This window comes from Mixophyes fleayi, chromosome 4 (assembly GCF_038048845.1).
Source record: "Mixophyes fleayi isolate aMixFle1 chromosome 4, aMixFle1.hap1, whole genome shotgun sequence".
Classification (NCBI taxonomy): domain Eukaryota; kingdom Metazoa; phylum Chordata; class Amphibia; order Anura; family Limnodynastidae; genus Mixophyes; species Mixophyes fleayi.
In genome coordinates this window covers 27748515-27809462 of record NC_134405.1, presented here as the reverse complement: position 1 = coordinate 27809462, position 60948 = coordinate 27748515, and the positions used below count along the sequence as shown (strand labels likewise).

Sequence of the window (60948 nt, the reverse complement as noted above, 5' to 3'; positions counted from 1 at the left end):
GTCACCATTTGGTAAACAAACACATTTGTCTCCACTGTAAAAGCCACAGTGGGTGAGCTATTTACATAGGCCTCAATGCATTATGGTCTCCGGAAAAATGGCTGCCATCAATATAACTTTAACAGAAATTAGAGACACGTTGAGGAGTAATTATTAGTTAATTCCCCAGAAGCCTAATTTTCTTGGGAAACTCTCTTACTACTGAAGATCTTCTCATCAGCTGAGTCACCAAACCACTTCTCCTTTTTATTTACTGCGAGATTACTCAAAACCAACCTCACGTCTATCACATGACCAGGAGAGAGCGTGCTGCCGACGAGGAGTTTTAACCAATCGGAGCACTTCATTTGTGAACCATAAAGAGATTGACAGGCTGCTAAGCGAATCAGTAATCACTAGGCAGTCATGTGAAAGATAACTCAATCAAACGGATGGGCGGGACGGACGTTTTTATTGGCAGCAGATCTGCCCACTCATGAAGCGGGAATGTAGCAGTGGCCGAGGGGAGAGCCAATAGTGATAGGGGGTGGGCGGGTCCGGCAGTAGAGGAGGAAGCGGCTGGGAGCAGGAGCTGCAGACATGGTGAGTGCCCATATTATTATCATTATAGTCATATAGTTACTGCCAAGGGTGCAATAGTCTGCCCATGTCATATTGCCCAGTACCACTTCCCTGCTCTCTATACTGGATGCAGTGCTCAGTATTCTGAATGCAGTGCTACCTAACTTTACTTTTTGTGAATTTAGATGGTGACAGTATGATAACAAAAACTTTATACATCTCATTTGTCTTTATTGATCCAATAAAATGTGATTAAGTGTTCTGTCTACACCAGTTCAGAAACTTTGAAATGCATAGTAGCATGTGTCCACTGTTGGAAATGGCAGCAAAAACTGCATACAAGGCACAGTGGTTAACATTGCTGCACTGTGCTCTGGGTTTAAATTTGACTACATGGACTTTGTATGTTTTTCCTATCTCCGCGTGTCTGTTCTTCAGGTTTCCCTTCGCCTCCCACAGTCCAAAAATGTAGTGGTAGGGTATTGGCCTCTAATGAAATTATCTCCAGTATATGTGTGTGTTTCTGTGCCTGATTTAACCTCATGTATCAAACTCCCATTGTCCCATAGATTGTAAGCTTGCGAGCAGGGCCCTCTCACCTCTTTGTCTGTTTTACCCAGTTTGTTTATTAGTTTACTATATTTGTCCCCAATTGTAAAGCGCTACGGAATATGTTGGCGCTATATAAATGATGATGTGGTAAGGACGTTAGATTGTAAGCTCTGCTGAGACAGGAAGTGCTGTTAGTGAGGAAACAGTCTCTGTGCCCTTTCTCATATGTTGAGGCTATACAAATACGAGTAGTATTAATGAGCAAGGACAAACCAGAAAAGGCAAATCCCCTACACAAGGGGAAAACTATTTGCTTTAAAAAAAAAAAAAAAAAAAGTGGCCAAGGCATGCTGGGAGTGGGTGGGGGTTGAGCATTTTTTTATAACTTAAAGGGGCAGTTATTAATAATAATATGGTGCCACAAGGTGTCCGCAGCGCTGTACAAAATACAGTACAGACAGTATACTAGGGTATGACAGTACAGAGTAGAACAAGTATAGCCAAGACTTCAATATCTCCAAGCAAAGCAAGTAGAGTGGTGTAGGAGTAGAAGAATTGGTATTGAGACAGAAGGGAAGAGGGCCCTGCTTATACAAGCTTACATACTAAGGGGAGGGGAAACAGACAGCAGGCACAAGGGGAGTCAGTAGAGGGGTTCAAGTACAAGAGGAGACAGGAAAGTGGGAGGTAATGAGAACGATAAGGTTATGTGGATGGTTGGAAGGCCTTAAGGAACAGATGGGTTTTGAGAGCCTGTTTGAAGGAGCCAAGATTAGCGGACAGGCAGATAGAGGGAGGGAGGTTGTTCCAGTGAAGGGGGGCAGCACGGGAGAAGTCTTGCATGGGATGAGGTGATCAGTGCAGAGGAAAGGCGACGGTCATTGGCCGAACGCAGGGAACGGGCGGGAGTGTGGATGGAGAGGTATAAGGGGCAGTGGAATGGGACAGGGCCTTGTAGGTGAGGGTGAGGAGTTTAAAGGGGAAAGGGAGCCAGTGAAGGGCAAGGCAGAGGAAGAGCGGCGTGGTAGAAAGAAGTCTCACAGCTGCGTTAAGAACAGAGCGTAGAGGGGCGAGATGGAGTGGGGGAGGCCGGTGAGGAGAAGGTTGCAGTAATCGAGATAGGAAATGAGAGCATGGATGATGGTTTTAGCAGCCTCCTGAGAGAGGAAGGGCCGAATGTTCTGTAGTTGGAAGCGACCGGAGTGGGCAAGAGATTGAATGTGGGGGGGGGGGCAAAAGAGAGGGAAGAGTCCAGGGTGACACCCAGGCAGCGGTGTTGGGGAGACAAACAGTCAGGCCCATAATTGTAGTATATTTAAAATGTGTACAAGTACTATAAACCAAGTATATTGATGTCTCATACTTATATTCCTTTCTCAGACCTCCACCTTAACCCAGGGTCTTGAGCGGATCCCAGATCAGATGGGGTACTTGGTGATGAGCGAGGATGGGGTTCTGGCGGTAAGTGTGATCTGTTTTACATTCCAGACTCTAGCCCGTGTGTCTTCCACTTGTGTGTTCTCTCCCTTATCCCTATCTTTGTATTGCACCCTTACCTAAGGGATAAAGGAATGTGTGATGACCTATGTCTGTCCTTGCAGAGCGCCGGTGATCTGGAAAATGATGAACGCTTAGCAGGTATAATCCGAGAGATGGTGATCACTGCCTGCAGCTTTCATGGGCTGGGGGATCAGATACCGTTCAAACGCATGAGCAGTGAGTAACCACTAATCATTTATTAGTGGCTCAGGGTTTGTGATTTAGTTCTGTCCATACATTCTGCCCTTGTCTCTCCTCTCCAGTTGTGTTTGGGGAGCACACCTTTCTCGTCACCATCTCTGGACAGAAGATCTACGTGGTCAAACGCCACAATGTGGTGCGGGAGCCGATAAGTGTTTAGCTGCTTACAACGACAGTGACTACCCTGCCTCACCCTCCCAGATGTGCCATCTGCTCCCAGAGCCCATCCTGCATTAGGACTCCAGTCTGTTGGAGTGACAGATCAATCAAGTCCTATTGAAGGATTTTTGTAAAGGTTTGTCTGTAAGGCAACGTGTACCCTGAATTCTAGATCTGCCACTGCTAACACGTTTACACATATGATTGCCCATTTGGTATGTGCTTTTACGTCACGTGTTGACATGGGTCCTGCACATTGTGGCTTCCAAAAGAGGATGGAACTCATACATCATTTGGACTGATTGATATGGATGCATACTGGTTTAAATCGGCCACCGCTCCAAGTTTGTACTGTGTGAATGTAGCTTTCTATCAAGTTGATTAAAAACCATTAGTGAAGATGAGGTTTGATTGAATTACTTTAATAATGTGAATTGATGCAAATGCCAATGGGATTCTGACCAGTCCATAGGCTATGTGTGACGGTGTGTACCACAGGTGACATGAGCAGCCATAAATATGCTGTAGCTCTCTGGGTGTTGTGAAACTACAAGTCCCAGTATGACCTGCCAGCTATCTATTGGCAAAGCATGCTGGCGCTTGTAGTTTCACAACACCTGGATAGTCACACAGGTTGGCTAGGCCTGCCATAGATAAACAGCGGGCATTAGTGGTGCTATATAGATGATGATGAATAGTGGTTGGCAACACCTGCCTGACAACATTAATAGACTTGTTCTGGATCCTACGTTCCTGATTGCTGGCACAATGTACGTGTATTTAGAATGTGGTCGTACCTCAGCACTCTATCTGCCGTCGGGAGATTGCTCGGGGAAACCTGTTACTATGACATCACCGGAATTCCCATAGATGTGGGGGCCCTTTATGGAAGGTCTCTAGATCATATCAACCGACACCAAGACTACTAGAGCCTGTGCAACCTGGGTCTCCTAGTAGCTTACACGTAACACTAGATCTAGCCGTGTACAGGGGAGATCCATCAGGCCCTCCTCTCCTATGTAAAAAAATAAATAAATGGTAAACTAGTAATTAAACAAGTTCCTTCCTTCCCTATTCTGCCTTTATTCTGGACTTATAATTGTATCATAGTTGGAGCAGTGTTGACAGACGATCTGTGCAGTATAGAGTACTTTTAACCTCCAGTTTCTTCAAGCTCCAGTGGGAAATGAACTAATGTGAATGATTACTTATGCTCTGGATAGAGCTGTTTAATGTGTAGGCGTATATATAAATATGTTAGTAAAGCCTTGTTACACTGTCTATAATAGTTCCCCTTGTGATTTGAGTCCTATGTAATGAATGGATTACTGTGTGTAGGACAGGCAGAGAGGTTGGAGAGGCAACATTTAAGGTTATGTTTGTTTTAGGTGTAGTATTGTACTATATGAAATAACAGGTGTGAGAATTATTCTGTATTTACTGGTCAGTTGGAAATTTCTAGCGCCCGGTAAAAAGCAGCTTTATATAAGACATGACGTCCTGCACCAGTAGTAAAACCGATGTCACACGGGGTAACAAACTGCAGTGTTTAACCTCTGCAAGAAACCAGGGTCTGCTGTCCACACAGAAGCCACAAAAAAAACTCTGCAGCTAGGCCAAACCTGCAGGAACGTCATGCATGTGCGTCTTCTATCACCAGGTACAGCAGCCACGGGGATTACTGTACCATATTCACAGCTCTGTTCTTGCCTCTCCTTTCAACTGGAATACAGCATCAATTGCTTACAAATCCCCCTCGCAGTGATGTCACATGTATTGCCGTTAAATACGACCATTCATTTTTGCCTTTATTCCTAATTATAGCATGGACCTGTAAAGCACTAAGGACAGGATACAGATTCTATATACATCAAGGGGCGAGGTGTCTCCGGGAAACACCCACAGGAACACCTCATGTCAGATTTTTACAGGAATCTCCACTCTTGTTATCTCAAAACCTATAGAGGTGCGCAGAAAAATGAGTGTTGATTACTACCATAATGGCTGACAGTGGACAATGCGGTTATGTGTTCATACCACATCGCCAGCAACTCAATCCACGCCTATAATGCAGAAGATTAAAATGTTTGTTTAGCTGCAAAATGTTGGAAGTTTTTCTGGCCTGTAAGGACACACGATACCTGCACCAGCCCACACACAGTTGTATGAATGCAATATTTATAAGGGGAACACTGTAGAATGTAAGAAGCTCCAGGGGGAGCCATGGCCATGTAAAACCAGGAGACCATAGATGAAAGGACCACTAACCCCCCCCCCCCCAAAAGAAAATTGAAATGAACAGATTTGAACCTTGAAGGTAAAAATAACATTCCCCACTAAGTACAGTATAGTTTCTCCACTTTATTACATCAGCTCCTCCGAAACTGTAGGATAGTGTCCTGGGCCCTGACAGGTCAAACAGCCTAGTCTGCAATCATTGTGATCTACTGTGACATCACTGGCCCCACCCCTGTGTATGAATCAACCAATCCAAACATTGCATTTCTGCAAAGCAGTCACTCTGCTTTGTTAAGGGAGCTCCTTCCTCTTAACATGGCAGCCTCCTGCAATGGCGTGAGTGAATATACACTTGAAATACTTTAAGTGTTATTCAGCTATGCATCCCCACCGCCAAAGTGCAATATAGGCAGTTATGTACTTTTCACTGTAAATTAATATATTTTAGATAAGATTACCATATTCTGTATAAAAGCACAGGCCCCGGTACTGTATAAGATTGCCCCTGGATGCCTTCCTTCATGTATATGATGTTACTCAGAGAATATATCAAACTTGTGTGAGGTCACTTATTCTATCTGTACACCATGTTATCAAGTATCCATCGCAGGCCTTGGTCTTATAAATAACACCACCAGACACGTTTCATTGGAACTGAGTTGTGTATTTCGCACCTTTTGTTCAAAATAAATTAGAAATGCAGAGAGCAAAACATAAAGTGCGGCAATAACATAAACAGACATATCAGAAACAGCAAATAAAAATACAATGTGTAAAAAAAAAAATCCTAAACTTTCCAGTGTATGCAGTTTGTTGGGGTCACAAAAAGCGCTCAAGTATTGGCAGGATATCGGGGTGATAAGTGCAGGTTGGATCTGACCACCCCCAAAATATTGGCAGGTAACACGACGTGTGCAGTTGTCCCAGCTCTGAATATTTTACTGATAGCCAGGCAAAATAAAACATCGGAATGACCAGAAACGGGTATGGACAAGACACAGACCCTACAGTAGTCCTAATATGAAGTACGTGCCAGGATTTACCTCTGGGTTGTTTCCTAAACAAGTCATATTTCACTTTGTGCCACATGGACTGTCCCTTTAAGTGATTGGCAGAGGGGTGGGCAGTGTACCCTCTACCTCTGGAGAGTCACACAGGGTCAACGCTCTGTAATACTGCTTATAACACAGCTGTCTGAGGGATCGCTGCTACCTATGCAACTGGTTCTACTCATTGACAGATTAATGCACATTTAACTCGGAACATGTCCAACATATTTAACAGAGCTATTCCAATGCATGTAAGAGCATCTGTCAATGAGCACTAGGGACATTAGTGAAGTGGTACGAAGAAATGCTGGCAGTGAGTAAATAAAAAGACTTTGGATGGCATACTGTTGCATGCACTCCTTCTCTTCCGCTTTTCAGTCCTCCTAATGGCCAAATACGTATAAAATATCCATCCATGTTCTTTCGCATGGTCACAGCCTGATAGCACAGTGCCACCTGGTGGCATTTTTCTGGCTGCAGATTATTTCCATATTAGAAGGCGCACCGCTGGGTTTCCCAGGGCTCCGGTGCCACCGTAATAACCACTTTTGTGGGTGTAATGACGCAAACCAATAGGAAGACGCAAGACCTGAGCTTGCTACTTCCTATTCCTCTCATGCACCCATTGCCAATGTAATATTCTCACGAGACTGATGTCAAACACAAAATGTCTGCCTCCGTGAGGTCACTGGTTTCTAGCGATTTGATAGGCTGCCTTCTTGAAACACACAAAATGGCTGCCTTGATAGGGAATGGGTGCAGTTTGACCTTCAAACCTGAAGAGATTTTACACACTTCTCTGAATATGACTCCATTACCCACTGGCGTTTACCTGCATTATAGAGCTCCATGTCAGCTTCCCAATGCATTTACATGCAGTCGCGTTCTGAAAAAAATGCAACACAGGTAAAACGCCAGTGGAGACACATGAGAATGGTTTCTACTACCATACCCGTTTACTTGCATTAAAGCAATTTGTGAGTATGAGCCCTAACATGGGACTAGACCACATTAGCATATTTTTGCTATTTCTGCATACCATAAACAAAAGGCTAGTACCCACATCTAATCCAAAGCATTGGTCATATGTTGGGTACAGCTTCCAATTGGAAGCATTGAAACAGGACCGAAGTTATTTAAACTTAGCAGCTCCCATTTCTGAAATATGCATCAGGAAGGTGCAGTACCTTCTACTAAACTGCAGGTGGTGCAACCATCTCTGTGGGCAGTTACACTCTATGTCGCCTTACCCAGCCAATCAGTGTAATCAACATTACTGCAATCAACACTATATTGTAATTCTATTCAATTATCTCTTTTACCCTTATTAGTAGCTTCATGTACCTTTAGTACACCCCTTCTCCAGCACTTAAGAGGATTATGTTATCATATCTAAGCTCGATAAAAGGGATAGAGTGGGGCTGTTTATCAGCATACACAGGAAGTAACTGCACACCTCACTTCCTGGTCGCTCTAAAGTGCTCCATGACATAGGAGAAATTATTAGTCTATCCGTAAATCCCCATCGGTCAGATGGGTTCCCAGTGTGTTCACTAACAGTAAATTGCAAACTCTGTTTTACAGAGCGACTCACATAAAAAAGACCCCTCTGCCACGACTCCCACCCTCCTCCTGCTGCAGACGCTAGAGGAACGTTGTGGCTACGACAAAATGTCCGGCCTAAGAGTCACATGTAGGCAGAGGGGGCAATGAGGAAGAATAGGAACAGGGTCTGTGTCCAACATATAAATTAAAAAGACAAAACGACAACAAAAAAGAGAACAGGCAATCATGTAAACATAAAAGAAATCCTGAATGTAAGAGATGGTGTCAAAGTGAGGGGTAAAGTCCTTTCTGCCATCTCATTTCCTATTTCACAAGGGGTAGGCTACTTTACCCCACATTGTACTTTAAGCTCCTCCCACCCCATTCTTTGGTCCCTCTCCCCGCACGCAGAGGCGGAGTTTGGCTCCCAGATCCCCGCCCCCCACCAGGCTGTTGGCTCTAAACCCCTCCCTCTCACAGGCTGCGTTGGCTCTAATTCCCCACCCACATACGCTGCGTTTGGCCCCAGTACCCCATTCGCATAGGCTGTGATTGGCCCCATATTGTCATCTAGCCAAAGCTCTATTAGGCCCAATTTCCCTTCCGGCCTAATCTCCTATTTGGCCCCAACCCCATCCAGCAGAGGCTTTGCTCTGCCTAATTCCTTTGTAGGTCCTGTTTGGCCCTTACTCCCCATCCAGGGATAGGCTCTATTTGGCTTGAATCTCCCATCCAGCACAGGCCGGTTGGTGTACATCCCTCGTCCATCCATATGTTTTGTTTCCTCATCCACTGTGGTTCGGGAGGTTCCTCGTGTATGTGGAATCTCTTGGGAAGGTCACTGGACGGGATTCACCACCAGAACTTTGCACTGGCGCTTCGCGATTTTATCCAAGGAAAGGGCGGCCCGCTCGGGGGGCAAGTAGAGAGGACGGCCCAAGGGGGAGCCCACAGGTGGGGTGATAGCACGACGTTCCATCACACTTCCAGTCCTACAGAGATAGACAATGTTAGATTAAACTCAAGGAAACAAACATGGAGAAGATAGCAGCAAACGGTACAGCCCGCAGTCAGGGAACATACACAGCTAAACCTATTTTATCATCCGTTTGTCCAATGTAAACGTATTACCACTTTCCTGTTACATGAACTGTCCGTTGTGTTTAGTTTGCCTGTAGATTAAAGGTTGTTGTTTCTTTCCCATAATCCCTTGATCTCATCCCCTAAGCTCTCGCGTCAATCTTCTTAGTGCAACTAAGGTGTAGCCGTTTTCCAGGAATGGGCCGGATGTTACAAGGACATGCCCAGATTCACCAAGTAAAAGCAAGGCCCTAAGTTTGCTTTTATCATGGAAAGGTGGATAACAAAACAACATGTTTGTTTAACAAATGCTACTGAAGGCAGCCTCAAGACGCTGCCAGAAGACAAGGAATAGATCACATTTGCTGAATAGAGCTCATAAGAATCTCAGGACACACACTTAAAGCAATGTCTGGGGGGATGTTGGCAGCTTGCGAGAAGCCTAAAGAAAGAGAACAGATTTCTGATGCACCGATTCCTGATTGGATAGTTGCACCACTGTTACTTAAGTGCATGGAATACCTCCTGCTCCACTGGCTTTCCAACAGAGGTCCCCAGTATAATTTACTCCTTGTAAGAACCAGAACAGGTAAATAGCAGGGCTCTAAAGAGAGGAATCATCGCCTATGTACTATCCTGAGAATGAATCTTTGATACCAAACTCCAATAGATTAAAAGCCATTTTATATCTTATAGTACTAGTAATTGTTCTACAGAATAGTGAATTGTCTGTATGCTTCCCCTTGACCAATAAAAAGCCACTGAAGAATACGGAAGTCACTTACACAGGACCAGGAGTGTCAAGGTATCATGTTCCCTATAGAATGTACTGAAGAGACCCCTAAAACTTCTGGGACCCCGAAGGCTGCACACCCCCGACATATCTCTGTGACCGACTTCTATTAATAACCTGGCCCGTTAGTAGCAACTTATGGGTATAATAGACTTTCTTTTTAACCTCTTTATACAAATCACAAAATAAAATAACAAGGCAGTAAAAGCATTTACATTATATCCTGGGTATATACATTATAACAGAAATCACTATGTACTCTCCCAGTCAGTATATATCATCTATGTACTACTTTAATGTGTATAGGTGGATGCCTCTTCTAAAAGGAGCTTCCATCTTTTAACTAGAGGATAAATTAAAGGATAATTGCTATTAAAAGCACAATTTCTTCCTCCCTCAGTCTCTACCGTTTAATATTACAGAATGAACAGCTCTGGCCTTAGACTTCTTCTCTGCCTAATAACAATATGAAGTATCTGGATGCTCACCTTTCATCATCACCACTTATTTATATAGCGCCACTGATTCCGCAGCGCTGTATAGAGAACTCATTCACATCAGTCCCTGCCCCATTGGAGCTTACAGTCTAAATTCCGTAACATACACACAGAGACTAGGGTCAATTTTTGATAGCAGCCAATTAACCTACTAGTATGTTTTTGGAGTGTGGGAGGAAACCCACGCAAACACGGGGAGAACATACAAACTCCACACAGATAAGGCCATGGTCGGGAATAGAACTTATGACCCCAGCGCTGTGATGCAGAAGTGCTAACCACTGAGCCACCATTGCCTCAATATTACCCGCTATACAAGACAACCCCCTATAGTACTGTACTATAGTATACGGAGAAAGGGACCTATATCATTGGCTAGGCAGGGGAGAGCCCGAAATCCATTCATTGCTGTCAATTCTATAACAACAGCAACAACAAGCTACAAAGACTATAAGGGGGGCAATTCGTTTTAAATGAAAGTTACCCTTTAAGAAGCTCTGGGGCGTCTGTGCAAACAAGAATAATATTCCTCACCGGATTAGCTGACCACGGGGAGGTTGTTGGTGGGAGAAGGACTGGGATCTGCCTAGAGCGCCCCCTTGCTGCTGCCTCTCTAGGTCCCTCAGGGCCGGGCTGCTGGGACTGCTCCTCCGGGAGACGGGCCGGGCGTCTGGTGGGGCCTGCGACACGCTGGCTGTGAACTGTAGCTTCAGTTTCATGTGTTGGCTCAGCTGAGGGGATTAAAGAGACAGGTCGTGGTGGGGCAGGAGAAGGGGGTGGTACCACAGAGGGTGAAACGATAAAAGACCAAACATACATTTTCCATAAAATTAATAAACACAGAGTTGGGAAAGATGTACAATGTTTCTGGATATATCACACAACGCTAATAAGGGTCAGTCCCTAACTGCCAACAGTCCCTCTTTACTCCATAGAAACATTACATAGTCTCCACATTCAGTCAAATCTCAGGAACTCTTTTCCCAGGAATGTTGATGGAAACTGTTCTTTAAATAGTCACATGAGGCACAGAGGGACCAGCACGTCCATGTGACCTCTACTGGTGACAGGATGGGAAGGGTATTCTTAAAGGACAAGCTGAAGATCAAGCATGACCCTCCGAGAACAGAACAAAGAATGCCTTCAGTCTCCAAAGCTCACCCTCTGGTCACCACTCTCATCTTTAGTTAAAACAAAGACCCAAAATACTCGTTATCCCTCTGGACTTCCCTGCAGAGACTGACGACAACACACACGGGCTGCAAGACCGTTCAGAATTGCAAGCGCACCTAGAGCTCAATGGGACAGCACCGAAAAGTGCTGTGCGAGCCGATACTGCTCAAGTAACGCCTCCCCTTCTGCTCCACGGGAGGTTTCTGTCCTCCCTGAGCTCACCTTAGGACACCTGCGTTATGGTTTGACCGATGTACCGCCCCAGTCTAACTTCCCACCTGCCACTGTCCTCGGAGCGGACCTCCACATTTTATGAGGAACACCTCCACTCAAGGTGTCCTTCAAGGGAATATAGCATTGCATTCCTTTCAATACCGCAGGAGTTTAAAACCCTCTTCATCAGGGACCCACATTACAATAATATAATTTTACAGTGCTCTGCAGATTGTTAATTAATAGCACAAATAATATCTAAAGAACTCCGTTTTGGATCCTTATCCACAGCATAATCCCTGTTGTGGTGGTATTGTTGCAGCTCAGTATAAAATTAGATGACAAGTTATTTTTAATATATGGGGTCTTGGGGTTTCAAATATAATCAGGCTGCCCTCAAAGAGGACCTGTCAGCAGGTTAACATTGGGGTTTTATTTATTCATAGTAAACAATAGGCAGACAGGAACTTTGTGCAATTAAAATATCTCCCCTCACCAGGGCCGTTAGCCCAAAAGAGGATGCGGAAAGTAGAATGTCTACGATGGGCAGAACTCTGTCTCTAGATAATTCCTTAATGTCACCACCCGAGAAGAGTAAAGAGCTGAGGACATGCGACATGGAAGAATGCTCTATACACGTTCTCTCTCGTGTCCTTATTAAAAAGCAGCGTCCACTCCCACTACCCACCTCAAACAGACCAGCTTTCAGAGCCATGAATGTGACGCCGATAGTCACCGAGCTGCCCTTTCGACAGAATCCAAGACTATTAATAGGAGTGTGACACACCACCGCCTCCTGGGCCGCCTGCGTGACACGTCGCTCCTCTTCTGACAAACATCTACCTGTTAGGAATGAATGATGAGCAGTCAGTGAGGCCCTTCTACCCCCACAGCAATGCCACAAGACTTCCCGATCTCACCCTCTATCCCCCTCACTCACCACCCACTGCCGTGTTGGTGTCTGGAGTCCAGACGAGTCGGACAGCCAGGAAGTCCTGCAGATCGTTCAGCAGGGTGTAGGTAACATGAAACGGAGTGTGCGTTTGTACCGGGGAGTCACAACGAGCGCTCATCACAAAACGCGGCCTCTCCAGGCGAATACTTGGGAGCCTGACGGAGAAGAGAACAATCAATTTTGTGGGAGCTAGTTAGGGGTTACTTCATGTTTAAACGTCCTGGGCATATGGGTTGGGCTTACTTGTAATGGGTGTATATCCCAGATGTGAATGGCAGTTTTGGGGTTGACCAGTGAACTATAGCGACTAAAGGAACCTCCAGACCCTGAGAAGAGAACAAGATGAGAAGTTAGGGGTAGCATGGCGGGAGAATAGAGGACGACCAGAGACATGATGAGAACACCAAAAAGGAAAGGCCCCCAAATTAATTCTAGGAGACTAAAGAAAAAGGAGAAAATGTGGAATGAGTATTGGGGGAGGGCATTGGAAATAAAATATGAATATGATAAGTTGGATACAAAAGTAAATGCATTGCTAGCTCTAGCACTTAAGAGCACTACAGAGGGAACAGCAGGTCACAGATAGCATGCAGAGAATCAGGAAGGAATTCATCCCCTCTCACCTCTTTGACATCCTCAGGGGGGCGCTCTCCTGCCTGCAGCTGGAATAGGAAGTTGTGCTCCTCCAGGGAGCAGAGCATACTGGGTAGTTGAGAAGAGCAGCTGTGTAGACGCAGGAAAGAGGCCATACTGACATCTCCTGACTGGTGACTGTGGACGGAGGGAAGAGGATGGTGAGGATTCCGATATCTCAGTGACGTTCGGAATGTTAAGGCAAAACTGACATTATCCAACAGCGGCAAATAACAGGCTGTTACAATCATTGAAATCGGCCACGAACATGCAAATCTCATGCACAAACATGCAAAGCTCTCATCTTACATTAATATATAGAAAATGTTGTGTATTACTGAGTTGCATAACATACATGAAATAACTGGAGTGTTTATACTTAACTAAATATGTCCATCACACTCTCACTCCTCTGCAGCTGGCGGCCATGTTAAGAGGGAGGGGCTTCTCTAAAGACAGTGGCTACAGCTAGCCAGCCTTGCATTGAGTGGATTGGCCTATTCATACATAAAGGCAGGGCCAATGATCTCTCAAGCAGCTTAAATGGATGCAGTTTCAGGTTTTGGCCGATCAGAACTGGAAAAGTAGTGGCATTCTTGGGTTGGCTTTATAGTGAAGGATAATTCCACCCAACGCTGAAAATTCAGATAGGAGGGCATGCCCGAATCATGACAGGTATAGGGGGACACTCCTTACTCCTGCCAAGCCTCTTTTTACACATGGACCAACCCGCTGCTGGCAGGAGATGACAGTCCCTGGGATTGACAATCTTCTTCTCTTACCAAACATTGTCCACCAGCAGGACAGATCCGTCTGGCATGACGGGTAGGTAACTGGCATTGAAGTTGGGGAGTATCCGTACATCCCGAATACAGAGGTCATCCTGAGAGGAGGTGTTCAACACTGAGAGGGCAAGAAAGACGGGGGGTGAGGGGCGGGTGCAACATCTGGTCACGTTTATTGCCCCCTCTTCTCCCTGATCTCACCTTTCAGAGCTGTGAGGTGTTTCCCGGACACGTTGATCTGACGGCACCTGAGGGTGGGAGGTGGGAGCACGGTGAGGAGGGTACTGACTGCGAGAGAGAAAAGAGATCACTCAGGCATGAAATAGGGGAAACTCTAGGAAATGGGTCTAGTGAGTGTGAGAAGCAGAAAAGTTTTTTTTAGTACAAGACACCCCTCATATTTAGGTGTGGGGGCATCACCATTCTATTATCTAATAACACCATAATGTTAAGGGAGAGTAGAGATCTCTGGTCTGGAAAACTAAAGTCGTTACAACGTGTTGTACAGGGTGTTTGAGGGACCTGAACGGATGCTCATGCATCCTGTCCAATCAGGTGCTGCATTAAGTACACAACTCCCATCCCAGTGGTTATGTATCCCCCAATCAGCCGCTTGGGCAGAGCTCAGAGCTCGCTGCTATCCCAGCTATCAAATGCTACGGTTTGCCGGCTTCAATCAGGTAACAAGAAGGTGGGGGGACAAGAGGTGGCTTCTTGAGTGCACAGGAATGACAGGCATTCAGGAAAACAGACAAGGGGCCTCTTATCTTGGAAACAACAAAGCTAAAAAAAACACAAATGCGGGTGAAAGGGAACAGAGACAGAAGTTTAATGACATGACAAAAAAATAGGAGATGTGAGACTGCAGAGATTGGGAAAAAAGAGAAAGTGAAAAAACACAGAGAGTCTGAGACAAAAAAGAACCTCTGTATAACTCTATGGCTAATATTAAGTGCAACACTTGATTCTACTTGTATGATCTACAGAAATAAATTGTCACAATGTCTGATACAACCAATAGAAACTTAGTTATTTTATTTTTTTTAAACACGTTCTTTAATAGATTGAGGAAAGACGATAACTCGCCTTACACCTTAAACGCAGACACCGCTGGCTGTGCAATCCCTTCTAAGTCCCAGTATGCCAAGGTGTGGTACTGCAGCGGTTGTGGAACAGCTTCTACCTGTCCTCCTGCAACTTGTAGTTCCACAACAGCTTGCAAGCCACAGGTTCACCAAGACAGCTTATATTCAGTTCACTGTGTATAATCTCAACCTTATGTTATTGGCTCACTGGGTGATTGTTTAAAGAACCATCGGTTATGTGTGTTACTTCTGGTTCAATGTTTCTAAGCTGAGACCACAGTACTTGGTAACACCAAGCTACCTTTCTACAACTAAACCCCAAAGCATTCACTACCCACTCTGGATAATGTCACCAATGACATGAATGATAGGGGCGTTATGTTGGATTTTTTTTTTCTGCTACTACATAACACATAATAGCAACGTTTTGCTTTTAGCAAGGGGCCGTTGTAAACAAGGGACTGAAATGAACAGGTTCTGAGGTCACCTTGAGCCTTGAAAGTTGCCTGCTCCTCTTTGAAAATTTGACCTGGAGTAGAATTCAGCAACAAAGAGCGATATCCGAGCGATTTCACTCGAGACTGTTCCGTGTCCCGTTTCCAGACCGTTACTACAATCTGAGAGACAGACAGAGAGAGAGAGGAGACAGTCTAATAAGACCCATATCTCTTACCCACAGAACACTGAGCATTGTGATATCTTTCTGCCTGACTCCCACAAACAAATAGGACAAAGCTTCTTATTAAGTACTATCAGACTTATAAATATTGCAGAAAACGAACAAAATATTCATTTTTTTTACAATAAATAAATACAGAATTTTTTTTTATTGGAAGTCTAATTCTGAAACGTGAATAGAAAGTATTCAATCTTTTCAACACACAAAATCGCATAGTGTTATCAATATCCAGATTTTACCTTAGCTACAGAATTATAGCTCCAAGTATACTGCTGTAGATAAAAACACAACAAACTTAAATCATGTGTTATTTAATTCATCTCTACATCACAACCCTAATGTAGAACATATCTCGATTCCAAGGCTGCATCCGACGGGTGAGCTGATTAAATCAACCCAGTGATAGGCTACATGATACACTTCAGAGGCTACATGGGCGGCCCTTTAATCTTCAAAAGGGGCACACAGCACCCCTAATCTCAGCCATAAGTTAAAAATACATTTAAACAAAGAGACACTGATCAGAAATTATATCATGCATTTTAATGTAGGATAAAGTGGTGTTACAAGCGATCAAACAAACAAACAAACATCAAAGCATTAACAACTCGGAGGCCGCAGATGAGGCCCGGAAGGCATCATGTGGCCCTAGGGCCGTCTTTTACCCATCATTGGTTTAACCCTTTCAGTTTACAAGACTAGCGAGAATGAAAGCTCTGCTCCACAAACAACCATGAAGTTCCTACATAAAACTTACCTTGTTTCTTACTTTGCTCATAAGTGTTCCACCCTAAAATTATTTTATGTGATGTGCATCGATTTCCTCTTTAGCATGTTCTGAACTTACAATTTTGCCCAACCAGTACCCTGCATTTTGGTAAAGGACTTATGGTCCTGTATTGCAGTTCTCACAAGCAGTGGATCTTACCCCAACTCCTCCCTATGCAATACAATGGCACGTCCTGTGCACATAACAACATGGATGGAAAACACACAGGATTCCTGCAACAAAATAGAATTTAAACTCAGGTGGTTGCAAGCTCGTGCACAGCAAGGGACCTGCTAGAAACAGCCGGGACAGGAAGCATAGTGCCGAAGCGGGAAGGACCAAGGGGACAAACGGTGAACTACAACACTGTCAGCAATATGACAGCTTATTCATAAGAAAATAAAAAAATCAATTTGTTCCATAATAATGCCAGAGAAGCAAGATATTAATTATTGTTTAGAAACAGGTAGCAGTAGCCCTGTTGGAGGTTATTACTCACGCCTGCCAGGACTGGACAATGGTCTTAACACACACTGCTGGCTACAGTTCTCACAAAGTTCCTGTACTAATAGGAGAAACAATGGTGTAGTCTATAATAATATCACTCCAAGCCGGGTAGCAAGTAAAAACAGATGGGTGGAGCACCCGGGAAATAGGTGCGGGGGAGAACACTGCCCTATATTCACAGGGCTTTGGACTATATTGGCACTGTATAAAGGACTATGCAGAGAAGAGAAGATCTGACACTTACCTTAGCTTTGACTGTAGTGGGTGGCAGACGATCTAAAGACACAGACAGGGGAAAGATGACTTCATCACAAGAAACTACAGGCTCTGTAACTGTGGTCTGCAAGATAACGAGAGTGTGAAATATTGGATTATACTTTACATACATAGAAAGAAAATCTGCATGGCTAACAGGCAGGATACCAGGGGCTGATATGGTGACAAAAAGTCAGCAGAATATGATTGGTTATCAGGGCAGTGCAGGTAAACTCACAGAGCATAGAAGGGGGAATTAAGGTCAGATATGAGGGTTACAATGGAAAAAACAAGGTAACCAATTTATAGGGTGAAATGTCAGTCAAAGGGCAGTAGGGAGACAGAGGTGGTAAGGTAACAAGGGAGGTAAGCAACATCACAGCCGCAGTAGGGTGACAAGTGTTTCAGTGCAGGCAGTGACTGGGGGCGTAGGGTGACAGGGCGGTGTCAGGAGCCGCAGGGTGATAGGCAGGGTGGTGACAGGAGTTGCAAAGTGCAAAGGGTCACAACAGGCAGGTGGCAAGTGACAGGGGTCGCAGGATGACAGATGGGGAAGAAACAGAAGTGTAACAGGCTGGCAGTAAAAGGCAGAGTGATGACAGGGCGACAAGCAGGGTGGGGGATAAGGGTGACAGGGGCCACAGAGCAACATTCAGGTGAAGGAGCAATAAGGTGATGACAGGGGCTGCAGGGTGACAGGCAGGAAGACAGGTGAGGCAGTGACCAGTGACAGAGGCAATGATGACAGGGCAGTAGGGAGACAGGCGGGGCAGTGGGGTGATGACAGGGCAGTGACAGGGCAGTGACAGGGGCAGTAGGGTGATGACAGGGGCAGTAGGGTGATGACAATGCAGTGACAAGGGCAGTAGGGTGATGACAGCGCAGTGACAGGGGCAGTAGGGTGACGACAGGGGCAGTAGGGTGACGACAGGGGCAGTAGGGTGATGACAGGGCAGTAGGGTGATGACAGGGCAGTAGGGTGATGACAGGGCAGTGACAGCGGCAGTAGGGTGATGACAGGGCAGTGACAGGGGCAGTAGGGTGATGACAGGGCAGTGACAGGGGCAGTAGGGTGATGACAGGGCAGTGACAGGGGCAGTAGGGTGATGACAGGGCTGTGACAGGGGCAGTAGGGTGATGACAGGGCAGTGACAAGGGCAGTAGGGTGATGACGGGGCAGTAGGGTGATGACGGGGCAGTAGGGTGATGACGGGGCAGTGACAGGGGCAGTAGGGTGATGACGGGGCAGTAGGGTGATGACAGGGCAGTGACAGCGGCAGTAGGGTGATGACAGCGGCAGTAGGGTGATGACAGCGGCAGTAGGGTGATGACAGCGGCAGTAGGGTGATGACAGCGGCAGTAGGGTGATGACAGCGGCAGTAGGGTGATGACAGCGGCAGTAGGGTGATGACAGCGGCAGTAGGGTGATGACAGCGGCAGTAGGGTGATGACAGGGGCAGTACGGTGATGACATGGCAGTGACAGGGGCAGTAGGGTGATGACATGGCAGTGACGGGGGCAGTAGGGTGATGACATGGCAGTGACAGTAGGGTGATGACAGGGCAGTGACAGGGGCAGTAGGGTGATGACATGGCAGTGACAGTAGGGTGATGACAGGGCAGGGGCAGTAGGGTGAGGACAGGGCAGTGACAGGGGCAGTAGGGTGAGGACAGGGCAGTGACAGGGGCAGTAAGGTGAGGACAGGGCAGTGACAGGGGCAGTAAGGTGAGGACAGGGCAGTGACAGTAGGGTGATGACAGGGCAGTGACAGGGGCAGTAGGGTGAGGACAGGGCAGTGACAGGGGCAGTAAGGTGAGGACAGGGCAGTGACAGGGGCAGTAAGGTGAGGACAGGGCAGTGACAGTAGGGTGATGACAGGGCAGTGACAGGGGCAGTAGGGTGATGACATGGCAGTGACAGGGGCAGTAGAGTGATGACAGGGCAGTGACAGGGGCAGTAGGGTGATGACAGGGGCAGTAGGGGGATGACAGGGGCAGTAGGGGGATGACAGGGGCAGTAGGGGGATGACAGGGGCAGTAGGGTGATGACATGGCAGTGACAGGGGCAGTAGGGTGATGACATGGCAGTGACAGGGGCAGTAGAGTGATGACAGGGCAGTGACAGGGGCAGTAGGGTGATGACAGGGGCAGTAGGGGGATGACAGGGGCAGTAGGGGGATGACAGGGGCAGTAGGGGGATGACAGGGGCAGTAGGGTGATGACAGGGGCAGTAGGGTGATGACATGGCAGTGACAAGGGCAGTAGGGTGATGACAGGGCAGTGACAGGGGCAGTAGGGTGATGACATGGCAGTGACAGGGGCAGGGGCAGTAGGGTGATGACAGGGCAGTGACAGGGGCAGTAGGGTGATGACAGGGCAGTGACAGGGGCAGTAGGGTGATGACAGGGCAGTGACAGGGGCAGTAGAGTGATGACAGGGCAGTGACAGGGGCAGTAGGGTGATGACAGAGCAGTGACAGCGGCAGTAGGGTGATGACAGGGGCAGTAGGGTGATGACAGGGGCAGTAGGGTGATGACATGGCAGTGACAGGGGCAGTAAGGCAACAGTAGGAGCTCTCCTCTCACCCCAGGGCCGCTCCCCGTTGGCTGCTGCTGGCTCAGGATGGCTCTACACCCCCTGTAGGTCTCCGGGCTGTCCCCGCTCTCCTCTTCCTCCTCCAGCTTCTCTTCCCCGGGACACACACTGGCCAGAGCCGAGAGCGAGGCCGCCAGCGGTGCCCACGAGCAGGCCTCAGACCCCGGGCTTTCCTGAGAGCTGTCCCCGCCACAGCAGGCCTCTGACCCCGCCCTTTCCTGGGCCACCTCCCCCGGGCTCCGGAGCCGCAGTACGAGCAGGAAGCGCAGCGACTCGCCCAGATACAGGTGATTGCGGCGGGGAAGGGACCGGTACCGGCCCGGGAGGTCTGACGGTAACAGAGGACATGCCGGGAAGATCATCGAGTAATCGCACTGCGACTCCATGATGAGATCCCGGCAGGGGAGAGGCAGCGAGCGCCGATAGATGGCGCCCGATCGTACATCAGCGCCCAGACATGCTGAGTTACCTAGCAACAGGCCTGAGTACAGGACCACCGAGCCTGAGGGCCAAGGGGTGGTCTGTTACCTAGCAACAGTACCCTAGCAACGGAGGTAAATGGGGGGGATGTGGGTACCCTAGTAACAGAGGTAATGTGGGGGGGGGGGGGGGGGTGTACGCTAGTAACAGAGGTAATGTGGGGGATTGTGTACCCTAGTAACAGAGATAATGTGGGGGTGTGTGTACCCTAGTAACAGAGGTAATGTGTGTACCCTAGTAACAGAGGTAATGTGGGGGCGTGTGTACCCTAGTAACAGAGGTAAGGTGGGGGTGTGTGTACCCTAGTAACAGAGATAATGTGGGGGTGTGTGTACCCTACTAACAGAGATAATGTGGGGGTGTGTGTACCCTAGTAACAGAGGTAATGTGTGTACCCTAGTAACAGAGGTAATGTGGGGGATTGTGTACCCTAGTAACAGAGATAATGTGGGGGTGTGTGTACCCTAGTAACAGAGATAATGTGGGGGTGTGTGTACCCTAGTAACAGAGGTAATGTGTGTACCCTAGTAACAGAGGTAATGTGGGGGCGTGTGTACCCTAGTAACAGAGGTAAGGTGGGGGTGTGTGTACCCTAGTAACAGAGGTAAGGTGGGGGCGTGTGTACCCTAGTAACAGAGGTAATGTGGGGGCGTGTGTACCCTAGTAACAGAGGTAATGTGGGGGCGTGTGTACCCTAATAACAGAGGTAAGGTGGGGATGTGTGTACCCTAGTAACAGAGGTAAGGTGGTGGTGTGTGTACCCTAGTAACAGAGATAATGTGGGGGTGTGTGTACCCTAGTAACAGAGGTAATGTGTGTACCCTAGTAACAGAGGTAATGTGGGGGAATGTGTACCCTAGTAACAGAGGTAATGTGGGAGTGTGTGTACCCTAGTAACAGAGGTAAGGTGGGGGTGTGTGTAGCCTAGTAACAGAGGTAATGTGGGGGAATGTGTACCCTAGTAACAGAGGTAATGTGGGGGTGTGTGTACCCTAGTAACAGAGATAATGTGGGGGGTGTGTACCCTAGTAACAGAGGTAATGACGTGTGTGTACCCTAGTAACAGAGGTAAGGTGGGGGGGGTGTGTGTACCCTAGTAACAGAGGTAATGTGTGTACCCTAGTAACAGGTAATGTGTGTACCCTAGTAACAGAGGTAAGGTGGGGATGTGTGTACCCTAGTAACAGAGGTAAGGTGGGGATGTGTGTACCCTAGTAACAGAGGTAAGGTGGGGGGGTGTGTACCCTAGTAACAGAGGTAATGTGGGGGTGTGTGTACCCTAGTAACAGAGGTAATGTGTGTACCCTGGTAACAGAGGTAATGTGTGTACCCTAGTAACAGAGGTAAGGTGGGGGTGTGTGTACCCTAGTAACAGAGGTAAGGTGGGGGATGTGTGTACCCTAGTAACAGAGGTAATGTGTGTACCCTAGTAACAGAGGTAAGGTGGGGGTGTGTGTACCCTAGTAACAGAGGTAACGTGGGGATGTGTGTACCCTAGTAACAGAGGTAAGTGGGGGCGTGTGTACCCTAGTAACAGAGGTAATGTGGGGGTGTGTGTACCCTAGTAACAGAGGTAAGGTGGGGGCGTGTGTACCCTAGTAACAGAGGTAATGTGGGGGTGTGTGTACCCTAGTAACAGAGGTAAGGTGGGGATGTGTGTACCCTAGTAACAGAGGTAAGGTGGTGGTGTGTGTACCCTAGTAACAGAGGTAAGGTGGGGGTGTGTGTACCCTAGTAACAGAGGTAATGTGGGGGTGTGTGTACCCTAGTAACAGAGGTAATGTGGGGGAGTGTGTACCCTAGTAACAGAGGTAATGTGGGGGTGTGTGTACCCTAGTAATAGAGGTTATGTGGGTGTGGGTGTACCCTAGTAACAGAGGTAAGGTGGGGGTGTGTGTACCCTAGTAACAGAGGTAAGGTGGGGGTGTGTGTACCCTAGTAACAGAGGTAATGTATGTACCCTAGTAACAGGTAATGTGTGTACACTAGTAACAGAGGTAAGGTGGGGATGTGTGTACCCTAGTAACAGAGGTAAGGTGGGAATGTGTGTACCCTAGTAACAGAGGTAAGGTGGGGGTGTGTGTACCCTAGTAACAGAGGTAAGGTGGAGATGTGTGTAGCCTAGTAACATAGGTAAGGTGGGAGGGTGTACCCTAGTAACAGAGGTAAGGTGGGGGGTGTGCGTACCCTAGTAACAGATGTAATGTGGGGGTGTGTGTACCCTAGTAACAGAGATAATGTGTGTAACCTAGTAACAGAGGTAAGGTGGGGGTGTGTGTACCCTAGTAACAGAGGTAATGTGGGGGTGTGCGTACCCAAGTAACAGAGGTAATGTGGGGGTGTGTGTACCCTAGTAACAGAGGTAATGTGGGGGTGTGTGTACCCTAGTAACAGAGGTAAGGTGGGGGTGTGTGTACCCTAGTAACAGAGGTAAGGTGGGGGTGTGTGTACCCTAGTAACAGAGATAATGTGGGGGGGTGTGTACCCTAGTAACAGAGGTAATGACGTGTGTGTACCCTAGTAACAAAGGTAAGGTGGGGGGGTGTGTGTACCCTAGTAACAGAGGTAATGTGTGTACCCTAGTAACAGGTAATGTGTGTACCCTAGTAACAGAGGTAAGGTGGGGATGTGTGTACCCTAGTAACAGAGGTAAGGTGGGGATGTGTGTACCCTAGTAACAGAGGTAAGGTGGGGGTGTGTGTACCCTAGTAACAGAGGTAATGTGGGGGTGTGTGTACCCTAGTAACAGAGGTAATGTGTGTACCCTGGTAACAGAGGTAATGTGTGTACCCTAGTAACAGAGGTAAGGTGGGGGTGTGTGTACCCTAGTAACAGAGGTAAGGTGGGGGATGTGTGTACCCTAGTAACAGAGGTAAGGTGGGGATGTGTGTACCCTAGTAACAGAGGTAAGGTGGTGGTGTGTGTACCCTAGTAACAGAGGTAAGGTGGGGGTGTGTGTACCCTAGTAACAGAGGTAATGTGGGGGTGTGTGTACCCTAGTAACAGAGGTAATGTGGGGGAGTGTGTACCCTAGTAACAGAGGTAATGTGGGGGTGTGTGTACCCTAGTAATAGAGGTTATGTGGGTGTGTGTGTACCCTAGTAACAGAGGTAAGGTGGGGGTGTGTGTACCCTAGTAACCGAGGTAAGGTGGGGGTGTGTGTACCCTAGTAACAGAGGTAAGGTGGGGGTGTGTGTACCCTAGTAACAGAGGTAAGGTGGGTGTGTGTGTACCCTAGTAACAGAGGTAAGGTGGGGTTGTGTGTACCCTAGTAACAGAGGTAATGTGGGGGTGTGTGTACCCTAGTAACAGAGGTAATGTGTGTACCCTAGTAACAGAGGTAATGTGGGGGTGTGTGTACCCTAGTAACAGAGGTAATGTGGGGGTGTGTGTACCCTAGTAACAGAGGTAAGGTGGGGGTGTGTGTACCCTAGTAACAGAGGTAAGGTGGGGGTGTGTGTACCCTAGTAACAGAGATAATGTGGGGGGGTGTGTACCCTAGTAACAGAGGTAATGACGTGTGTGTACCCTAGTAACAGAGGTAAGGTGGGGGGGTGTGTGTACCCTAGTAACAGAGGTAATGTGTGTACCCTAGTAACAGAGGTAAGGTGGGGATGTGTGTACCCTAGTAACAGAGGTAAGGTGGGGATGTGTGTACCCTAGTAACAGAGGTAAGGTGGGGGTGTGTGTACCCTAGTAACAGAGGTAATGTGGGGGTGTGTGTACCCTAGTAACAGAGGTAATGTATGTACCCTAGTAACAGGTAATGTGTGTACACTAGTAACAGAGGTAAGGTGGGGATGTGTGTACCCTAGTAACAGAGGTAAGGTGGGGATGTGTGTACCCTAGTAACAGAGGTAAGGTGGGGGCGTGTGTACCCTAGTAACAGAGGTAAGGTGGGGATGTGTGTAACCTAGTAACAGAGGTAAGGTGGGAGTGTGTGTACCCTAGTAACAGAGGTAATGGGGTGTGCGTACCCTAGTAACAGAGGTAATGTGGGGGTGTGTGTACCCTAGTAACAGAGGTAATGTGGGGGTGTGTGTACCCTAGTAACAGAGGTAAGGTGGGGGTGTGTGTACCCTAGTAACAGAGGTAAGGTGGGGTTGTGTGTACCCTAGTAACAGAGGTAATGTGGGGGTGTGTGTACCCTAGTAACAGAGGTAATGTGTGTACCCTAGTAACAGAGGTAATGTGTGTACCCTAGTAACAGAGGTAAGGTGGGGGTGTGTGTACCCTAGTAACAGAGGTAATGTGGGGGTGTGTGTACCCTAGTAACAGAGGTAATGTGGGGGTGTGTGTACCCTAGTAACAGAGATAATGTGGGGGTGTGTGTACCCTAGTAACAGAGGTAATGTGTGTACCCTAGTAACAGAGGTAATGTGGGGGAATGTGTACCCTAGTTACAGAGGTAATGACGTGTGTGTACCCTAGTAACAGAGGTAAGGTGGGGGTGTGTGTACCCTTGTAACAGAGGTAATGTGTGTACCCTAGTAACAGAGGTAATGTGGGGGAATGTGTACCCTAGTAACAGAGGTAATGACGTGTGTGTACCCTAGTAACAGAGGTAAGGTGGGGGTGTGTGTACCCTAGTAACAGAGGTAATGTGTGTACCCTAGTAACAGGTAATGTGTGTACCCTAGTAACAGAGGTAAGGTGGGGATGTGTGTACCCTAGTAACAGAGGTAAGGTGGGGGTGTGTGTACCCTAGTAACAGAGGTAATGTGGGGGTGTGTGTACCCTAGTAACAGAGGTAATGTGGGGGTGTGTGTACCCTAGTAACAGAGGTAATGTGTTTACCCTGGTAACAGAGGTAATGTGTGTACCCTAGTAACAGAGGTAAGGTGGGGGTGTGTGTACCCTAGTAACAGAGGTAAGGTGGGGGATGTGTGTACCCTGGTAACAGAGGTAATGTGTGTACCCTAGTAACAGAGGTAAGGTGGGGGTGTGTGTACCCTAGTAACAGAGGTAAGGTGGGGGATGTGTGTACCCGAGTAACAGAGGTAAGTGGGGGCGTGTGTACCCTAGTAACAGAGGTAATGTGGGGGTGTGTGTACCCTAGTAACAGAGGTAAGGTGGGGGCGTGTGTACCCTAGTAACAGAGGTAATGTGGGGGTGTGTGTACCCTAGTAACAGAGGTAAGGTGGGGATGTGTGTACCCTAGTAACAGAGGTAAGGTGGTGGTGTGTGTACCCTAGTAACAGAGGTAAGGTGGGGGTGTGTGTACCCTAGTAACAGAGGTAATGTGGGGGTGTGTGTACCCTAGTAACAGAGGTAATGTGGGGGAGTGTGTACCCTAGTAACAGAGGTAATGTGGGGGTGTGTGTACCCTAGTAATAGAGGTTATGTGGGTGTGTGTGTATCCTAGTAACAGAGGTAAGGTGGGGGTGTGTGTACCCTAGTAACAGAGGTTAGGTGGGGGTGTGTGTACCCTAGTAACAGAGGTAATGTATGTACCCTAGTAACAGGTAATGTGTGTACACTAGTAACAGAGGTAAGGTGGGGATGTGTGTACCCTAGTAACAGAGGTAAGGTGGGGATGTGTGTACCCTAGTAACAGAGGTAAGGTGGGGGTGTGTGTACCCTAGTAACAGAGGTAAGGTGGGGATGTGTGTAGCCTAGTAACATAGGTAAGGTGGGGGGTGTGCGTACCCTAGTAACAGATGTAATGTGGGGGTGTGTGTACCCTAGTAACAGAGGTAATGTGTGTAACCTAGTAACAGAGGTAAGGTGGGGGTGTGTGTACCCTAGTAACAGAGGTAATGTGGGGGTGTGCGTACCCTAGTAACAGAGGTAATGTGGGGGTGTGTGTACCCTAGTAACAGAGGTAATGTGGGGGTGTGTGTACCCTAGTAACAGAGGTAAGGTGGGGGTGTGTGTACCCTAGTAACAGAGGTAAGGTGGGGTTGTGTGTACCCTAGTAACAGAGGTAATGTGGGGGTGTGTGTACCTTAGTAACAGAGGTAATGTGTGTACCCTAGTAACAGAGGTATTGTGTGTACCCTAGTAACAGAGGTAAGGTGGGGGTGTGTGTACCCTAGTAACAGAGTTAATGTGGGGGTGTGTTTACCCTATTAACAGAGGTAAGGTGGGGGTGTGTGTACCCTAGTAACAGAGGTAAGGTGGGGGTGTGTGTATCCTAGTAACAGAGGTAAGGTGGGGGTGTGTGTACCCTAGTAACAGAGGTAATGTGGGGTTGTGTGTAGCCTAGTAACAGAGGTAAGGTGGGGGTGTGTGTACCCTAGTAACAGAGGTAATGTGGGGGTGTGTGTACCCTAGTAACAGAGGTAAGGTGGGTGTGTGTGTAGCCTAGTAACAGAGGTAAGGTGGGGATGTGTGTACCCTAGTAACAGAGGTAAGGTGTGTACCCTAGTAACAGAGGTAAGGTGGGGGTGTGTGTACCCTAGTAACAGAGGTAAGGTGTGTACCCTAGTAACAGAGGTAATGTGTATACCCTAGTAACAGCGGTTATGTGTGTACCCTAGTAACAGAGGTAAGGTGGGGATGTGTGTACCCTAGTTACAGAGGTAAGGTGGGGGTGTGTGTACCCTAGTAACAGAGGTAATGTGGGGGGGTGTGTACCCTAGTAACAGAGGTAATGTGTGTACCCTAGTAACAGAGGTAATGTGGGGGTGTGTGTACCCTAGTAACAGAGGTAAGTTGGGGGTGTGTGTACCTTAGTAACAGAGGTAATGTGGGGGTGTGTGTACCCTAGTAACAGAGGTAATGTGTGTACCCTAGTAACAGAGGTAAGGTGGGGATGTGTGTACCCTAGTAACAGAGGTAAGGTGGGGATGTGTGTGTACCCTAGTAACAGATGTAATGTGGGGTTGTGTGTACCCTAGTAACAGAGATAAGGTGGGGGTGTGTGTACCCTAGTAATAGAGGTAATGTGGGGGTGTGTGTACCCTAGTAACAGAGGTAATGTGGGGGGGGGGGGTGTACCCTAGTAACAGAGGTAAGGTGGGGGTGTGTGTACCCTAGTAACAGAGGTAAGGTGGGGGGTGTGTACCCTAGTAACAGAGGTAAGGTGGGGGCTGTGTGTACCCTAGTAACAGAGGTAAGGTGGGGGGTGTGTGTACCCTAGTAACAGATGTAATGTGGGGATGTGTGTACCCTAGTAATAGAGGTAAGGTGGGGATGTGTGTACCCTAGTAACAGAGGTAATGTGGGGGTGTGTGGACCCTTGTAACAGATGTAATGTATGTGGGGGGGTGTATCCTATTAATATAATTGATGTGGGTATGTGTGTACTCTAGTAATAAAGGTAAATGTGAGATGTGTGTACCCTAGTAGCAGAGGTAAGGTGTGTGTGGGGCGTGGGGGGGTGTACCCTAATAATAGAAGTGATGTGTGAAATGTTGTATCCTAGTAACAGAGATATTGTGTGGAATAAGTGTACCCTAGAAACAGAGGTAATGTGTGAATGTATGTTCTCCATACTTGCCAACTCTCCCGGAATGTCCGGGAGACTACCGCATTTTGAGAGAGTCTCCCGGGCGAGTGTGGCAAAATCCCGGATCTGCCCACTTCAGAATTAGGTCACAAACGCCGCGATTCCTGGTGAATCGCGGCGTTTGGCCCCGTCCCCACTGTCAAATGACGCATTTTGCGTCATGCCATCACAGGGGCGGGTCCAAAATGACGCGGATTTTGGAGGCCCACTCCCCATGACGCCCAGCTCCCTCGCAGGCTCCTGGATACCAACATTGTAAAGTTGGTAAGTATGATGTTCTCTAGTAATAGAGGTAATGTGGGAATGTGTGTACCCAAGTAACACAGGTAATATTGGAATGTGCTGAAATAGCTACAGATATGACTGGAGAAGGACTGAGAGTGCATCCCTGCAACACATTTCAGTAGTGGAGGGCTAAGAATGTAAGATAGTGTATTCCGTATAACTGTGACTATATTGTAGTAACATAGTGTATTCAGTAGATCTGTGACTATATTGTAGTAACATAGTGTATTCAGTAGATCTGTGACTATATTGTAGTAACATAGTGTATTCAGCAGGACTGTGACTGTAATGTAGTAGAGCTATGGGAAGTTATTTATATAGTGACTACATATCCTGCTTTGCAGAGAATATTTAAACATTCACATCATACCACACACACTAGGCCGGCCAGGACTACCTGTAGCTCTCCAGGTGTTGGGAATATTCAAGCCCCAGCATGCTTTGTCAGCTGAGAGGCAGCCAATAGCTGTCAGGGTGTGCCAAGATTTATAGTGTCACAACACCTGGACAGCCACAGGTTGTCCAGGCCCGCTCTAGGGTTAATGTAATCAGAAGCCAATTTGCCTACCAGTATGTCTGTGTGTCAGCGCAAACCTCATTGTTGTGCAAAGTGCTGCTTACATATTCAACTCTCAGAGGGGAGGAGACAGTACCACTTGCTGGGTATATATATATGTACATATATATTTATATATATATATATATATATGTATTTCTATTTACTGAACTGTAGAAAATGAAAAGCGCTTTTCAGTCTAATGTTTAGCTCTTTGTATATATATATATATATATATAGCACAGCTAGCAGAAATCCTCTTCACATCACTTAGCCGTGGATTAATTATTGAATAACTCTGAAATAGACTATCCCTTACGTGCTCCACATTCTTTGCCCATCATTTTATTAGCATTTCATGCAGTTTGGCAGAGTTGTCTCCTACGTTGCTTTGTATAATCTGATACATGGAGAGAGGCCGGCCTTCCAGTGAGAAGGCTTCCGAAATGTAATTGCAACTTGTTCCAATATGAAAAAGCATTTTGTAATGTAGGTAAATATATGTGTAAAAGCCCAGTATAGTAAAGGAAACTAGTTTATTATCAGCAGGGAAGTGATGAGGACAAATATATTAAAATAAATAGAATATTTCTGTTCAATGTATCCTTTACTCATGGACTGCAGATTCAATGGAGCAAAGGATATTTAAGCATCAACTACCTGTGATCCTTCATGATTCTTATTAACACTGTGGGCTGTGGGTGGGAGCGACGATCAAAGGAATTGGTGGTCAGTGGACAGGAACAGGCAGCCAATGGTGAGGCTGCCTGTTGGTGAATGGCCTGAGGCAGCCTGTGTGCTCATATAGGAAGTGCTCACTTCACTGCCTGTCTGAGGAGCGATGCTGCAGAACGGTCACCGTAACTAAAGGTAAGTGAGTGGGCTGCACAGAGAAAACTATAGGGAGGGAGAAAACTATAGGGGGAGGGATGCACAGAGAAAACAATAGGGAGAGAGAAAACTATAGGGGGGGATGCACAGAGAAAACTATAGGGAGGGAAAAAACTATAGGGGGGGGTGCACAGAGAAAACTATAGGGGGGAAGAAAACTATGGGGGGGGGGGTGCACAGAGAAAACTATAGGGAGAGAGAAAACTATAGGGGGGGGGGGTGCACAGAGAAAACTATAGGGAGGGAGAAAACTATAGGGGGGATGCACAGAGAAAACTATAGGGAGAGAGAAAACTATAGGGAGAGAGAAAACTATAGGGGGTGGATGCGCAGAGAAAACTATAGGGAGAGAGAAAACTATAGGGGGGGATGCACAGAGAAAACTATAGGGAGGGAGAAAATTATAGAGAGGGGGGCTGCACAGAGAAAACGAGGGAGGGAGAAAACTAGAGAGGGTGGGCTGCACAGAAAAGAACTATAGTGAGGGGGGGGGGGTGCACAGAGAAAACTGTAGGGAGGGAGGGAGAAAACTATAGAGAGGAGAGGGGGCTCCACAGAGGAAACTGTAGGGAGGGAGGAAATTATAGAGAGGGGGGTGCTGCACAGAGAAAACTGTAGGGAGGGAGGGAAAAAACTATAGGGAGGGGGTGGCTGCATTGAGAAAACTATAGGAAGGGGTCTGCACAGAGAAAACTGTAGGGAGGGAGGGAGAAACTATAGAGAGGGGGGGGGCTTCAAAGAGAAAGCTATAGGGGGAGTGCTGCACAGAGAAAACAGAGGGGAGGGGCTGCTATAATGTGTGAATGAAAGGAGGGGAGGGGTGGCTGCTATAATGTGTGAAGGAGGGTAGGGTGCTGCTATAATGTGTGATTGGTGTATGTTGCTATTATGTGTAGGGAAATGAGGGGGGCTGTCTTTATAGTACATAGATAGGAGGTAGGGTATTAATTTAATGGAGTTTAGGTGGAGACTATTTATTTCATGGGTACTATTTTATTTGCGGGGTGATGGTGGGGCAATTTAATTTATTGGTGGAGCCTATTAAATTAAGATGGTTTGACAGGACCTTTAGTTTAATGCAGGGGTGGTTTGTGGCTATTAATTGAATGTGGGTCAGAGTTTAGGGAGAAGGGCTATTTTTTTAAATGTGAATATTAATTAATGCCGTGGACGGTTGTGGGAAATGGTTATATTAAACCTAAATGCTAATAATTTATTGCTGGGGCTGTTTGGAAGGAGATTAATAGGTTTATTTATTAAATGGGAATACTACCAATTTAATGTTGGGGTTGGTTGGAAGGAAATAGGTCTATTTATTAAATGTTTATTCTATTTATTTAATGTCAGTGCTGGATGGAGGGAAATAGATTTATTTAACAAATGTGAGTACTATTATTTTAATGTTGGGATTGGAGAGAAGCCTAAGTGGGTGCTATTGATTTAATGCCAGGGATGGTTGGAGTTTTCAAGTTTCATATACACATTGTTTTTTCCAAATAGGGCATCTAACATTCCAGGATCCAGACAAGCAGCAACTGATCTAAACAGTGTCGGACTGGGGCATGAAGGGCTCACCAAGGGACTGCAACACTAGGGGCCCACCAGAGGGGGTGTGGTCAGCCATCATAGAGGCGGGACCTGACACTAGAAGGGGAGTGGTCAGTCCACGAAGGACAGCTAGTCACCTTAGTGTACTATATAAAGCATACAGTGTGTGTATAAAGAATACACAGTCTTGACTTGCCCCTTAGATTGGGCAGAACAGTCACCAAAAATCAGGATTGTACCACTGGACCAGGCTTGGCTAACCTGTGGCACTCCAGGTGTTGTGAAACTACAAGCCCCAGCATGCTTTGCCAATATATAGCAGCTTATTGCTGTAAGGGTATGCTGGGACTTGTAGTTTCACAACACCTGGAGTACCACAGGTTAGCCAAGCCTGCACTAGACTCAGAACATTTGACAGACTGTCCTACCTGTTGTCACTTTTACCACCTGTGGCTGCTGGTTTCTTTAGTTGCGGCTTGTCTGGATCCTGGAATGTTGAGGGCCCTATTTGGAAAAAATAATGGGTACATTTAGAAACGCCAACCATCCCTGCCATTAAATCAACATCACCCACATTTAATAATTAGGCCTCTCTCCAGCCTCAACATTAAAGTAATAGTGCTCACATTTGATAAATAGATCTATTTCCCTCCAACCAACCCCAACATTAAATCAATAGTATTCCCATTTAATAAATAAACCTATTACCCTCCCTCCAAACAGCCCCAGCAATAAATTAATAGCATTTACGTTTAATACATCCATTTCTCACGACCATTCCTAGCATTAAATAATTAATATTCACATTTAATAGATAGCCCTCCTTCCCACACTCAGCCCCACATTCAATTATAAATCCAAACCACCTCAGCATTAAAGGTCCCATCACTCCCTCCCTATAGTGTTCTCTGTGCAGCCGCCCTCACTATAGTTTAGCATAGGCAGCCCCCCTCACTATAGTTTAGTATGGTCAGCCCCCCTATAGTTTAGTATAGATAGGCAGCCCCCCTATGCCACATAGTAGTACCCCCAAAACAATGTTATGCCACACAGTAGTGCCCCCAATGTTATGCCACACAGTAGTGCCCCCAAAACAATGTTATGCCACACAGTAGTGCCCCCCAAAACAATGTTATGCCACTCAGTAGTGCCCCCAATGTTATGCCACACAGTAGTGCCCCAAATGTTATGCCACACAGTAGTGCCCCCACTGTTATGCCACACAGTGGTGCCCAATTCACACACACACACACTATATATATATATATATATATATATATAGTGATAGCACAAACAATATAAACAAATGGTTAAAGAGTCTACTTACCCATGTGATTGCTGCAGCCTCTCTGCTCCTTCTCCCTTTAGCGGCGGCGGGAACATCAGCTGACAGGGGGAGGGAGTGGGTCACATGATTGCAGCTGCGATCGCAATTGAGCAGCGGGGAAGCCGGAGAGGACCCTGGTGAGGACAACCGGCCTCAGGTAAGCTCCGCCCATGTGCAAAAGGGGGTGTGGCCGTAAAGTAGCCGGGCCTACCGGTGATTTCACCGGTAGCCCGCTGGGCCAGTCCGACGCTGGAGCTAAAGACACCAGCAGCTGCAGGTGGTGACATTGACAAGAACAGGTAGGAGAGAGCAGGACAGTCTGCCAACTGTCCTGAATCTGGTGGGACAGTCCCGAGTTTGGGTTACTGTCTTGCTTAGGCAGGATTTGGTCCGACTACAAGACAGTTGGGAGGTATGTCCCGCTTCTCACTGTACTACGCTTGGAGGCAGAGCTGCATACACCTGACAATAGTGCTCACAGTATGGCCTGTATATTTGTCTTAAAATGTATCTAAAGTGATAACATCCCTGGTTTAAGTGACCCAGCCCCCCAGAGCCCTATTCCAGCTCTGGTGATACTTGATTCCATTTCCTGCCTTCTACCTTGCACTAGTCCCATAATAGTTAAACTTATTAAACAAAGTCAGATATGAGAGGTATAAACCAGTCGCAAGTCATCCAAGATTCATGTATTATTATAACACAGGACTGGCAGCCACTGATCCACTGTGATCCACTGTGTTTTGTCATCACATCTAGGTTTTCCTAAATGTTACTACCACCAACTTCCAGTAGTTCTAAATCCCGCCTCCTTTTGTGTTGGCCCCACCTACAGTTGATTTGGTCCCACCCACACGAGGCCACTTCAGGAATTTTTTTCTAGGGCCAACTTAAGTTCCCAATCCGTCCCTGCATGAGGTTAAGTGCCAAAAATTGCATATTGATCCAGCCAGATTAAAGTGGGAAAAGGTGCTTAGTGGGGAGATGGGATCCAGTCACATTGTTGGTTTGAGGGTCAGAAGGTTGTTTGAGTCTAGAAACTGAATACATTTCAGTTTTGATCCTTTGTCCCGTCCGTCTTGCTTGACTTTCATTTTGTTTTATTAAACAACTTTGGGGATGTAGGAGGACAAAGGGGCTGTGTGTTATGAGTTCATTACAGTTGTGAAATAAACACTTTATATTATCCTGTTCACTAAGGTGTATGCATGCAAGTGGAACATTTTCCGATCCTTATGTACACTTGGCTTTCAAGCGGAGATCTGAATTTACAAATTTGCCCTTTTTCACTCTGATTAAAAAGCTAATAACTTCTATGGACTGTCCCAACCCACCTAGTGCTGGCCAAAATATTTGTATATCCACAATACTGCCCTCTTGAAGAGCAAACAATAACAGAAGTGCAGATTTGTCTTTTGCGTTGTGTTGTGGTAAGTGACTGACTCCTAGGGCTAGATTTACTAAGCTGCGGGTTTGAAAAAGTGGGGATGTTGCCTATAGCAACCAATCATATTCTAGCTTTCATTTATGTGGTGCATTCTACAAAATGGTAGCTAGAATCTGATTGGTTGCTATAGGCAACATCCCTACTTTTTCAAACCCGCAGCTTAGTAAATCTAGCCCCTAATCTCCCCCACGGGCTTACCACACAGTACACATGCCTTTCACAATAAAAGTTTAGTGACAATAGACAGTATAGAAAAACAATCAGTGCTTTACATATGATCTCATACTGTGGGGTAAATGTATCAAGCTGAGAGTTTTCCGGCGGGTTTGAAAAACCAATCAGATTCTAGCTGTCATTTACGTAGTACATTCTACAAAATGATAGCTAGAATCTGATTGGTTGCTATAGGCAACATCTCCACTTTTCAAACCCGCCAGAAAACTCTCAGCTTGATACATTTACCCCAGTATGTGTTCTGAATCTGGGCAGCCCCATTAGATAACTCATAGAAATGATCTGACTGCGCTGAAGTGATGGAGAGATCCCATCCATCTGTCATTTCTGGATGAAAAAGACTCCTTGTCCGAAAACTAGCCCTGAAAACATCAAACATCCAGCTGTGACATTCCTTAAGATTCCAAAATCCAAGCCCCCGGGCTATCAGCCACTGGAGAGCCTGAAATTAATATCTTGAAAAACATTAGCCTATATACATGGCGTAATTAGTCATGTTATCCCTCAATGGACATATCTCTTCCTCATGGATGTGGCATGTTTTGTTACAAACACTCTACTGTATAGTTGATACAAGATACTCCCAAGAAATTCTTCAGATTGCAGCCAGGCGCAAGAAGTGGAAAAGACAAACATACAGTATGTCAAATAGCTGTGTAACTATCAGATTACAGAGCTGTGTAATTCACTCCTGCAGGGCTCATTTTCTCTGGGAAACCGAGGCTTGGGCCTCCGACAGTCGGGGGGTAACTATGAGACAGACACTCAATGCACATTGTTACTGTAAATTTAAGAGGCTGGGGCAATAGAATTGTCCTTCTAAAACAAAGTCACAGTTTATTCTATTATTATTTGAATACTCTTATTTTATTAAGATTTTATTTTTCATTCACATTCAGTCTCCGCCATAGTGAAGCTTGCAATCTAAGTTCCCTACCACAAGCACACAAGATAGTCTTTCTTTCAGAAGACGGGGACATTCAGCCTAACGATTCACTACAAAGTAAGGACATTCCTAGTGAATAATTCCTAATGGGCAGCACGGCGGAACAGTGGTAAGCATCGCTGCCTTACAGTGCTCCGGTTTCCTGCCACACTGCAAAGACCCGTCGCTATTGTGCGTATGTGGCCTGATGGGCATGACTAAAATATTGTACAGCGCTGCGTTATATGGTGGAGCTAAATAATCAGTAATAAGAATTTTAAATGAATTCTCCTGATTGTTAGCCTGCAAAATGGAAAAAATTTGGATCGAGTCGCAGGACCTCCTAACAGCCTGTACGTGTGCCGTGTTATCTGTGCAAACCTATTGGTTGATATGAAATAGCCATTTCCACATTTTAATGAACCATTTATATCAGGGGTGTCCAACCTTTTAGCTTCCCTGGGCCACATTGGCAGACGACGAGTTGGTTTGGGCCGCACATAAGATACACTAACAATAACGACAGCTGATCATCCAAAAAACCATAGAAAACATAGTTAACATATATATATGAGAAAAAAGTGATATATAATATATATATATATATATATATATATATATATATATATATATATATATAAAATCACTTTTTTTTTTAAAATCCCCCTATACTTTCAATCGCCCTGTTCAAAAATCCTCTCTAGTTATTATACTATAATCACTTTTTGTATTGTTTTGATGCAATATCAATAAAGTGCATTTAAGCCAGGCATTGTATATCAGGGTGCCCTGACCAGGCCTGCAGTACCTGACATATACATCACTGTGACCCCAAATTGTGACCTGTTTTGATAATTACACCACTATGTTAGTTAAAGGGATAACAACTTATAATGGGCCAAAGAGAATAATATATAATGCCCCATTAGTATTACAAGTAGAAGTATGTAGCAGGGAGATAAAGTCCATGATGCTCCAGGACCAGGTGACTTTTATTCACTGGTCAGCGTCAATTGAAATAATAAAAAAAATCCCCCTTAACTTACCTTTTAATCGGCTTGTTCTCCTGTCCTCTTCTCTTCTTTTCTCCAATTCTGTGCTGCTGATTGTTCTTCTCCCGCGGGTGTCTCCTCTGTGCTGCGCTCCGCAATGGATGTTGGGCGCGATGACATCACGCCCGACATTCACTGCGAGCACTGCACGGAGGAGGAGACAAGGGAGGGAGCTGGAGTACCAGCTGACGTGACCGCAAGGTAAGTATTTTCTTTTCTTTGCAGGATTATTTTTTTCCATTAACAGCGCTGCCCCCTTGCCACAACCAAAACTCCTTCTGGGCCACATTTACCTGATTTAGAGCAACCTGTGGTGTCCAGGTGTTGTGAAACTACAAGTCCCATCATGCCTTGCCAGCTATCAGCTGGTTATCTACTGGCAAGGCATGCCGGGGATTGTAGTTTCACAACACCTGGACACCACAGGTTGGCCAGGCCTGTTTTAGAGAATAGGCAACCAGTGGTCCTACTATACTTTGTTAAATTCTGCAGCACACTTATTGCAGAGGCACAGAGGGGACAAGTATTACCTTTAATGATGATGAGGGTTTAATTCTATAGTTTAGAGTCAGGGAGGAATATTCCTTCAACTTCTACTGCGATACGAAAACTTTTATACTTTATGAATATTCGTATTTTAAATATATTAAAAGTTGAATGAAGAATATATAGAGTTAATTTTTATTTTATTTTACACAGCATGGTAATTAAGCAGGAAAGAGATGCAAATACCATTAGCACTTTGCAAAGTTTAAAAAGTTGAACAAATACATTTGTTACTTTGGAATATTCTCGCTAATTATAAAATTTGCTTTTAAAAAGTATTGCATTCCAAATAGTTGGTTACACACATCTAGCTGGGACTAGAGAACGTACAGTAACATATATCTTACAGCTGTACATTTATATAGCTGGGGATGTTACAAGATATAATTTTGCATGTCTAAGTGTAGCGTTCGTCTATTTCTGTGCATAGGGGATCTAAGGTTAATCACAATGCTGTGGTTATACATTTCCTCCGGCCAGTGTGTGCTGTTTAAAAATGTTGATCTGCAGTATGCGGTTAACAATGTACAGATATGTCTCAGCGTGTTCCGAAGAATTCTAGATGTCATCAGTCTGTTGTGACTGAGATAAATAGATGGGGTTTTTTTACGAGCCTGTAAGGACAAAAACAAGAATATTTTTGGCCGACCTGACATAAACATTAATTATTTCCTAATTCACTATTTTCTTTAATCATAAAGTATTGTCCATTCTCAACACCTCGTAACCATACTTGCCATTCTCTCCTGGAACGTGAGGTATACCCCAGAATTCCGTAAAGAGGACGGGGTAGAACTTTGTTGACATGATTCGCATCATCAGACCTTGATCGGAGGGTCCTAATAACATGATTTGCGTCATTGTGCAACGAGGGGCAGGCCATAATGTTTCAACTCACGTCTTCACGCTTCTAGGCCTTTTGAGCTTTGGACCTCACCTACAAGATCTCCCGAAGTGGGCAAGTACGCTCTAAGCCAGTTGCTGTCCTAATGGGTAATCTTCACCCACTCCAACTAGTGGAAGCAACTTTGTGCCTCATGTCCCTCACATGATATCACTAGATCCATGCTCGGAAATATTGATCCTGTCCAAAAAAATGTCTGCCTCCTCTGTGACTAGGCAACAGGTACACTTTAAAGAAGAACTTTAGAAGTTTTGGTTGTAATTCACAAAGTCATTATAAAATACAAGGTTCTACCTATCTGGGGTGTGGTGTTCCTCCTATCCAAAGGGTCTCCTTGAAGGCTCCAATGGACCAGATATTTAAGTGGACCTGTTGTTGTCCTTCCCCAAATTTATATATATATTTTTTTTGTTATGTACTTTGCTGAATGCTTCTATTGTCCTTTGATTATTTTAAGAGCTTAGTAAGTCCTTCAGTATTTTGGAAATATCTGGTCCGCATAGAAAACAAATACTTCGCCTGCTAGATACACCCCGTGTAACCTCAAATATTCTTACTTGTAACAATAATCTGAAAATGTTCCTTAAATATTTGTGAATGTTATTTTTACCTCCTTTATACAAATAACTGGTATGTTATGCAAAGTGGATGCTTAGTGGTCTTTTAAAACTACTTAAGTGGAAAGGTTTGATACAAAGTCAAAATATACATATATCAAATGAGAATGTCTGGTTAGTAATCCACTTGTCTTAGGGTCTGGACGAAAAAAAACACAACATTTTTTCTGTGCCTTTTAGGGGGCAAAACAAATGAAATGTACTAACAAACCATAGTCAATAGTATGGTGGACACTGCATTTTGGTCTGTCTTTCAATAGCAGTCTGTCCGATTTTTAACCATTTTAATTTGACTTTTAGTGGGGGGAAAACAGCACAAAAATAGCAAGAAAGTTATGGGAAAAAGTATGAAAAGAGGAAATAAAACAGAGATAAAACACTCTGGCATATAATAGCTAACAGTCAATCACTTTGTAAATGTTATTACCAAAGCTTGATAGAGAGTCTGATAATTAGTCAGAATATGGTTAAGCAGGGTACACACTACAGAATTTACCACCAACTTTTTATGCCGATCGATTTTACATGCGATCGATGGTCCAATCGCTCGGTCCATGGACTGCATACACACTAGCCTTGTTTAGGACGATAAAGGGAAGAGTGGACGTCCCTTTAGAGACTTTTTACAGCCATGTTGTCCTGAGCAATGACTGTTATTTCGTACTCACTGTTGTGGATCGGTCGGAAGTTTATACACACTACACAATGGAATCGAGATTGGAACAAAAATATTAAACGGTACGACCAACCCAATGAGGCGACAATCGTCCATTTGGGCAGACTTTCGATCATCGTGTCACTACACACACTGACCCGACTTTTGAACGAGCGGTCGTATGTCGGCTGATTTAGCCTATTATTGGATGAAAACTGTGTAGTGTGTACCTAGCTTTAGTAAATTCCAATCGGATAAAAGTGTCAGAGGCTTCCGATTCCTGGAGCCCCGTTGACTTACGCATTTCGGGGGTGGTCCCTGAAATGCGTAGTGTATGAACATTTCGTGATACAGTTGGTCTGCAGGGGAACAAGCCACAGCTTGTATGATCTTTGACAAAATTAGTAGCTGTGATTTTTACTTGTGTTTCTCCTATTAAAGCATCCGCTTAATCACTGTGAGCTTTGTTATTTTTGTCTAGCACTCTCAACCATTGATAGATATACACACCCACCAAAATAGACATTAACAGTGTTACCATATAGTGAATAAAACATTGACGTAACATAAATCCAGAGGCTTTAGCAATTTTTTAACCTACGCTAGAAGGGTTCCAAATTGGCTTTTTTCATTATGGGCTTTTGTGACTGCTTAGGTCACCTTATCGGAGGCCAACTGAAGGGACCTTCTGTAAGTAGTCAAAACAAGACACTGATATCATACATATGCTAAAAAACTTGGCCCAAATTCACAAACATGTTTTTACTGCCACCAAATTTGGATTTCAAGGCTCCATTTCCACCTTGGATAATTTTGCTAAGGTCGCCCTTCCCTCTTGCCGTAGCCCCGGAGTCTCTGCTGGTTTTGTAATTATGAACCAGCAAATTAATTTTGTTAACCAACATTAAATTGCAGCGGGAGAACCAGTCACAAGCTCTTTTGATTATGGTTAGTGATTGGTCCTCCCTGTTTCCCAGATTTCAGCCAAGGCTTAGAGAGAATTGATGGAGCTCCGGGAAAAATGACAGCATCAAACAGTCCTCGGAGCTTCAGGTAGGGGGAGAGGCCAACTTGGTAATGCAGCTTTAAAAATCACTGACAACTTTATTTAAACAGCTGCTACTTTTGTGAATTCAGATACTTAGTCTTATTTTCAGATTTCAGGTGTAGTAATCTCATTATCATTATAATTTCTCACATGGCTACTCATCCGATCAAATTGAGTATATTTATTTTCATTCACTTTAAGGCTCAGATCAGCAATTGGTCCCAATTTTATGTAGCAGTAATACCATTACAGTACCAACATAGAAAATGTGTGTTTACTGCACACTAACATAGTACAAAGATCTATAAATATAAGATTTAAATTACACACAAACGACATTCCTATAAAATAAACTTTTGTAGAACTCCTTATGTAAATCCTCCAAAGGAGGCTCAGTTTGTGGAAGACAGTCTCACTCGTGTCACTTTAAGGCGTTCTCATTATTAATTGTTGTAGTATGGATGGCAGTCTCTCTTGGAAATGATACATCCCAAGTATTGCATGATCGGCCATCCAATCACGGGTCAGCCGTCATTTCAAGCTCACGTGTCGGATCCTTCCTCCAATGCGCATAGAGCCTTCCTGTTGTTGGCCAGCACCGTTCCTGGCTAATGATAAGTATCAGAATGCTGCTAAACAGACGGAATGATAAGGCTCCTGGGGGAGAGACAGAGTACTACTGTAGGGAAGGGGGGTGGGTTTATAAAAGTGGAAAACCCATATGTTGTTTTTTAAATGCTAATAGTAGCTCTTTTATAGGAAGCAACATATATTTTAGGCTTAGAGGTGCACAAGCTTTTGTTTAGCTGAGATCCCCATGCATTTGTTCTGGGCCCCCCAAAAAGGCAGTTCCCAATACAATGTATATGTGTCAACTAGGAAGCTGGAAAATAGATTTAAGGACCACACTTATGAACCAAAGGTTATACACCTACCAGTAGGGGCTAGGAGTTATGTTTAGCAACGATGCACAGTATTCTGACTATATTCTTCCCTGATTGCAAGATGAGTCCATCCTTATGTACTCTTATTATAGGGATAACAGATTTGCAAACAGCTCTATATCTACATGATACATTAGTTCATGTAAAAGTACATCAAATATTTCATTTTCCAACTTCAGGGTCTGGTCATATTCAGTCCTCTATCTGTACCTGGCCCTCACCAATGTGTCACAGACCCAACTTCATGGCATTGACTACCGAGAACAGCTTTTCGCCTGAGTCAGGTCAAGCTGCTGCCATTGGTGGTGAGGAACATACAAGACTGCATAAGCCCAGTCCCCTGGAATAGAGAATCTGATCTATAAAGGTCTACACTGTACTAAAGAGTACGCTTAACCAACAAGTATAGTAAGTGGACCAGATAGACCTCCTTTCTAAGGACATATGCACCTCTCTTCCCCTGGATTAGTGTTGGAAATGTTAGGCTAGTACTTTGAAAGACTGAGGTTTTTAGGTCTTCTGGAGGTGGTACAATTATGTCATTAGAGGATAGGTGGCACACCAGTAGATACCCCAGCCTAAAGTTAGTGACTTGAACTTGGAATTTGAAGAATAAGGAGCAATAAGGGCTATGCTCTTACTAAATGTATATTTCTAGCCTCTGGTGGTAGGTACACTCTAAAGTGCTTTACGATGGCCACACATGGGCCAATGCTGCTGCTTGATCCAAGAGTCGAGTGCCAGGATCATCATTCAATGTGGGTAATCATATCGGACAAGATCCAGTCGTTCTACTCTTGGGCAAAGCAGCCAGGTCAATTCTGGATTCGTTGTAAACTACTGGTGAGATAGCAGTCATTTTCTGACTTCGTTTTATGGACTTCTCAAATTATCTGGTGGTCTCAGTCCAGAGGTTTTCAACTCTCACCCCTAACAGGTCATGTTATTATTTACCATAATCAATAACTGAATGGTAGCGGTATCTGTAAACATGTCCTATTGGGGCTGCTTTCTGGGGATCTGTTACCATCACATTTTAACTGTCAAGAAAGCTGGATTTAGTGTTGAATGGAAGTGGGATGAAAAATGGGATAAACATAAATCTTGATGCAATGAGCATGCACACAACTTATGTCGGTATTTTGAGTTGAGCATATCTTATATTTGTGTCTTCTAGCTCTTGGAGAGGGTAATGGTAATGCAAGTCAGCCTTGCCTCTCAAGAGTTACACATGTCTCTATAATACTCCTTTTAGGAGTTGTATTTTCCATGTAACATAGACCTGGTGCAAATTCAAAGTTGGTGAGTGAATATTTGCACTTTTTTACGTTTAACTCTAAATGCCCAAAGTGCCAATTAGTGAATATATTCTATTAAGATTGTGCAACCGAGTCTTAAAGATTCAGCACATTATGGTGATGCACAATGTGTTGTCTACAATATAGCAATGTCTACAAGCAATGACTTTCCATACATTCTCTGAGGTCTTACTGCTTTTTAACGTAGAAGGAGTTAATCGTTCTTGTAATAGCTATCAGACCCACTTTAAAGCGGTCATATTTCAACCTTATGTCTCAAGAGTATGTTGTTTACAATGATTGTCTGTGGTCCTTTCACCGAATTATGGCCCTAGCAGGTGTAGCTGCTAGGTCAGTACCATTTTGTGCCCCGATTGGAAACTGGCGTGCATGTAAGAGATCCTTGTACTGCAGCTCTGGAGTCACCATTTGAACACAATGTGTACGGACATCGGGGGCAAGATTTTTCCTTACCGCCCAGCCTAGGATCTTCTCCTGTCCAAATTGGAAGGGCTTAATAGCTTCTTCCTTAATGTCTTCTGCTCTAACAGGCTCTAAGCCATCAAGACAAAATTCAGCCAACTGCTGCCTCCTTTCTCTCAACCTCCTCACCTCGTTGTCCATCTTTACCCTCCCAAAATGTTCTACCTTCTCCCAGAATGTACGGTTGAAGTGAGAATAGAGGTACCAGTCTAGAGAATTCCAAGCCCTTAGTTGCTCTACTTCCCTTTGCTCCAATGGCCTTGAGGACCCACGAATGTTGAGTTTAAAGGTCACCACATCATCAAGATCCCAACACAGCTCCTCTTTCAAGAAGATCATGGACTCATCAAAGTACTCGGATAGAAGAACCAACTTAAAAGTCCCTTCCACTGCATGGACTCCTGCTCTGGCCAGATCTTCCGTAAAGGGGGCATCAGGGTTAAATCCTAGATCAAACCACAAGAGGTTGCGGGCGTATTGGTTGGATCTCTCTCCCTGACGATAATAATGCGATGGATGAGAAATAAATGCTTTGAAATTAGGTGCCTTCTTGAAAGCAGACGACACTGAACGATAGTAGGAGAAAGAGGACTCTGCCATTGTAGCTGGATCCCGAAGAATTGTAAAATAGAAGGAGTCTGAAGGCATAACTTTCCGAACCTGAAAAAAAAATAAACATTGTTTTATACATGTTCTGATGTAATTATTCCATGGTATATGTGCATAAAACTAGTATCAGATACACTTGATATTTATAGTGTTCCATAAGAAATACTGGAGATTTATGTTACCACCAATAGGCCTTGCTACTCACATGAAACTATTATTATCCTTCATTTATAGAGCACCAACATATTACTCAGTGATGATAATAATTTCAGATTAATCTACACCCCATGAGATCGCCTGTGTTTCGGAAGGGCTCTAGTCACCTGGATTATTTCACTTGACAGTTGCAGAGTGTGCAACATTTCGGGGGGCTCCTCTCCCCTTCTTCAGGTGCAAGTAATCACAATAATGGGGACATGTGAGCAGATATATATATAGTCTATACAAAGTATTATTCAATCAATAAAATTAAGTTTTAATTATATTTCTGTCCATACTACCAGGTGCATATTGGTGACCACTTAATTTTATATGTATTTGATTACATTTTACATTTAAAATGCAGCTTTCCCATTTTTTAATACCTGTCAAGACAATATTTTCTCTTGTGTATATAGTACACTTCATTACATTATTATATTGGGTAAAATAGGGTAATGGGATTTTAGTATTTACTAACACTGTCATAACACTATGGTTAGGCATAAGTACAGATACTTGTATGCCTGACATATGCACAGTTTACTACTATTTTTGAAATAGATGCAAATGTTTCCAACACTTTAAAGCAGACAAATATTTAATAGGAGTTGACAACCCTGGCCTAGAGAGATTCTGTTCAACACAGCTTAAATGATGACAATCGGTAGAACAGAAGACAATGGTGTTACCTCTGGGAGATTGAAGCGCATGTGGTGACACAGGATGTCATACTGTGGCCTGATGGGGAAACTGTACCCTTTCACCCTGCGAGAGTGGAAGAGATTGGGATAGTTGAATTGGTATTTGAAAGGTAAAGCAAAGATTAATCCGTTCTTGTCTCCATAACGGTGCAGAAGATTCAATATGGTGCTCCCAGCTGTTTTGTGGGTCTTTAGAAACACAATGTGCCTTTTAGCCTGGCATGTCCGAGAAGATGATGGAGGCACAGCAAATACCGAATGTAGTTCAGCTGTCTGAGGGAACCTGACAATGGAATACAGTATTTTATTTCTCAGTATACAGGTCAGCATATATATTTACACAAACTCATTCAGATAAAAAAATGCATGGCATGGCCCATGACTTTCTACCTACAAAAGTGCCCCTGCTCCGCCAAGCGCCAGTGGAGAAATTCCTGCTCCGAAACGGAGTACTTCCACTTCAAATTCATTCTGTCTTCCTATTGCTCTTCCCACCTCCTGCTCCCTCTTCCCTCACCAATCATGACTTTGCTTCTCACTTTAAAGGTAAAATTTACACCATTCTCTCATACACCTCTGCCCACTCCCTTTGCTACCTTCTGTTCTTTACCCCAAGTAATGGAGTCCTCTCTCCCTTGACCTGCCCCCTCAACCCTGTTCCCTTACAACTCCTCCATTCCCTTTCTCCAGATGCTTGTCAGCTCTTTACTCACCTCTTGAACCTATCCCTCTACACTGGCATTTTCTCCTCCGACTTCAAACATGTTCTCATGTCTCCTCTTGTCAAAAATCCATATCTTAACTCTACCTCTCTCTTCAACTTCTGCCCCATTTCTCAGCTCCACTTTCCTACCAAACTTCTCGAATGGCTTTTCTACAAACGCCTAACCCTCTTTTGTCTGCCTTCTGTCCTCTTCACTCTAATGAAACTAAAGTGACAAATGGTCTAGTTGTAGTCAAGTTGAAGGATCACTTCTCCTGCTCATATTCTTTGACCTCTCTACTACTTTTGAAACTATTGATCATCCTCTCCTCCTTGACACACTTCTCTTTGCAGTACTGTCTTGTCCTGGTTCACCTCCACTTTTAGCTTCTGCTCCCCTCCTGTTTCTGTATATCTGTTGGGTACCCAAGGCTCTGTTCACAGACCTCTGCTTTTCTCTCTACACCTCCTTGCTCGATGAACTCATAAGCTTGTTCGGCCTCAGCTACCGCCTCTATGCTGATGACACCCAAAGTTGCCTTTACTCTCCCAATCTCTCTCCCGTTCTCCTATCCCACATGTCCACACTTTCTGTCATCTACACCTGAAGGTCCCAATGCTACCTCTAAGTTAATATGTCCAAAACAGCGCTATCATCTTTCCCCCTCATAGCTTACCACTCCTAGCGTCCCCTTCACGATTGACAACATCATTCTTCTCCCCTGTTCCTCATGCCCGCTGCTGTGTTGTCATCGTTGATTGCACCCTCAGGTTCACTCCACTCATACTTACCTTCTCGCCATCCCGTCGCCTTCTCCTTTTTAACAAATATGCCCCTTTCTCATTCATTACATAACCAAAACCCAGGCCCATTCTCTCATTATCTCCCACGTTGACTACTGCAACCACCTGCTTGCTAGCCTTACCTGCCTCTCCCTGTTGCAATCCATCCAGAGTGCAGGGGCAGGCTGGGCTGGTGGACAGGGGGGCATAAGCCCCGCGGGCCAGTCCCATAGTGGGCTACCTTGGGCTGGGTCACCTGCATTTTTTTCCTTTAAAATGACGCTAATAGGCTGATGAGTCGAGTCTTGCCCCCCGGGCTAAAATTTGCCAGCTCTACCATGGCAGCAGCAAAGTTATTCCTGGTTCCTCTTCTGCTGCACCGTTCTGCAAATCCCTTCACTGGGTCCCTAGGATTTAATTCAAGCTGCTCATCCTCACCAATGCTTCCCTTCCATACATCTCTGATCTTGTTACAAGATACACCCCAGCTCGACCTCTATGCGCCTCTGCTCCCCTTTTATTACCTCATCTTGGTCCCCTAAGCAATACTTCGTCTACGTTGCCCCCCTCCTATGGAACTCCCTGTCTCATGCAACCAGACTCTCCCGCAAACACAATTCTTTCAAGCGCTCTCTCTAAAGTCACCTCTTCACTGTTGCCTACTCTTTCTTCATTGACCACTCCCTCTTCTTACTTTTCCTGCCATGTCCACTTGTGTCCCATTGGATTCTATTGCCTCTGATTTCTTCCTCCCTCTAGATTGTAAGCTCTCGTGAGCAGGGCGCTCTCTACACTATGTCTCATGTCCACATATTCTTTGTCTACCTCAAACAGACCCGTTAGGTCTTTTATGTTTATTTCTATTTGTGTGATTGTTTTGATTTTCCGTTTAACATGTTCTTCTTTATCTGTACTGGTATAGTGTGTACTTGTGTCTGCAATCCCATATTTCGTTACTGTGTTTCTCTGTTTATTTGTGAATTTGTATCCTTATGCATGGTATGCCGGCTGTCCGGAGCTGCAGAATTTGTGGCTCCTTACAAATAAACGATGATGATGATTTGTCTATAACAGACCGTCCTCTATGACTGAGCATTCAAGCGTGAAGAGCTCGTTAGGGAGGTCATCAAAGAGTCTATAGTAACTCTGATAAAGTTGGGGGAAACTCTCTGTGGGACAACTTTAACCATTGTTAAAGAAAACTCTCATTAAATCTGGTTACAATTTGCCAGCACGTGACGGAAGAATCTATGGTCTGATGAAATAGAGTGAGCTTTTTTGTTCTCCATGATAGGCTCTATGTTTAGTGCAAGCCTTACACTGTGTGTCATCCTGTCATGAAGCACGTGACAGGATCATAGTGCTGTGGGAATGCTTCTCTGCTGTAAGGACTAAATTTTTTCAAAATAGAAAGCAAAATTAGTAGATCAATATACAACTAAACGGCCGAATGCAGAGCGAGTACTATGTCAGTTTGTGTGTAGTAAATTGCGTGAATTAGCTCTAGACATGTTCAGAAAGAGGCTGTACGCATGCGCAGGTATGCAGAGTGGCTCGCATCTGACACGTGCGCTTACTTACACTTGGAAAGGTGGAACGGGAGAGAGCAGGGGCAGTCTGACTTAGGGCGAGTGCAGTAAGGGCGCAAATACAGACCTGCAGAAACATGTAGCTCAATGAACGACATAGTAGCAATATAGCGGAGGGTGAAGCCGCTCTGTATTGATCAGGCTCAGAGCCTATCATTCACGTGCAGCTCCTCATGGACCAAGCACTCAGCGTACTAGATGGGTTTTTTCCCCAAAGGAATTTAAGGGTTTTTATGACAGATACATTGGTGAAAAATAGTTTGTGTGTGTGTGTGTGTGTGTGTGTGTGTGTTTATTTTTAATAAATGACTTTGTTCACAGTGTGTGATTATTTGATTACATTTTTTACAGGTCCCACGGTGCCCTGGATGCCAGGGCATGCTGGCGCTTGTACTTCTGCCAGCATGCTCTGGCAGCAACAGGTTAAATACATTATTAAATAATGTATATTATCCCACCGCCCCAAGTGTGTGAAAAGAGCTATCAGCACAGGGCTGGTTAAAGCTAGAGGGGAGTGGTCAACGTTAATTTATTTTTTTGCAGACCCGCTGTCCCTTGGGAATCCAGCCCCGTGCTGACCAGCATGGGGCTGGTTTGACATTATGGCAGGGTGACCCCACGCTGTGGGTTTTCCTGCTATGGTACTACCAGCAAGGCCATCTTTTCCATTGGGCACGATGGGCAGCTGCCCGGTGGGCCCCACGGGCAAGGGGGCCCCATAGGCACGGCTCTTAATGAGAATATATAATCCGGCAAAAGAAAAAACCTGCAAAAAAAACCTACAAGGGTCACTGAGCAAGTACATCTATCTATCTCTATATATCTATATCTGTATCTGTATTTATCTATATATCTATATCTAGGGGCCCCGGTGCACTGCTTTGCCCGGGGGCCCATAATGTTGTTAAGATGGCCCTGACTACCAGCCCAGGCTGGCAAAGTCAAGCGCTGGTAATAGTATAATTGGGGGGAAGCCATGCTTTTTGCCTCTCCCCCCCCCTGATTTTGCTAGTACCAGCCTAGGCTGGCAGCACTAAGGTTGGTTAAGCTGTTTGGGGGGCACTCTGTTTTCTTTTTTTTTACATTCATTGCCTTTCCTTTTTTTTACATGTATTGCCATTTTAAATCTAGTCATTTATGATGCCATTTGAAATGTTGACTTTACAACCCTGTCTACATTTTACATGTCCACAATTTAACTGTGTCGACATTGTGAACATGAAGATATTATGACTGTGGACCTTAAAATTGTGTCAACATTATGACTATCGTCCTTATGATGTCGACACTTTGACTGTCCACTTTTACAACTTCATCCTCCTTACTTATACACACGCATTTACTCCTATATGCTGATTTGCGATGATCTAAAGATCCACGTGGCTCAACAAATAGGAGTAGACGCTACTTTTGCGTGTAACTTTTTGTTGCGGAAAATTACATCCATTTTGTGGCCGACTCTCAATCAGGCCATGAATATTTATACTACAGCAGGAAAATTACCTAGAAAGGGTGTACACTTTTGAAAGTCAATGTACATTACATAACTACGCAAGATGAAATCATTGTTTAAGTTAGTTACGTACTAGAGCATAACAAGTCCAGTTCCTATTGACAAAACAATACTCGCTTTTCCCAGATGATTAAGAAGGCTACTCCGCAGCTGCTGGGATTGCCCATAGATTAGGGAAAGACTTAAATAATGAAACATATAGGATGACTGGCAATTTGGTAGAAAAATATATTTATTTAGGAAAGTCTCCTCTGTCACACAGCATTACCTCTGAAAGCCAGTGGGCAAAATGTAGTTCGGTGTTGATCTGCATTGGTTACAAGAAAGTATTTGTGCGGCAAAGGAGTCATAGGGCCTGACTCATTAAGGAACGTTAAGCAAAAGTAAGCAAGTAAAGCAAAACCATGTTGCATTGGAGGGGGAGGTAAATTTAAAATGTGATGGCAGATTTATATTTGGGGTAGGGCATGTTTATCACCTTTACATTTCAGTGTACAAATAAACTATCAACTATTTGTGTGCTACATGAACAAACAGCCAGTATTTTACTAATTTACACCCCTTGTATTGCAACATTTTTTTCTCCAGAAAACTTGAGTAAGAAAACTTACTCAATTTTTTGCTTAAATTTCCTTAGTGAATCAGGCCCATAGTGTTGGATAGCGGCATATATATTTTAATATAAGAAAATCATATTAAGGAAGCGGAATGATTTAGTTAGTCACTCACCTCTTTGGAAAATGGATTCCCAGAAGCTGAATTGTAAATCCAATGGTCAAGATAATTATGATGCCAAAACCCAGGATTCGTACTGTGTAGACTTGTCCTAACCTCATTCTCCTGGAGAAGAAAAGCAAATGTAAGTTATCACCCCACAGGTGGCTGCACTAGTGGTAGAATGTTACCCCAAAGGTGGCTGCACTAGTGGTAGAATGTTACCCCAAAGGTGGCTGCACTAGTGGTAGAATGTTACCCCACAGGTGGCTGCACTAGTGGTAGAATGTTACCCCAAAGGTGGCTGCACTAGTGGTAGAATGTTACCCCAGAGGTGGCTGCACTAGTGGTAGAATGTTACCCCAGAGGTGGCTGCGCTAGTGGTAGAATGTTACCCCAGAGGTGGCTGCGCTAGTGGTAGAATGTTACCCCAGAGGTGGCTGCGCTAGTGGTAGAATGTTACCCCAGAGGTGGCTGCGCTAGTGGTAGAATGTTACCCCACAGGTGGCTGCACTAGTGGTAGAATGTTACCCCAGAGGTGGCTGCACTAGTGGTAGAATGTTACCCCAGAGGTGGCTGCACTAGTGGTAGAATGTTACCCCAGAGGTGGCTGCACTAGTGGTAGAATGTTACCCCAGAGGTGGCTGCACTAGTGGTAGAATGTTACCCGAAAGGTGGCTGCTCTAGTGGTAGAATGTTACCCCAGAGGTGGCAGCACTAGTGGTAGAATGTTACCCCAGAGGTGGCTGCACTAGTGGTAGAATGTTACCCCAGAGGTGGCTGTGCTAGTGGTAGAATGTTACCCCAAAGGTGGCTGCACTAGTGGTAGAATGTTACCCCAGAGGTGGCTGCACTAGTGGTAGAATGTTACCCCAGAGGTGGCTGCACTAGTGGTAGAATGTTACCCCAGAGGTGGCAGCACTAGTGGTAGAATGTTACCCCAGAGGTGGCTGTGCTAGTGGTAGAATGTTACCCCAAAGGTGGCTGCACTAGTGGTAGAATGTTACCCCAGAGGTGGCAGCACTAGTGGTAGAATGTTACCCCAGAGGTGGCAGCACTAGTGGTAGAATGTTACCCCAGAAGTGGCAGCACTAGTGGTAGAATGGTACCACAGAGGTGGCAGCACTAGTGGTAGAATGGTACTACAGAGGTGGCAGCACTAATGTATGGACCTAGTCACCCCTCCAAAATTGAAATATATGTCTAGTATCTACATTCTGCCCCCGATACTCTCCCCAACAGTAAAACTGCACCTAAAGAAAATACTGACCACTAATATGCATGCCTCCTGCACTGAGTATCTGCCCTTAGATTTGTGATGGTAATCTGGGGACGCAGGGGTTAAGGATGAACTATCTCAGACATGTGGTCATGAGAAACTTAGTTTAAATAAGGGGATTATGTCCCAGCTTTCTTCCATCTATTTTAGGATTCCCCTTTGGCATCACCCCTTCTCTCTCCGGCTTTCCCTCTATAATAAATCTATCGTCGCACTCACCTCACGCCCTTTCATCCTTCCTTCCTCCTCTTCCACTGTCTCCCTCTCTCACTCAACCTTCCCAACTACCATCCACTATTTCCTCCACCCTGCCCTGTCTCTCTGCCTCTATTTGTTTAGTATAAAAGTTTCACATGGGAATAGGCAGCTGCAAGTTTGGAGATTTTAATACATTTCCCACAATGACATAATTGAAGGAGGGTGGATACTAACGTAGCTGCATGACCATCTGCAAGCCGACTGGCCAAAATACAGTGTATTTGTAAACAATAAGTTATGAGAGGTGTTTAAACCAAAGGTACCACTTCTAAAGCAAGTGCACAAAATCTATCTGAGGGGTTTCTGGAGGGCAGGGAAAAGGTTAAAAGAGGGGCTGTCACTTCTCTTAACTAGGTGACTAAGGAGGGAGCCAGTTACTCATTGACAAGTTTAATTACACAGTGACATACAGCATGCGCTGTGGCTGTTGCATTGTGTCATATTTCATAATAAAGTCCCCACTTTTAGGACATCAGTCTCACAAAAGACAACCTCTTATCTTGCTCTCTAGCCCAGTTCAAGTGATCTTTTTACAGGCTGAGTCATTATAATAAGGAACTATATTTGTCTATGAGGATTGCTCTTATAAGATCCGGAAAACAGGTTACTTTGTGTTAGGGATGCCCTTTACAAGTGCACTTGGAGCGGAGACGTATTAAGGAGCTTGCCAATCCTCTTTATTCTTACAACGCTGGATTCTACTGTAATATTGCTTCTTATTTCTAACAAATGGACAAATGCTAGTAGCAGTGTCATGTGCCTGTAAGGTACACAGCATTTCAAATCAGGGGAGACCGGCAACTTTTGGCCAGGGGGTCTCTTCTACCGACATGCCAAACCGGAAAAATGAGCGCGACATAAACCATATGGGCGTAATTTGCTTCACTTTATATACGCAATGAAATATATGAACCATTGTTATTTGTGTGTTAAAGATCTATAACTAAATACAACGTGTACCAACCCCATCTTACTGCAATTGCAGTGACCCCTTTATGCAGAGAGCATTCTAGTGACCTATATACATACACAGAGCACTCTAGTGACCTCTATACAATGCAGAGAACATTCGAGTGACCGTATTACAATACAGAGGGCGGTCTAGTAACATCTATGCATTACAGTGACCTCTATACAATATAGACAGCATTCTAGTGACTTATATACAATACACAGAACATTTTAATGACCTCTACACAATACATAGAACACATTAATAACTGATATACAATGCACAGTGCATTCTACTGACCTATATACAATACAGAGACCATTCTAGTGACCTATTTACAATGCAGAGAGCATTCTATAGCAGTGATGGGCAATCTGGTACACTTCGGGGGACGCAGGGCGCGGCCCTCTAACCTTCAAAATTACCGCACGTTACCCTTAATCTCAGAAATAAGTTAAAACATTACATTAAATCAAAGATATAGGCACCGATCTGTAATATATTTTAAAACAAGTGTATAAAACATTTCAAACAAGTGTTGCAAGCTATAACAAACAAATTTGACAATAGAGCAGGAAGGCGCTTGGGGCTGCAGGTGAAGGGTCAGAGGGCCGCATGCATCCCTCTGGCCACCTGTTGACCATCACTGCTTCATACAATGCAGAAGGCATTCTAGTAACATCTATACAGTACACAAAGCATTCTAGTGGCCTCTATACAATGTAGATAACATTCTATTGATTTACCTTTTAATGCACAGAAAATTCTGATGACCACTATACAATACAGAGAGCATTCTGTGGACCTCTATACAATACTGAGAATATTCCCATTACTACTACACAAAGCAAGCAATGCATACTAGTGGCTAAAAGTCACTGCCAAACCCTATAAAATTCAGACTCCCATATCTCTACTGGTATTACAGTGAAGGTCCCCAAATCTTTATAATGCAGACCACTCCAAAGCTCTGGTGGCTATACTATACAGACCCCCCAGACCTATGATGGCTTAAAAAAAATCAAATCCCAGGAATCCGGTGACTTTATGATGCTCTCCCCCTCTCCATCTCAGATGGCTTCGCTATACAGACACATCAGCCCCAAATCTCTTGTGGCCGACCCCTTCCCCAGTATCTAGTGTTTTAATTACTATTCAGACCTATGGCGGTGACACATGTGAATTACAAATCACTCCTGCAGTCCCACGCTGTCCCTCGGCACATTAGACATGGAGTTTGGCTGGAATGATATCATAACCGGCCCTTCCTCTCCCAAGATGCCACCAAATGCCTTATTCACTCTCTGATCATCTCCCGCTTGGACTACTGCAACCTCCTTACTGGCCTCCCCCTCTCTCATCTCGCTCCCCTTTGATCTGTACTTAACGCAGCCGCTAGGCTTATCTTCCTTTCTCGCCGCTCCTCTTCTGTCTCCCCCCTCTACCAATCCCTCCACTGGCTCCCCTTCCCCTACAGAACTCTGCTCAAGCTCCTCACTCTTACATACAAGGCCCTCGCCAACGCCACTGCACCCTACATCTCCACACTCCTATCTATTTACACTCCATCCCGTCCTCTCCGATCTGCCAATGACTGTCGCCTATCTTCCCCCCTCATCACCTTCTCCCACACGCGTATCCAAGACTTTGCCCGCGCTGCCCCCCTCCACTGGAACAAGCTCCCTCCCTCCATCAGGACTTACCCTAATCTGTCCAGTTTCAAACAGGCTTTAAAAACCCACCTTTTTCTTAAAGCCTTCCAGTCTCCCACTTAACTACCTACCTTATCCTCTGCCTCTCCCCCTTCTTTCCCCTTCCCTGCCTCCGTCCCTCTACTCTCCCTCTCTCCCCTGCGTTTCTCCATCTGTCCACCCCTCTCCTTAGATTGTACGCTCCTCTGAGCAGGGCCATCTCTCCTCCTGTTTCCACCACTTCTAACTCTGCTCTCCAGCTACTTTGCCCTCCTCCTCGAGGGCCCTCCTCCCCCCTCTGGGGGTCTTTCGCGCCTTCCTTTTGGGCTCCGTCATTTGCGGATACTCCCCCCTCCCTCACTAGCTGTGCATTGAGCTTACTGAGTTACTGTGCTTTAGGTTTACTGTACTGTGCTGTCTCACCTTGTATTGTAATTCGTTTTTGTCCCTGTACGGCGCCACGGACACCTTGTGGCGCCCTATAAATAAAAATTTATAATAATAATAAAATAAGCAATATACAGCTTCCAGCACTCTGTGAATGGTGGTTGCTCCCCAGGCATTAGGATCGCGTGTATAATAGTACACAATAAATATGACCTTGCAACAGAAAGAGTTTAAGTGAGAAGCAAACAGTCAATTTTTAATAACTGAAAAAACTCCTTACAATACCTCGGTTGCATAAGTGTGCACACCCCATAAACTAATACTTTGTGGAAGCCATTCCAAGACTTTGATCTTCCTTTTCTGAAGCCATTCCTTGGTTGACTTGGATGTGCGCTTTGGATCGTTATCATGTTGAAAGGTGAAATTCCTCTTGACAGAGGCCAGCAGGTTTCATGCCAAAATATCTTGATATTTGAAGCTGTTCTTTATGCTCTCTATACTGACTAAAGCCCTTGTCCCAGCTGAAGAGAACCGGCCCCAAAGCATGATGCAGCCACCAGCGTGCTTCACAGTAGGTATGGTGTTCTTTGGGTGATGAACTGTGTTACCAAAGTTTAGGCGGAGAAATGTGAGAAATGGCTTCCGTCATGCCACCTTTGTCCTGGCATCAACATTGGAGGGATGTAGTGATCTTGGCAAATTTCACTGTTGTGCCACATCCCATGGTACATGTAATGCCTTTTGAAATTCTTTTATAACCCTCTCCTGATTCGTACCTTTCAACATTGAGATTCCGTAGATGTTTTGAAAACTCCTTGCAGGTGACGGCTATCCCAGTAGAATGCAACTAAGAAAACAGCAAGGAAATCCCACAGGAACATTCATTGCTGGCAGGTTTATGCTAATTACCTTTGAACATGATTTTGAAGGTGATTGGTTAATTCTGAACACAGCTACACTCCCATTTTGAAAGGGTGTGCACATTTATGCAACAGGGTACATTTTTTATTTTCACTTCTTTCTCCTGAAAGTGGTCTTAGGTCACTTGAGTTTTTTCAGTTGCAAGATCACATTAAGGGGGGTATTCAATTGTTAGCGAGACGGGTAAAAATCCCGCGCTCTGAAAAATATTACCGTTAATACGGTAATTTGCGCGTAAATACCGTTAATACGGTAATTTACTCGCTGGATTTCAGCTCGCGGAGCTGAAATTAAGCGAGTAATTACCGCATTAACGGTAATATTTTTCGAGCACAGGATTTTCCCCCGTCTCGCTAACAGTTGAATACCCCCTAAGGGTCGGATTCATCTTCAGACGTAAGTTCATTTGTGTGTCGTATCTTGCGTGAAATAGTACTGCGTGTGATCAGGAACGTACCTTACACCAATGAACGTATGTCCGAACACAAATGACACAGATGACTGCATACGACTAGAAGGTGCGGAACGGGGGAGGGAAGGGACAGATGAACGTAGGCACAGTCCTGGGTTTCTAGAAAGTACATGTTTTTTAGTTTTATCATTTGCACCAGATACAAGGCAGGTGTAAGCGCCAACTGATGACTGTCACGGTATAGTTTTGGTTTTTGTTTAAAAAGTACACGTATGCGTGCCACTAGAACATGTGTAGATATATCTATCTATCTATTGATCAATAGATAGACATAAGATAGAGATATTATGTAGATAGAATGCCAGATAGATTGAAATCTATGAGATCGGTAGAGAATTAAAAATTTATGAGATAGATATATAGATAAATACATACTTGCCAACTCTCCCGGAATGTCCTGGAGACTCCCGCATTTTGCGAGAGTCTCCCGGACTCCCGGGCGAGTGTGGCAATCTCCCGAATTCTGCCCACTTCACTAGGAAGTGCCCCACTTCCTAGTGAAGTGGGCAGAATTAGATCCCAAATGCCGAGATTCCTGGTGAATCGTACTGTTTGGCCCCGCCCCCCGTGGTCAAATTACGCGTTTGCGTCATGACATCACAGGGGGCGGGGCCAAAATGACACGATTGTGGCCGTCCCGCCCCTCTCACTGCCTGGCTCCCGGAAGGGAGCTGAAGAAAGTAGGCAAGTATGGATAAATATGAGATAGATATATAATCATGAGATAGACAGACATGAGATAGATAGATAGACATGAGATAGATAGGTAGACATGAGATAGATATATAATTATGAGATAAACATGAGATAGACATACATGAGATAGATAGATAGATAGGTAGACATGAGATAGATAGGTAGACATGAGATAGAAAAATATGAATTAGATACATAGAAATTTATGAGATAGATAGACATGAAATAGATAGGAGATATATGAGATAGGTAGATAGATAGATGGATATGAGATAGATAGAAATTTATGAGATAGATATGAAATAGATATATATGAGATAGATAGATAGATAGATAGATAGATAGATAGAAAGAAAAATAGATATGAGATAGATACGACATAGATAAATATATACGAAATAGATAAATATGAGATAGATAGATATGAGATATAGATAGACCGATATGAGATAGATAAATATATATGAGATAGATACAAGTTGGATAGACAGATAGAGGACATACTAGAGACAGATAGCTAAATAAAAATGTATGAGATAGGGAAGTAGATAGATATGAGATAGAAATATAGATAGATAAATATATATGCGTTAGATTGATAGATATGAAATAGACAGACAGACAGATAGATAAATAGATCTCTTATCACTTTCTCCTTTTCTATTATGTGACCTGAATTGCACTCACCTGTTTGGTGGAGTCCTGGAGGTGTCTGGTGCAGTCTCTCAGTTTATTTCTCTGTGGGTCTCGCGTTCTCTCCTTCTGCCCAGCTTCTACAAGTTATAACGTCTCTCATTCTGCTGCCTCTCACTTATCCCTCCACTCTCTCTTAGTAGTGGAAAAGGCCTGTCTCATATTTTATATATTTCGATGTCTCCCCTTTCATTCATGTACTCATTTGCTCAGAACTTTCCCTCTGTTCTAGCTGTTATAAATGTGAGTTGTTTATCTTTATTCCTCACATCTGTGTCTCATTTCCCTCTGGTGTTCTCCTCTTTCTCTACTTTTTTGTTCAGTTTTCTCTCTCTCTCCCCCCCCCCCCCCCCTCCCCCCTGCTGTCTCTATCCTTGTCCTCTCTTTCCTCCACTGATTTTTCTCGCTTTGCTTCTTGCACTCTCTTGCTTGGCTTTGTTGCCGGTCCTGACTAAGTCCTCCTTGTCTCTCTATCTCTGTTCTGCCTCTTGTCTGCCTTCTCTTACCCCAGACTTTCCCAGCTCACCCTGTCTCCCCTTGGAGTCTTTCCCCCTCCCTCCTTGTCACCCCCTCCTTTCTCTCCTCTTTCTTCCTCTCTTCTTACTTCTCCATCTGTCCTCAGAATTCTTTCCTAACAAAAGTGCTATTTAGTGATCCTGCTGTTATTCACCAGGAGACAGGGGGGAGGGAGGGACTGTGGAGGAGAGAGAGAAGTGTGTGTCTGTATGAGTGGGGTGTGTGAGGGGGGGGAATCTCATCCCATGGTCACAGGAAACTTCCTGATTCCTAATACAACCTGAGGCAAATGACTGATAAACAGATAGAGGTAGGGTTAGTGGACTGAGGAGAGGAGGGAGTGAGAGAAAACGGTAGACACTTCTTCAACACTAATCTAAAAACCTACCTGTAGGCATCTCACCTCAATCTTACCCAGCCCTTATTGGAAACCTTTGAGCACTCTTTTAACTCTCCATCTGCCAGAAACCTGCACGTACCCTTGCTGCTAACCTTCTTGCTACGGAAGACCTGTAGACTATCACTGTTTTAACTCTTCATCAGCCAGAAACTTGCATACCATCTCACATTAAACCCTCATCCAACTGGAGACCTGTAGACTATTATGTACTTAACTCCCCATCTCCCTCACACCATTAGCCCTTCTTCTGCTTCTTTCGAGCATCATGGTTTTAACTCATCATCTCCCAGAAACTTGCGCAGCATCTCGATCTTTACATGTGAGCATTAGCTATAATTTTCACTTACATGAAGATTAATGGCTGAGCTCTGGTCTTTGTGCCTCAAGCTGACTTGCACTGTCCTGAAAGTCTGCGGAGAGAGAGTAAGACTGGAGTAGATGAGCAGGAGTGAAGGTGGCAGAGAGGAGGAAAGTAAATGGAAGGTAGAAACACAGCAGGTGAAAAGACAGGACATTGAAGAAACCTCAAAGGATAGTGGGACGAAAAAGAGAGAACGCAAAGAAGGGGATATGAAACAAAAATAGAAGGGCTAAAGGACGAGGCTGATGGTCAACTGTGTACTCTCCTACCTGTTACCGCAGCTTTCACAACCTGCTGCTGTTTTATTATCTGGATCCTTGCATGTTGGGGCCCCTTTAGAAAATGTACAGGTGCATGAAATATGGAAAGTCAAGCAATAAGTAAACTGAGTACATAACACAGTATATAATACATACTTCCAACATTCAAAGGATTGAACATTGCACCTTATATGCCGCCAGACCTCCATACAGGGTCCACACATGCCCCTGACCTGCTCACCAGACCTCCCCATCTGATCATTCTTTTGTTAGGCACTCTCCTGTTCAACTGTAGCCTTGTAGAATAAGTAGATTTATATAATTTTAATCAGGGCAGTAATAATATCGGTGCAGGTGGACAGCTCACCAAGAGCAATGGACACCCACTTTTTGTCCAAGATGCAAAAGGGCGGCACCAGAGAGGAAAGGGCACCCGTTGATAGATGAAATGGTGCCTGCCTTCACGTAGCGTTGTGATGTCACAATACTGATAGGGCAGCAGATTGTTAAGCGCTATGTTTTCGAGTTGAGAACAGGAGACCAGATGGGGCTGGAGAGAACAGGAGGCCAGAGGGGGCTGGAGAGATCAGGAGTCCAGAGGGGGCTTGGAGAGAACAGGAGGCCAGAGGGGGCTTGGAGAGAACAGGAGGCCAGAGGGGGCTTGGAGAGAACAGGAGGCCAGAGGGGGCTTGGAGAGAACAGGAGGCCAGAGGGGGCTGGAGAAAACAGGGGGCGAGTGGGGGCTGGAGAGAACAGGAGGCCAGAGGGGGCTGGAGAGAACAGGAGTCCAGAGGGGGCTGGAGAGAACAGGAGTCCAGAGGGGGCTGGAGAGAACAGGAGGCCAGAGGGGGCTGGAGAGAACAGGAGGCCAGAGGGGGCTGGAGAGAACAGGAGTCCAGAGGGGGCTGGAGAGAACAGGAGTCCAGAGGGGGCTTGGAGAGAACAGGAGTCCAGAGGGGGCTTGGAGAGAACAGGAGTCCAGAGGGGGCTTGGAGAGAACAGGAGTCCAGAGGGGGCTTAGAGAGAACAGGAGGCCAGAGGGGGCTGGAGAAAATAGGGGGCGAGTGGGGGCTTTAGAGAATAGTGGAAGAGAGGGAGTGGAGAGAACATTGATGGAGAGGGGGCTGGATAGAAAAGGGGGTGGTGGTTTGAGAGAACGGGGGGAGGGCAAGAGGTGGCTAGCCAGAGCGGGTAGGGAAAAGGTGGCTGAAGTTTAACAGGAAGGGGGGGACGGAACTCGAGAGAACAGGGGAAGAAGAGGGGACTGCAATCAGCTACAATTTGGAAATGCTGAGATACACCAAAGTGTTAAATTTGGGGAGGTGAGGTTATCTAATAATAATTTTTTTATATACATAACTTTTTTTCCCATTTGGACTCAAGGCGTCATCAGGGAAGCAAATTGTAAAGCGCTATGGTTTCGAGTTGGAACAGAGACTTAATACGGTTAGCTTTTACTACCTGACAAATAGGTGCCCCTTTGTTCTTCACTGAGCTCATCTCCACTTCACGGACTCGCTCACCACAGGGTGCCTGCTGCAACCAGAGGATTTATTGGAAGGCTCTGACTAGCAGGTACCAAATCTGGTGGGGGAGATTTATCTGGAACTAGCCCAACCAAGGCCACACCAACCAGTTTGACTTTAAAAGAGTAAACTCAGCCATCACCTGGGTCTTCTTCTTTGGGACAGACTGCCTAGGACATATGGTTCTTTTTGGATTGGTCCAGAATCATTCTGGTGTGCAGATTTTTAAGCCTCCATGGACCTTGTTACCTTGTGTACCACCCAAATGCAGGTGGTCTTTGGACACCACTCCAGAGAATCAGTGACAAGCCCTTTAGAGCAGGGTTGGCTAGTAAGCTTCCTTGTGTGTATATAATTGCATATACCCTTGTGTGATAAGTAAATACACCTTTAAAATAAAGTACACTTGTACTTTGCCAAACCAGCTAGTCTGATCGGCAAAAGAGCTACATATAAGCCCGGTAAATTGATGGCAAGTAATAAGCCAATGCAAGGCTGTTACTGTTGGGGAGTGAGGGTTCTAACCATTGAATACACTCTGAAGTTCCCGCTAAACAACAGTTCTTCAGTTATAGCTTGTATTCTCTGTTCTAAGCCCCAACTCTTCCTCCACCTGATTTTTAAGAAAAACCCTATTTCCTCTGGTTGTTTCCATTGTCTGTGGGTGACATTACTGACTCCAAATACACAAACTGTGCTCCCACATACTATACTAGGAGTTCCCTATGGTGAATATACCAGCTTCTGCCCTTCAACACATGAGCACATCATCTGAGCCCCTCCCACATGATTATACCAGCAGTGCCCCATAGATGATTACATCAGTAGTAACCCCACACATGATTATTCCAGCAGTGCCCCGCAAATAACTGGATTATTCTAGCATTTCTTCCAAACTGATCATACCAACAGCAGTGCAAATTTTGCAACACATTATTACCAATTCCCCAATATTCAAAGCTTTATGACATGCCTGTAAATGTGGCCCAGCAGGAGTTTTGGTTGTGGCAAGGGGGCAGCGCTGAAAAAAAAAATCCTGCAAAAAAAAAAAAAAAGAAAATACTTACCTTGCGGTCACGTCAGCTGGCGCTCCGGCTCCCTCCCTGGTCTCCTCCTCCGTGTGGCGCTCGCAGTGAATGTCAGGGGTGACATCATCACACCCGACATC

At 45.1% G+C, this 60948-nt stretch overlaps 3 protein-coding genes across 5 annotated transcripts; 1 reads left to right on the top strand and 2 right to left on the bottom strand.

Moving 5' to 3' along the window:
• The first annotated feature begins 481 nt into the window (after nucleotides 1-481).
• On the top strand, nucleotides 482-3411 carry LAMTOR4 (late endosomal/lysosomal adaptor, MAPK and MTOR activator 4). The gene is made up of 4 exons (XM_075205027.1): nucleotides 482-582; nucleotides 2494-2574; nucleotides 2715-2829; nucleotides 2916-3411. The coding sequence occupies exons 1-4, from the start codon at nucleotides 580-582 to the stop codon at nucleotides 3011-3013; spliced, it is 297 nt and encodes a 98-aa protein (XP_075061128.1). The 5' UTR covers nucleotides 482-579; the 3' UTR covers nucleotides 3014-3411.
• Nucleotides 3412-5893: 2482 nt separating this feature from the next.
• TRAPPC14 (trafficking protein particle complex subunit 14) lies at nucleotides 5894-20322 on the bottom strand. Of its 3 annotated transcripts, none has more exons than XM_075206505.1 (11): nucleotides 19853-20322; nucleotides 17258-17353; nucleotides 15546-15675; nucleotides 14175-14261; nucleotides 13971-14091; nucleotides 13179-13326; nucleotides 12799-12881; nucleotides 12541-12710; nucleotides 12289-12443; nucleotides 10749-10945; nucleotides 5894-8836 (listed from the first exon to the last, which is right to left on the bottom strand). In XM_075206505.1, the coding sequence occupies exons 1-11, from the start codon at nucleotides 20246-20248 to the stop codon at nucleotides 8683-8685; spliced, it is 1737 nt and encodes a 578-aa protein (XP_075062606.1). In that variant the 5' UTR covers nucleotides 20249-20322; the 3' UTR covers nucleotides 5894-8682. The 3 variants fall into 3 exon arrangements, with proteins under 3 accessions (XP_075062606.1, XP_075062605.1, XP_075062604.1); XM_075206504.1 differs by lacking the exon at nucleotides 19853-20322 and adding an exon at nucleotides 16666-16739 and having other exon boundaries at nucleotides 14175-14221; nucleotides 17258-17339; XM_075206503.1 differs by lacking the exon at nucleotides 10749-10945 and having other exon boundaries at nucleotides 19853-20312.
• Nucleotides 20323-40038: 19716 nt separating this feature from the next.
• GAL3ST4 (galactose-3-O-sulfotransferase 4) lies at nucleotides 40039-57439 on the bottom strand. Its single transcript, XM_075206502.1, has 4 exons — nucleotides 56712-57439; nucleotides 49384-49494; nucleotides 44055-44349; nucleotides 40039-43215 (listed from the first exon to the last, which is right to left on the bottom strand). Exons 2-4 carry the CDS (start codon nucleotides 49488-49490, stop codon nucleotides 42388-42390), a joined length of 1230 nt encoding a protein of 409 aa, XP_075062603.1. The 5' UTR covers nucleotides 49491-49494; nucleotides 56712-57439; the 3' UTR covers nucleotides 40039-42387.
• Between the last annotated feature and the right edge of the window lie 3509 nt (nucleotides 57440-60948).

Excerpts from the sequence above, each read along its gene's own strand:
- GAL3ST4 (XM_075206502.1), bottom strand. The coding sequence starts at position 49,490 with ATGAGGTTAGGACAAGTCTACACAGTACGAATCCTGGGTTTTGGCATC. Across the intron at positions 44,350-49,383 it reads GGAATCCATTTTCCAAAGAG|GTTCCCTCAGACAGCTGAAC; the intron begins GTGAGTGACTAA and ends TTCCATTGTCAG. Across the intron at positions 43,216-44,054 it reads TGCGCTTCAATCTCCCAGAG|GTTCGGAAAGTTATGCCTTC; the intron begins GTAACACCATTG and ends TTTTTTTTTCAG.
- TRAPPC14 (XM_075206505.1), bottom strand. The coding sequence starts at position 20,248 with ATGGAGTCGCAGTGCGATTACTCGATGATCTTCCCGGCATGTCCTCTG. Across the intron at positions 17,354-19,852 it reads CAACGGGGAGCGGCCCTGGG|ACCACAGTTACAGAGCCTGT; the intron begins GTGAGAGGAGAG and ends GTTATCTTGCAG. Across the intron at positions 15,676-17,257 it reads CCACTACAGTCAAAGCTAAG|ATTGTAGTAACGGTCTGGAA; the intron begins GTAAGTGTCAGA and ends TCTGTCTCTCAG.
- LAMTOR4 (XM_075205027.1), top strand. Across the intron at positions 2,575-2,714 it reads GCGAGGATGGGGTTCTGGCG|AGCGCCGGTGATCTGGAAAA; the intron begins GTAAGTGTGATC and ends CTGTCCTTGCAG. Across the intron at positions 2,830-2,915 it reads ACCGTTCAAACGCATGAGCA|TTGTGTTTGGGGAGCACACC; the intron begins GTGAGTAACCAC and ends TCTCCTCTCCAG.